The sequence below is a fragment of the Nannobrachium achirus genome, assembly GCF_963921795.1.
Source record: "Nannobrachium achirus genome assembly, chromosome: 21".
Lineage (NCBI taxonomy): Eukaryota > Metazoa > Chordata > Actinopteri > Myctophiformes > Myctophidae > Nannobrachium > Nannobrachium achirus.
In genome coordinates this window covers 15,970,705-16,042,793 of record NC_137828.1, presented here as the reverse complement: position 1 = coordinate 16,042,793, position 72,089 = coordinate 15,970,705, and the positions used below count along the sequence as shown (strand labels likewise).

The window sequence follows — 72,089 nt, the reverse complement described above, 5'->3', positions numbered from 1 at the left end:
AACAGTTTCTGATGATTCACCCGGTCAAAGGCCCGGGAAGCATCTATAAAACCCACTAGAACAGAGGAATTCTGGCTTCTATATTTTTCAACAGCTTCTTTCAGAGCATAAATACATAAATCAGTCCCATGCTTGGCCTTAAACCCAAACTGATTATCTGTGGAGCCAAAGTATGAACTCAGTCGATCTAATAGGACTCTTTCTAGTACCTTGGACATAACACTGGCTAGAGCTATTGGTCTATAGTTGTCCAAGCTCCCCACCTTGCCCGCTTTGTCTTTAATGACAGGCACCAGAGTGACAGACAACATGGAGTGTGGCAGCAGGCCATGGGTCATGAGCCCAGTAAAACATATGGCAAGCAGAACAGCAACCTTAGGACTGGCATGTTTAAGGTGCTCCGCAGTGATTTTATCAGAGCCGCTAGCCTTGTTACCAGCTAGCTGTTCTATTGCTTTGTGAACCTCACTAGCTGTAACACCAACAGCATCACAACTAATGTTGCCCATATTAAAGGGGTCACTCTTTACACAGTTAAATGTAGTAGAGTAATGCTCCCTCCACAGCTCTGCTATATTGCCCTCCCCAGAGACACCATCTATGTTGCAGGGTAATGTAGAATTACTCCTGCTCATTGCTCTCACCTCCTTCCAGAACCCAGTAACATTATGGTTAAGGAGCTTATCAGCCATAGAGTCTGCTCTCATTGTTGCTTCTTGCTTACTAACGTATCGTACAGCATATTTATATCTACTGTTAGTGAGCTTTTTATGTTCCAAGACAGGTCCCTGTCTGGGCCGACCTGCTAGAATCCAAGCCTTATGGGCCTGCTTAGCCTCTGCATGGTGAGCTGCCACATGCTTATTCCACCCTGGCTTTACTTTCTTTATCTTAGTAGAATGAATATAAAAAGGTCTACTGGCCTCACACATAGCCCCCACAATACAATCATAGAAAGTACATAGGTCTTTGCTGTGAGAATGTACATTACAATTCACATCAGAACATAGGACAGCGTCATATGGCAGATATACATCACTCAGAAGATTGTCAGTTCTCCCATAATAAGTCAGAATGTCATCCTTTGGGAGTTTGGACCAATCTAATTTTGACTTGCAGGCACTATTCACCTCTTGGGACATCTCAGGAAGACTGTCCACATCAAGCACCATCATGACAGGAACATGGTCTGACATGGATGCCTCATAGACAACTTCCATTGATATCAGGCTAGCATGAGCATCAGCAGTGCTGATACAATGGTCAAGCCAAGATGTTGTGTGCCAGGCTTCACTAATATAAGTAAAGCTCTCTGATGGTAACAGCATCTGACTGGATAATATGAGGTTGTTTTCTTCACAAAAATGTAACATATGTTTAGCAAACAATGACTGTTTATCAGAGAGGTCTGCATTCATGTCACCAACCACATATACAGTTGTATTTTGATTATCAGAAATAAAGGCATTTATCAATGCTAATCTGTTCAAATATTCATCCTCATTCTGTTGGCATTCATAGGGTGTATAAACATTCAGTATTATAAACACTTTGTTTTTTACCCTACACTCTACAGCAATACACCAGTCAGTGTCAAGTCTGATGACATTTATCACAGAGTCCAGATTTTTATTCCACAGAATAGCCACGCCTCCAGGAATCCTACCCCTCACTATACCCAGAGTGAGGTCAGTTGTGGACTCACCAGCTCCATGAAAATTGTCATTAAAACAGTTCAACTGTCCCAAGTCCTGCTTGGATAAAAACGTTTCCTGTAGACATAAAATGTCACAATTTTGTAACAAATGTTCTACATGTGAGCGCCTGACAGCGTCTCCTGCACTGTTCCCGAGGCGCAGCCCCCGACAGTTATAGAATCCAACACGCATATTGAACTAGGAGGACAGTCCGGCCGTGGCCCCATTCTGTACATTTCTTGTACCCACTGAGGAGACATTAGTCTTCACTGTACCACGCTCCACAATAGACCCGGGACCCCCAGCTCTGCGCGGTTCATAATACCGCCGAACAAACGCTCCCTCTGGCCAAAGCTCTGGAGCGTACATTTCCCCGACGTCTTTACATTCCGCCGACACTTTAAAAGATCCAAATCTGCTTTGCGCACTGACAATCTTTTCACAAGTGACTTCACGCATGAGTTTATCTTTAAGATACACAGAGAGTGTGACCGCCTCCAACTCCGGTGAGAATTTAGACGCAAACACAGTCACATGTTTAGTCTGCACAGTTTTAATGTTACTCACAGCACTGGTGCCAACTATGGGTAGAGCTCTCCTGCTCCGTCCCGTGGTGAATCCCGCGGTTCGCGGTCCCCTCTGAGTGGCGTTCCCCGACCCTTGCTGTGGCCGGCCCTTTTTCACCACCAAACTATATGGGGGAATCTCTGATCCAGTTGGATTTGTCACAGCACTCAAGGCAATCGACACAGCCCGGTCTTGACTGCGGGATGATGGTGTACTCCCCGCCGCCTTGTCATTCACCTTGCCAGCGTTCAGACCTGGCGAGGTCCCCAGTGTATTCGAACCAGCCAACTCCGCCGCCGCTTGCTTCAAGCCGCGACCGGCTTCCTCATTCAGCGTCGGCTGCGTCTCGAGCTCCAGCCCAGGGATACTCAAGCCAGCGTCTCTCCGGTAAGGAGATCGCTCCAAAGCAGCCACACGTTCATTGATTTCCAACGCGTCGGCTCGAACCTGCTCACATACATCTGTCTGGAGCTGGGTAACCCGTTTAAGAACGCCGACCTCCGCATACAGCTGTTCCATCCTCCGTAACAGAGAAGTGACATCTATGCTCGTAAACGTCACTGGCGGCAGATCCTCCAGGTAATGGGAGACGAATCTAGGGATATTCTCCCCACATTCATTCAGCACCTTAAGACATAGTTTGATGTTGTTTGTGTCTTTATGCTGGCCTTTATGCGCTATGTTCCGCTGAGTGGTTGCGGGGCACATATCAAACAGAACTTTCTTAGAGGCGTCGATCCCGTCCGAGTCAAACGTGTTTGTTGCCAACAACACGATTTCATCCTGACTCATAGTCTTGATTTTGACAGAGAGAAAGTTTAATAACTCGTCCTCCACAATGACTTTACCATCATTAGTTCTGTAGATCTCTGGTTTTATCCTTGATCGTTTGAAAGCAAGAGCAGAGGAGCTGCTGCTGTCTGCTACCTCCGCCATAGCTCCCGCCGAAGTATCATGATTCCTCTTACACAACATTGACATTGTATATATTAATTCAATTCAACTTATTTGGCTATAATGGTTAATAACAACAATAATAGGCCAAATAGGCCCTTAAGATTTTCTGTACACTATATTACATATTTGGGGTCCTTGCTCTTGGCATGAAAATGTTTGAGAACCACTGTTCTTAAACAATATCAGACAACAACGTTTCTGTTTGACTGACCTTCCCCAGTTTTTTATTTTTATAGACCTGTTTGCTGGCAAAAACAGGATATGGCAACACTTTTTTATAGACCTGTTTGCTTGTTTCTGTCGCAGAAACTAAATGGCAACGCTTCATCCTCCTTGCCGCTCTCTCAGAGAGAGAGAGAGAGAGAGAGAGAGAGAGAGAGAGACGCACACACACGTGCATTCTAACGAGCCTCGTTAAGCCGCACACAGCTGGCTGGCTGGCTGATTGTGATTGTTGAAAACGCATTCATTTTTACTTTGAGATGACAACAGCTACAAAGAAGTAGGCTACTTATATTCTGATCTATCATGAATTATTCCAATGGTGTATCCAATATGTTTAAAACAAACAACTTTCAGCTCTCTCTGTCCCCCTCTCTTCTCTGGTGCGTGTGTGTGTGGTGTGGGAGGGAAGGGGGGGGGGGGATTACGTGGCTCACAGAGACAAGTGAACATGGAGCCGCACGCGCGCACACACACACACACACACACACACACACACACACACACACACACACACACACACACACACAAGAGAGAGAGGAGAACAGAGCTCTCCTTCGTCAGAAGCACGCATGCACAACGCGCACGTGAATCGAACGTCAACGTCTTTTTTTGCTTCAATGCCTTGATCGGCTCGCTTTGATCCAATTATGGAAACACCGATCAAAACCGATAGGGCTTTGATCGGCCGATCTGATATCTGCGCCGATCAATCGGAGCACCACTAATATATATATATATATATATGTATATATATATATATATATATATATATATATATATATATATATATACTCCTATATCTCTAATGCTTGTTGTTCATTTTTACTCTTTGCCTAGAAATAACCAGAACGTTGAACAATGATCTGATGGCAATTCATCCGCTACAGGATATGAGCTTGTAGATCAGCTATTTTCAAAGAAGATTTGTTGTAGTCAACTGAGTATACTGGGTTTTAAGTGGTTAGAAGGGGGGTTGACTTTGTCTATTTATACAGTCAGCTGCTATGTCATTCTGCATGATGCAAGAAGGGAAAAGGGACACGCCTGCAACACACACACACACACACACACGCACGTGCACGCACGCACGCACGCACGCACGCACGCGCGCGCGCGCACACCCACACACACAAAAGTGTATACCCACAGCCCTCAGGGTAAGACTGCATTAGTTTCTGCTTAGCTAAGCATCTGGATAGATGGGATCCACATACAGGAAGTGTTTTAGAGATGATGGCCTGCACCCTCTTGGCCGGAACTCTGCTGTGCTCTGCTGGATGTGGCTGCTGCCCAGCAGGGGTGGGCAACTTTGATGATGATGAGGGCCACTATATTTCCACCTTCACTCCAGAGGGCCACATTGCATAATGCTACGTCCTACTTTGTCATTCTAGTATCTCATACAAAAGAAGCAAAAATAGCAGATCTACAAGCTCAAAACGCATCGCGCTGCGATGCGTTTTGAGCTTGTAGATCGGCTATTTTTGCTTCTTTTAATTTGAAATCCTGAATTAATTGTTGTTGTTTTATAATTGGAATCCTGAAATGTAACATTTTGATTTAATTTCAAATGAATTTAGTTATGTTAACTTAAATACAAATAAATACAGTGGACATAAAAAACACATTTTAATACTAGTCATTTAGCTACTAATAGACTGACGGAATTAAAGCAGGTCATGTTTGGAATTGTAACAGCTGAAATCAATAATATATCAGTATTCCGGTATTAACCTGTGGGCCGCATTAAGTGAAGGTGGGGGCCCCCGGGCCGCCAGTTGCCCATGTATAGAGATGGATATAAGGCAGTGGTTTTCAAACATTTACAGGTCAAGGACTCCCAAATTAATATGTGCATGAAAAAAAAAGGAAAAAACGTTGTCATTGTTATTCAATTGTGGATGTACGTGCACAGAAACAGATCCACCCTAGCGTCCTTATTCTGGGGGGGTTGGGGCCATTCACAGAAAATAGCAGATATACAAGCATAAAACCCGGTGCAAAGCGACACATTGTGAGCTTGTAGATTGGCTATTCTACCACTTGTTGTGGTCACATGTTCAGATACTGGATTCTGATTGGCTTAAAACAGTGGTAAATCAGTCAACAACCTTGAGTTGGCTCATGGACCCCGCCCACTGTTGTGTTGCAGTTGATTGTAACTAAATAACCTTGCAAGTTACAACTGTGTTTTCTTTCATTTACTGTATATGGTAGAAGTGGTAGAAAAGCAATTTACCATTCGAGGGTCGTGGGTTGTTGGCTGATTTACCACTGTTTCAGGGTTGTTTGATTTACCACTGTTTACCCTGAAACAGTGGTAAATCAGCCAACAACCCACTCCCTCTCATGGTAAATGGCTTACTTTTGGTGTAGAACCTGGCTAGATTTGGTGTAGGGGTAGCCTGGTTCCAGACCCTGAATCGCTAGCCACACCCCTTTACAATTTTGTTTCGGCGATTCAGAGTTCTGGAAGTGCTCTCATTGAAGAGGTTTTCCTCGTTTGGAAATCCGTACGGCGAATCAGCGTCGCTTCAACTCGATGACGTCGGGGCTTGTGAGCAGCGTGGGTGGGGTTTTCCCAGAACTCATGTGTGATTTCAAGTAACACACATGACCGTACCGCACTTTCCCAAACATAAACATTGCGTCCCCCGCCGCGGTAACATGCGATCGTATCGATCTCGCTATGAAACATCAGTAGCAGACATGTTACCGTTGTGTTTGATTACTAGTTCGTAGCGCTCCTATTCCGCCTGTTTCTTTGGTTAGCAAGTAGCAAGCAACAGGCTAGCCACATAACAACACTACGTCATCTGCTTTGCTACTGTTGTGATTGGTCAGGCGTTGAACCAATCGCAGGAGACTGTCTCTTTGGCAACGCCCATCCCAGAAACTGCTGTGGGTGAAAGCACATTCAGACTGAATAATGGTGTGAAACAAAATGTCAATTCAGGCTGAGTGTCAGGCTAGTGTAGGGGGGATTGAAGTACAAACTTCAAGCAACAAATTATTAGTAGAGAAGTGGTTCTCAACCTTTTCAGTATCAAGGCCACTTGAAAATCTGGAAAGCGTTCACGGCCCACCTCTGGCCACGGCAGACGATTCATTTTCAGAGCATATTTATTCGTGTTCTGGTGTTTTAAACATACCGTTTTGTATTAAGTATGCGATAACGTCTTGCTGCGCGGTCATTATGGCTTATATGGATACGACGGGCTGATAATTCCCAGAGGCGGAGCCGAGGGGAATTATCAGCCTGAAGTGTCCATATAAGCCATAATGACCAAGCAGCAAGACGTTATAGCACTTATTACCTGGCTAATACATAAAATTAATAATTTGACTCTAACTAAATACAAAACAAAGTATTTCCTTGTTTACAGATGGCTGAAAGTGCGTCCCCCCCAGCGCAACACGGTCGCCTTGGAAAACAAGGAAGTGCTGATGAAATAGAATCCATATTTGGTTACTGCAATGTCTATTTCTCGCCTCAAATGTTTTTTAAAACATTCTTGAGAGCAACATTTAGTTGTAAATGACGCTGTGTGTTTGTTTACATGGTAGACATGTTGGATACGGCACTAAATCCACGCAGTACAGCAGCTGCTCTGAGCCTTTGATTAGGCAGCGGTGAATTATAGAGCGGAGTGGTCATTATACACCTATAATTCACCGCTGATTTCAGCGCTCGACCAATCAGAATCAAGCATCCAAACAAGCCGGGTAATAAAATGTTATAATTAAAAGCTGGCAGTGGCTCAGTGGAAGAGTGGCCGGTAGAGCCAGCAGAACTCCCTGTTCGATCCCGGGCTCCCACAGAGTTGGTGTGGAAGTGTCCTTGAGCAAGACTCTTGCTCAAGCAAGCAGGTTGGTGCCTTGGTTTCCTCTGCCATCGGTGTGGAACGGGAGAATGTAATGCACAATTTATGCAAAGCACTTTGGATTAAAAGCGCTATATAAATGCACCATTTAACATTTAATTAGTTGGGGGCCCACGCCGCCCACTTGGATGGATGGATGGGTGATTTTATTTTGTCATTGAACACAAGTGTACAACGAAACGCTCCTGGTGGCATCAAGAGGAATTCTAGCGGGGGTCTTCAACGTTTTCATCCCAAGGACCCCTTAGTTGAGAAAGAGATGAAGCAGGGACACCTAGGGCTGTCACAATTATTACATAATCGTCTAATCGTGATTTTTTGACATAATCGTGATTATTTTTCATAATCGTCATAATCGTTTCCATGTTGAAAAATGTTCATATATTTAAAAAAAGGTCTAAAATTGTGGAAATAGCATATCTACAAGCTCACAACGCGTCGCATCGCGACGCGTTGTGAGCTTGTAGATCGGCTATTTCCACTATCGAAGTTATTTTTTAAGTAGTAAGTTGTCAAATATGTCAGTAATTTCTTTGTATATTTAGGTTATGTTTCATATCTACCATGTACAACTTCAAAGCCTAAAAGCGAAACAGAAATGTAATTATCAACGACAAAAACACAATTAAATCGTTAATCGCCAATTATTTGAGTGACAATTAATCGTCATGTAAAATGTCATATCGTGACAGCCCTAGGGACACCCACAACCCATAGATTCCATATAGTTTCATCGTTTGACGGCACAACCATCAGTGTATTTTGGATTCATGTCAATTTGTGTTTTGAGATATTTAACCACTTGAACCGTCAATACTTAATACACTTGACCTTTCACTCTGTACTTAGTGTGCTCTTTTTCCCCTCTACACCAGACCTCTTTGCCAAAAATAGCCGATCTACAAGCTCATCAGAGCTTGTAGATCTGCTATTTTTGGCTAAAGTTCTCAGAATATGGACATCTAGGGTTCAAGTGGTTAAAGGAGCTATAGTCAACTTTTTCTTGAAAAAGTGATGCTAAAATAAAAATAATGTTTCGAAAATATTTTATAAAAAAACAAGCTTCATATATGTGTTTCTATTCAAAAATGACCACAAAAAGCGTTGGCCATTGTCGGGCTGACACATTGTTTACATCCTAGTCTAAAGGCCCATTCCCACTGGGCCAGATAACAGATAAAAAAATCTCTTTCTCCAGATATTTTTCCATTCAAAGTGGATGGTAGATACAGATAAAAAAAAATCTGCCACAGATAAAAGAACTATCTGTGGCAGATATTTTTTTATCTGTATCTACCATCCACTTTGAATGGAAAAATATCTGGAGAAAGAGATTTTTTTTATCTGTTATCTGGCCCAGTGGGAATGGGCCTTAACACTTATAAAGAATAGACTAGAATGTAAACAAAGTGTCAGCCTGACAAAAAGTTGACTATAGCTCAGAAAAAAGGTTTCTATCACACAAAGATTTGGAGGACCCCCTGTAGTAACTCTGAGGACCCCCTAGGGGTCCCGGACCCCCTGTTGAAGACCCCTGTTCTAGAGGAATATGAGGTCACGGTACAGACAACAGCCAGTCCTACATGCAGCAGGTGATGTACTGTAAGAGGATTAACAGGGAAAGTTAGAGCCAAATGGAGAACAACAGGGAGCATGGTTGTGCTCTGCGGTACCGAGACCACAGCTTGAATAAATGAGCCTGAGCCTCCTCCTAAATTTACCCATGACTCCCCTCTGTTTGTCTTGTCGTTCCAAAACAGAAGAACCTTCAGGAGTTTGTATCCTCTAGTGCAATTTGGTTCTTCTTGACCTTTTCAGGGTTAGGGTTATATAATCTCTTGGAATGTGTAGGAGCTGAGGCATTCAGTTTTGTTAGACTCGGTTCCACAGATAAATATTGTGAAAATAGTTGATCTACGAGCTCACGACGCCTCCCAATGCGAGGCGTTGTGAGCTTGTAGATACTAGATAGGCTATTCTTATTATTGTTTGACAATTTGGCTTTGGCCAATGTTTAACCAGTTGTTATAGTATAGTTTGTTGATTACTCTTGATGCTGTATTTTGTTTTTAGGTAATAAAAATGTCTTTATAGGTTGAGAACCACTGCTCTAGTGGAGTGGTTCTTCTCAACCTTTTTGGCTGGTGAGCCTCCAAAAAGACTTGGCCATGGCTCGAGTCTTGACTCACCAATCTCAACAACATACACACACGCTGAGTAAACGCGCGTGTGTGTGTGTGTGTGTGTGTGTGTGTGTGTGTGTGTGTGTGTGTGTGTGTGTGTGTGTGTGTGTGTGTGTGTGTGTGTGTGCGTGCGTGCGTGCGTGCGTGCGTGCGTGCGTGCGTGCGTGCGTGCGTGCGTGCGTGCGTGCGTGCGTGCGTGCGTGCGTGCGTGTACGCACAGCCGCACACACTGGACAAACGTACATGCACACCAGAGTCCTGCAACGGGTCGGGGGCCCTCAGACACATTGGGGCAGATCAATACATACATAAAATGGGAGGTGAATATTGTGGTGACTATCTGCGGTGCCTCAACTGGCCCATTTTAAGCTTCTCACTTAAAGTTGTACCATGTAACTTTTTTTATAAAACAAATCTTAAAATTGTCCTAACTGTTAAATCGCTAAAGTTTTAGAACACCCACTCCGTTATTTTCAGCTTCTGAAGCCTTCTCTTTATATGTTTTCTATGATCCTGGCCGTGGACCGGATTTCGCGCCAAAATGACGTAATCTGCATCATCTGTATACGTTGTGTATACGTTGCCCAATCACATCGCCGATCATGCACACATGGTACACTACCGGCCAATCACAGCTTATCTGCTCTGGTCTCCAGGAAGCGCCTCCGCTTGGCTACAGTGTTTACCATGGTGAAGGATTTTAACCTCTTAATCCACAAATCCTGGCCAGAAAATTACGTTCTACCATGCGTTCTACCCCTCCACGGATTACTATCGGTCGCGGTGGTTTGCGGCGCCGCTCCGGTGGTCCGCGGCGGTGGTCCGCGACGACTCTGGCCGAAAAACGGCCGAAAAAAGCAATACCGCTACTGACCACTAGTTGAACTTACACAGTATAGCTTTAAGGGTCGAAGTCGACAATACTTGTTGTGGGGCGTTAGGTGTGTTACATGTGTTATGGATCCAACTAGTAGTATCTTACTAACAGCAAGATTAATCCATCCCGCCGTTCCATCCACCGTCCACTGGCTATTTCATGTTAGCCTGGGGCTAGCCTATATACTAATGCAGCTAACTAACTGCAGTATAGATCCGCCTCGTGTTTCCCAACGCCTCTCAGCCGTTGTAAAATACCCGGTAACGACTCGCCTCTTGTGGCTTATTGCTTCATTCACTCAGTTTAATGAAGAATTATCATGTTTTTGGTCTTTGCAGCCAATTTGTTGAAGAATGTATGTATCCTCTTGGCTTAACATCAGTCTATTCAATTCAATTCAATTCAAAGGAGCTTTATATACATTTTGCCAAAGCATGTGTCAAAATATAATAGAAACTGTTGAATAAGGGGAACATAACTAAGACTATAAATAAGTCACATAACATATCAGTCACAACTCACATAACATAATATTGTCTCTGGAAATCCAAAACTGCTACTTTATAGGATTCAAATAGAATAAAAAATAACCAAAATAGCTGATCTACAAGCTCGAAACGAGTTCCAATACTTGTGTGTGACACTAGTATGACGACAAAGTAGTGCATCAATTTATAAGGGGGAAAAAAACATCGAAGGTAAAAATATGGACAAAAGAGGTTTCTGTCCGATACTGTAACGATACTACGATACCTAAACCATACTGTAGGACGGGAACGCATACTGTTATTTTATACTTTAGCTCTTGAAAAATAGAAGATCTACAAGCTCGAAGCTTGTAGATTTTTGAAAGAATCGTGAACGTTTGTGCAAGTCTTTGAATATTTTTGACCCGATTCTATAAATGTATAAATGTCTTCTAAATCCTTCCAAGGTTTTGGAAAAAACACATGTTTCTACGTCAGTGGTTCTCAAACTTTTTCATGTCAAGGACCTCTGGAATTATATGTATTTGGCCCCCGACCACCGTCTCAAAATATTATGTATTCAGAGACCCCCCAGAAGCAAATATTTGAGTTACAAATGTTCGTAAAAATACATATATTCAAAGATTTGCACAGATTTTTACGACTTTTCAAAAATACTTGCTCGCAGCGCAGCACTTGCTGTGAGCTTGTATATCTGCTGTTCTTCAATAGCTAAAGTATAAATTAATTCCAGGTATTAATGGGTTACAGTTAACCGCACCGCGAGCCGAAAGGCATCTGTTTGGTAGACTGCTGCTGCGTACCATAAACCTTATTCGAAAATACTCCTAAGACCCTCTACAGATAGTGAGGATTGTTTTCCTTTTTAGGTATTATCTGAATCCGCACCCAGTATATTCATGCTCTTTCACAGCCTGTCCTCGAGTTGAGCAAGCCTTTTTCCTTGAAGTGAGCTTGTTATTTATATCCTCATTCATAAAAAATAATAATCTTGGATTTAGGCAGAATCCTTTGTCCAATAAATTGCAGCGTATATATTACCACCTCCACTGAGATGTCAGCACAAGGATAATAGTAGCTATTCCTTGTGGCTTTCACCGACAAGGTTGTAGCGAGTTCGTCCAGATTAGAACACACAGATGTGATACTGAGGTCGATGCAAGGAGAGCAACGGTGCCGTTATTAAAGCTGGCAGGGTACAAAGTACGGTACTGGCACAGAATAAACATGTGGATAAGACACACACACACTAGACAGAACTTAAAGAGGCGGTGCCATAGTTTTGTACTTTTTCTGGTTTTCATGTGTCTAGGAGGTTGACAGTACTTTATTAGACCCCCTGGTGTGGTTGTTATGAGCAATTATGTATTCCCTTTGCATTTGGGGTTTCTTCCTGGAGGCTGACACCTTGTGGGTCAAAAGTGCCGATCCAAAAACAGTGATTAAATGACATCATATAATCATCCCCTCCCCTCACCACCCACCTTGACAACCAGGCATACTTAATGAACTGGTGGGTGTGGCCACCTAAAAACCTAATTTTTTGGAAAAAAGAATCTTCCTCCTAGTATAATCATAATACCTGATAAACATGTTTTAGGGCGGGGAAACATCATGGCACCTCATCTTTAAGTTGAATTTGTCACATGAAAATGATGCTCGGCAAGAATTTATGCATTTTCAACACACAGTGACACTCTTCAGTTGATAATGTCATTGTTGTTGAGTGACAACAGATGGAATAATACTAGTACCTATCAGCTATAACGAGGACAACTTGACGAACAAAGTGGCTGCATCTGACGAAAGGGCACAGATGAAACACACACAGCGGGGTAATGAGATCAGTGACAGCTGGTTGACAGTGTTTAATGTCATGCGTAACATCTGGCCTGGGGGAGAAAAAAACGCAGGGAAACACAGGCAAAGACTGTAGACTAGAGTGACTGGAGAGCGACAGAGAGAAGACACAAACAGAAGGCCAGAGACAGACTTGGCTCATACTGTATATAGGGCATTGTTTGACTTTTCTGTGATGATATCTGCAGATGATGTGTCCCGATTTCTAAAGGACGACGCCACCCATTTTCAACCTATCTTCATATAATTAATCCTCACCCATTGTAACTTCAAACTCCATTTTAACCACGATAGATTCATCAAAAACACCCATTATTTTTTTCTAGTGACTCATACTACCCCCCAATAAATGAGCAGGCCGTGTTTTTTCGATAACTTTTTTTCATTTATTTTTAATAATATTTTTTATTGTATTTAATTTTTTCCATTTTCCCCAAAGAATTATTAAAATAAATGAATAAAGTTATATAAAAAAAAAAAAAAAACACAGCCTGCTCACGTATTAGGAGGGTAGTATGAAAAAAATTATGGGAGTTTTTAATGAATCTATCTATGGTTAAAATGGAGTTTGAAGTTACAATGAGTGTGTAACTCATGGAGGAGGAGGACTGATAACATTTACATCAAATATCTAAATATTGAATCAAGCAAATAAAAAACTGTTCAGGGTGTTCATAAAAGCCTGATTAGACGATAAAATTACCAAAACCTTTTTTGAAAGTGAAATATCCCTTTAACTCATTGAGTGCCTATCCCGAATTAGTTCGGGATATACATCGCATCCCAGAGTGCCTATCCCAAACTAGTTCGGGATATTAAAAAAAAAAAAAAAAAAAAATTGAAAAATTTTTTTTTGATTTTTTTTTTTTTGACCCCATCAAATCTAGTGAACATGATTTCAATCGCGATTTTGCATGTTCCACCCCCATACAACCCCATCTAACATACAGGGCAGCCATGTTTGTTTACATAACATGTAAAACATAATGGCGATTATCTCAAGAATGCCTGAACGGATTTCCAATCGGATTTTTTTGTTTGAAAGCTGTGAACAAACTGCACAAATCCACTCCAATGCAATCCAGGATTGCATTGGATTTTTTAGAGCTCATTCTTCTCTGTTTTTTTCCCACGCATGAGGTGTGCAAGGTTTAATCATGGCTAAGTTGACGAAAATAAGGCTTCTAAAATGCTTAGTAGCCAATAGCTAACTTCAAGCTAACTTCATCCTCTTCCTGTACATGCACAAAGGAAAGTGTTCAGGCAAGTCATGGCTGCAGGGCTTCTGCATATACCAGCATATCTCTATGGGATTTTCTATGGCCACTGGGCGCCCTCTAGTGGTGAAAGGGTGGCACTAAATGAGTTAAGTACAGATTCTGAGTAACTGTACTTTACTTGAGTATTAGATGTTTTTTTTAATACTTATTACTCTTACTGGAATACATTTCCAAGACAAATATTTTACTTGTACTCAGTACATTTCTAGGAAGGCTGTAAAGTACTGAGTACTTTTATGTTTTTTCTTTTCCCTATAAGGGCACGCTCACACCAAAGTACGGCTGGCGGCTGATAAACTCTTTTTGTGCTCAGCCGACTGTTTGTCGCAGCCAGCGGATTCTCCCAATAACCAATGACAACCACTTGTCTTGGGACGGTCCGCCCTTCGACTCAGCCGATTGGACAGAGGGGAAAAGGCATAAAAGCAAGGTCTGCGCGGCACGCAGAAATCCTCTACTGGAACGAAACCGCTCCATTCCCACTGAAATACATTGGCGGAATGGGGAATCCACTCTCATACTGTAGGTATACTTGTAAGAAGGGAATATCTTAAAAAGTCCTGGAATAAATTCCTTACCAAAACATTTCTTCACCAATGTGTTTGTAAAGGTGTCTAGTAACACATCCCACAAAGACTGAAATTCCGTTTGCTGATGAAAGTTGGAGTCCCATTAATTAAATTAACTATACAGGATAAAACACACCAAAATAAATATGCTTTAAGTAGCATGTGAGGGGTCAAATTAGGGGTTTTTAATGATTCTGAATCCATTGCAAGCATTTGTTTTGCACAAAAAACATTCCTTGGGGTAGAAACAGCCCCCATAAAATTATTGTTTAGTGATGAGTCATCACTTTTTATAGTTAATTTAATGGGACTCCAACTTTCATCAGCTGTAACGGATTCTCCTATGGAAACCGAATTTCAGTCTTTGTGGGATGTGTTACTAGACACCTTTACCAACACATTGGTGAATAAACATTTTGGTAAGGAATTTATTCCAGGATATGGCACTATTTCTGAAGATATTCCCTTCTTATTGGTGTGACCGTGCTCTAAGGAAGGTTAAGACATGTATTTTATTCTACTACATTATTATCATTTGACATCTCTTTACTCAAAACAAATCAGAATATAATCTCAAGTCACCCATCGTGATATTGGATTATCCACACTGTTCATATTTTAGACAGATTTTGATGCTATTATGCAATTTTAATAACACCCTTAATACAACCCTCAAGGACTCCTGGGGGTCCCCAGACTCCACTTTGAGAACAACTGGTCTAGGTTGCCAGTACAGACAGAAACACCACTGCAGAGAACCATTCCAAGCCAACCCATTACCTGACTTTAACAGGATAGGAGCTGCGTACCACAAATGCCCTTTGAAATAACACTCTAATAAAGAGCCCAAGTCTTGAGTGCAATGACTTGAGTGTAATTGTGAGTAATGACTGGTAACATGACAATTCTTCGCACCATCTCGCTTGTATGTAATGCTTTGAGAAGTTCAAAGCTATCAGGTGAGGTAGAAAGTAGACAAAAGTACAGAAATGCCATGGAAATAATAACACTTGACATTTAAAGCATTTTTTGAAAATGGGTTACAAATTGCTCCATTTACGCCTTACCTTTCACCTTTCCTACTTACTATCTGAATACAATTAAATAAAATAAAGTTTAAAGGGATGAGGACTAACCATCTGCCTTTTTAAAAACACAACATGTGTACTAGTATACATTTAGTCTTTCATTTATGGTAATATTATGGATCACTCATTTTGTATGTCCGTGGCAAAACTATAGTTTGAGAAAAATGGCCATCACAAGCCCAGGAGCTGATGATTTGTGTTTTGTAATAATAATCAATCTACAAAGTAACTAGTAACTAAAGTTTTCAAATAAATGTAGTTGTGTAAAAGTGCAATACTTGAATCCGAGATGTAACACATGATGTTAATCTAGTAATGATACTAGGTCAAGGTTTCTGTACTGTTACATCTTGGTTGAAAATGAGTGTTGTCCTTTATTTTTTATGATTAGTATTTTATTAGTATCAAAAAAAAAATACACATACAACAGACACAGTGGAAATAAAAAACTAAAACAAAGACAAACCAACAAGCTTACTACCTTAGCAGCAGTACTCTTAAACCGCTGCACCCCTAATACATTCAGGCACGTGCACACATAGACATCAAAGGGGGCTTGAGCCCCTGCCCTTTTATCCGTCTGTAAAAAAGGGCCCTCTCCAGACCATGAATGCAGTTTTTACTATGGTGAAAGAAATGCAAATGCCCCTCTTTCCATGCCATACCTGAAGGCAGCATTCCAGAGAATTGCCTTGTCCAAACTCTTCTGAACTTGAATGCAACATCTTATGTTGAAAGAATTGCCCTATCTGTGTAGAAGTCCATGCTTAGTTTTATGTGGTATCAAGTACCGAAAATAGCCGACCTCCAAGCTCACCATCACCATCGTCCAAGCTCACAACGCGTGTGGAGGTCTGCTATTTTCAATATTTTCACCAAAAGGCCCTTTTAGAAATGTAAGCCCCTGCCTCTCTAACATTCTCTGCACGTCCCTGAATACATTCACACAGTATGCACAGACAGACTAGGCTGGCTCCAGTCCATATAGACCCCGCCCACTCTCTGAGCGGAGTCTGAAGTCAGGCTATACAGACAGACAACATAATTAAAATAGTTTTGCATCGCTTTCCGCCGACTCGACTATAACGTGTGCTGTGGAGAGGTCTTGGAGTGGGTTCCCCTGCAGTTACAATCTGTGCTATATATCCTCTCTGCCTGTACTCTTCATCTATCTTTCTGTCCCCCCCCCCCCCCCACTATATGTCCGACATTTTACCCTCCGGTTTTGTACATTGAACAAAACCCCAATAATAGCCCTTGACCATACAGTATGTAATTTTTCTTCATCATCATCATCATCATCATCATCATCATCATCACCATGATCATCGTCATGGCAGCAGCGTCGAGTCTAAATAAATGATTCCGACCTTGGAAGTGCTTACCGCTTGTTACTTGCAATGTGCGTTGGTGTAGTGTCCTTCGTCTCTTGTTCAAAGGACACATGCATCCTGTTGTGTCTCACCACTCACCAGTGAACAAGTGCTCTGACCCGCTGAGCTCTCAGCACAGAAGCAAGCTAATCACTGACACAGTCCTTTGAGGGATTACAAAAGAACCTCCCTCTCCCTTATGTGAAGACTCTCTCTCTCTCTCTCTGTTCTCTAGCCCTCTCTCTCTCTCGTCGGTGTGTTTGATGTTAGGGGTGGATATGGAAGGAGAGGAAGATGGATGAAGGTGGGGTGGGGACAGGGTCAGGAGGAGCAAGATAGAGATGAAGATGAAAAGTTAGATAAAGAATACCCTTGCTAATGTTCAACCTAAATCGTTGATGTGAGCTACGTAAGGCATTCACGAATAGTGATTTTTAGTATTCGAATTGTTTGACCTCAAAGTATTCGAATAGTCGAATATTCGACAGGACTGGCCAAACTGTCAAATATAAGTAAGCAAGAGGCAAACATTGTGAAAATAGCCGATCTACATGCTCACAACGCCTCGCGTTGCGAGGCGTTGTGAGCATGTAGATCTGCTATTTTCACAATATTTATCTGTGGAACCGAGTCACATAAAATGTAATACCTACAATTCCAAGTGCTTGTCAGGGTGGGGGTCCCCAGTTCAAATATGTTTATTTTGGGGGTCACAGCCTAAAAATGTTTGAGATGCCCTGGTATAGAGCACTAACAAATTCATCCACCAGGGGCATTGACAACTCATTCTTATGACTTCCTATCTAGCCAAGCTTTATAAACTATATGTTTTTTTAAAGAGAAAACAAAAAAAGAAATAAAAAAATAAGCGAATATTCGACTTCGGTGAACAACGTCGAATAGTGACTTTGATATTCGAATAATCGAATATTTGGTGAATGCCCTAATGTGAGCATAGTTACCCTATGTCTTATGTGTATCTATAGCATCCTGTATATGCTTTGAGGTTGTGAAATAGGCTCTATGCATACAGTAGCTGTAGTCCCAGTTTTCAGGAGGTGGAACACATAGAGGGCGGACTGCCCCGCCCGACCAATTCATTTCAATGAAAGTTGCTCATAAGCGGTTCCGATATTGGAGCTAATAGAGCATGCGTACTTCAGAGGATAGAAGCGTGCGCAGCAGGGTTTCAAACGGTGGACGCACACGCAGTAGGCTACTTACTGTTTTGAATGTGACCCCAGGTGAAGGAGTTTAAGTATCTCGGGGTCTTGTTCACGCATGAGGGGAAGACGGAGAAGGAGATCAGCCGAAGAATCTCCGGCTGATCTCCTTCTCCGTCTTCCCCTTTCTCTCATGCGTGAACAAGACCCCCCCCCCCCCCCTCCCCCCGAACTGAAGTGTGGGTCATGACCAGTGTTGGGAAGAACGCCGTTACTTGTAACGACGTTACGTAACGAAACTACTTTTCTCGGTAACTAATAACGTAACTCGTTACCTTTCCCCATTCAATAACGCCGTTCTAGTTACTGTGGTGTAAAGTGGCTAGTTACTTTCAGTGGTCCAAATGTTTCTCTCCGCAGCGGCCGCAGAGCGGAGTCTGCCTGTCTGCTAGGGTTGCCAACTCCCAGAGACTCAAATAAGGGACACCTTCTGGCCGCCCGCCGAAAAAAAATTGTGTTTTGAGGGGGGTCAACAGACTCAACACGCCTGAAATGCATAGAAAACTGCATTTTGGCACAGTCACAGACACTCAGACAGTTATACCTACAGTATAACACACAATACATTACAAACACAACAGGTCTTACATCTGCATCAGGCTACATCTGCATCAGGTTACACTTACTGTAACATCGCATACATATCATAATCATAAGGAAATGAAATGCTTCAACCACACACCAGATATGTCTAGCCTATAATAAACCCATGGCTTGCCATGTAGACCTACATTTTACTATAAGATACACTTCAATTGAGGCATAAGGCCTACTGTACATAGTCTACAACACTAGTTCCCAAACACTGGGTCCCATTTGTGAGTCACAGAATTATTTTTATGGGTCCTTTAATTTTTTGTTTCCTACATTTTGTTTTCATGATTTAGTAATTGTATGAATAACTAAAATGAAAATCAAAGACATTCCATAAATTAGAAAACTTATTTATATTTAAGAAGTAGTGAAAATAGCCGATCTACAAGCTCACAACAGCTGTGCATAGTGATGTGTTGTGAGCTTGTAGATCTGCTATTTTCACTAGTTTGGGTAAATGTTTCATTTCTCTTTTTGGTCTTGGGCTAAAATGTTTTGGGACCACTGGTCAACAATATACTGCTACAGAGACAGGGGGAACAAGTAATCTGCTTGGAGCTCTTCAACATCCAGATTCTCAAGAACCCATAGTATTATAGCATTTTGCCACATACAGAGTACAGACACACACAGCTCACCTGCTGCAGATGAGACTCATTCCTTCAGGGGCAAAACGAGCTTTGGCTAACAAACCTCATCTCACATGCAGGTACTTATTTTCGGTAGAGAAATGTTAGTTGCAACTTTTGTTTTGTGTCGACCGCGCTGGCTCACACAACGCACAGCAGCTCATGTTACACAAGGACTCACGCAGCACGCACGTACGTGACGAGGCACCCCCAGGGTCCTAGAGCCCTTCACATACAGCACACACGCACAAAGGCAGGCAGACGATGCCTGGCGCACAGAAAAATATATATTTTATGTGCATAGTCCCTTTAACCGGGACAAGCGACGTCCCTTACGGGACGCGCCTCTTTCAGTCAGAATACGGGGCGTCCCGGCCAATACGGGACGGTTGGCAACCCTACTGTCTGCTGCCTGGGTCATAAACTTGCCTCTGTGTCTGTGGTAACTCTCACTAGTCAAGTCAAACACATGCTTGGCTTAGCACACTAACTTGATGCACTGTAGAGGAGCAATGATTGGTTGACCTAGCTTAAAGATTCAGGCTAAGCCAATCAGAGACGGCCTTGGGCGGGTCTTAAAAAATACACACAAACTCAAAGCCAACGCACACACATTGTCACATAAACGGTGAAGAGAGACGGAGGCACGGAGCGGAGAGTTCTCCTGTCTCCAAATGCTGGCGAGATCTCGAGACAACAGCAGCTTTGGAGCTTGGAAACATTATTTTAACTTTGTGGAGATAAATGGCCCTGAAATCTACTCCACCAAAATCGCCAGCATGTCACCCAGAGTGAACCAAACTGATTGATTCCAAGCCACGTAATGCAAGTGCTAGCTAGATATGAAACATGCTTGATCAATGATGCTTTCCATGCAACCTTTGAGTCTGTTAACGCAGTCTGTTGCCTTCAGATAACTACTAAGTGTTGCACAGCAAAAAGGCTACAATGAATATATGCCTGTCAACATTTCAAACATATCTTTAGCTTTATTGTTCCATTGCATTTCTATATGCATAATTGCTACAATGTCAGGGAGTTGTATTTTTTTCTTTATAAGGTCATTATTGAAGCCCCCTTAACTCATTCCCTGCCAGGCCCGATAGTCCCGAGATTATTCCAATGTCTTTCCCCGCCAGGCCCGATAGTCCCGAGAATAAAAAAAAAGCATGGCAGCCATTTTGGCAGCCATCTTTGTTAAACATAGTGGCTGTTATCTCATGAATGCCTGAACGGATTTCCATTCGGATTTTTTTGTTTGAAAGCTGTGAGCAATGTGAACACACGTGGTGCATTATCTAGGCATGGGTGTGCATGATCCGTGCACACCCAATTACATGGAAGTCTATGGAGACGAATGGCAGGTGGGAGTACGGAGGTATGTTAAAATGGCGGTCAATGTGTTAAAAAATGCTTCGTTTTCATATATATTTTTTTTAAGTAAAGTAAGGTAACTAGTAACGAGTTACCTTTATAATTTAGTAACTAGTAACGTAACAAGTTACTTTTTCAGAGCAGTAACTAGTAAAGTAATAAGTTACTTTTTTAAAGTAACTTGCCCAACACTGGTCATGACCCAAAGCATAAGGTCACGGGTACAAGTGGCCGAAATGAGTTTTCTCAGACGGGTGGCTGGTATCTCGCTTAGGGATAGGGTGAGAAGTTCAGTCACCCGAGAGAGACTTGGAGTAGAACCTCTGCTCCTACACTTGGAAAGGAGTCAGCTTAGGTGGTTCGGGCATCTAGTACGGATGCCTCCCGAACGTCTTCCTAGGAAGGTCCTCGATGCACGTCCCATTGGGAGGAGACCCAAATCACAGTTGGAACTGTTACCCCCATGACCAGATTCCAGATAAGCGGTTGAAGATGGATGGATGGATGTCCTGCCATCCCAGAATTTAACAACTTAACTGCTATACCACAATATTCCCAATGTATGAATGAATGGACCATTGTAAAGCGATTTCAGTTCGCAACCTGCTTAGAAAAGCGCTATTAAAAATGCAATCCATTATTATGCCACGATTCTGGGGGCTTGGTGGCACCCGTTTGCTGTTCCCGTTCATTTTCCCATTGTTCATTTGATTGGCTCTGCAGCAGATTTGAACTTGAAACACATGAGCAGCGACGTGCTGGCCATTGGGAAAAGCGGGACAACTCCCGAACGGCCGGTTCATTCCCGGCCAGTCCAGGCCGGCCATTAGGAAATAAAATCTAATAAAATGTCGGCCTTTGTTCCATTTTGGGGGCTGGGCGGCCAACAAAGTAAATCGTCACTGTCGGGCAGAAACCTTGTATCTCCAAGTTTCAAATGTGTAAATTTTTTCGCAAAGCAAAGCCCTGCTTCATCATACAAGGCCGTTGCACAAAAGTAGTGAAAACAGCAGATCTACAAGCAGATTATGACATCGGGCATAGGCTACGGAATCTACGAGGCAATAATTAAACGCTAGGAAAAGGCCTTGACATAAAAGTACATGTTCAGAAGTGTTTAAAAAGCTTGTGGCACCTACGTTTTAGAACTGAGTAATGAGGCGTGTTTTAGGAATAGCGAAGAGGGCCGAACTATCCCCGGAAAAGCTCATATGGGCTTGTTATGAGCAGGAACCTCATCTCGGAACTGTATAGCGGAGGGAGAGGTTCCGAAAAGAACTAAGCAGCATGCCTCTGTGAAACAGGATGTCCATGTATAGTTTGGATGTGTTAGAATTTCATGAACCTTGACAGGAATGATCACTGCTACTCACTAGACTGCCCAGAAGTACATTTCAACTCGGGTCGCAATGGGTCAAACATCAGAGTGACATTCAAATGTGTCAGCAGACAGGGTTGGCTGCCCCGGGCTGTGTTGTAATTGTGTTAGTGTTTCAGCTCTGAAAGCAATCAAACTGTGACCAGAAGCATCTGTTTGCCATCAAGCACACAGTTCATCAGAACAGAGCGGTGCTGATGTGATTGTCATCCCCGTCTTCAAGCATGCCCCCGATTCGCTGCCCTTCAATCAGCTTGGCTGCCGGTCAGCTTGGCAAATTGCAGCAAAGGACCTGCAGTCTGGCTGAGCCAACTCTGGCCCTGCAAATAACAGCTAGCAAAGGAGTAGTTCGCCCCCAAAATGACTTTTCTCTCCTATTGATTATTAACGCCACGGAGATTTGAGTTCAATAATATTTTTAGTTTTTTGTTCTTAAGACAATAATTTAATTAGAATAAATGTACCCCCATTGATTCCGGATGGGGACCCAAATGCATTTGGGACCCTATCCCGAATCAATGGAGGTACATTTACTTTTCAGTTTTTTTGTCATAAGAAAGCGACAAAAAAACTAAAAATATTATTGAACTCACGTCTCCGTGGCGTGAGTCAATAGAATCAATAGAAAACAAGTCGCTTTGGGGCTGAACTATTCCTTTAACCAACAGACCACTTTCTTTTTTGAAAATGGCAGATCTACAAGCTCAATAGCGGAGATGTAAAACAGGGGCTTTAGGTGGTGAAGGTGCACGCCAACATGGAGAGATCTGCCCTTTGTATGTCACTGAGCCAACATCCATTCTGAGCTATAGGAAATGGCAGGGAATAGGGCTGTCACAATTATTACATAATCGTCTAATCGTGATTATTTGACATTATCGCAATTATTTTTGTCATAATCGTCATAATCGTGAATGTTGAAAAATTTCAGAAATAGTGGAAATAGCAGATCTACAAGCTCACAACGCGTCGCATCGCGACGCGTTGTGAGCTTGTAGATCGTCTATTTCCACTATCAATGTTATTTTTTAAGTAGTAAGTTGTCAAATATGTCAGTAATTTCTTCATGTATTTAGGTTTTGTGTCATATCTGCCATGTGCAACTTCATAGCCTAAAAGCCAAACAGAAATGTAATTATCAACGACAAATACACAATTAAATCGTTAATCGCCAATTATTTGAGTGACAATTAATCGTCATGTAAAATGTCATATCGTGACAGCCCTAGCAGGGAAGTGAGGGAACCTCATGCTCTGGTCGCGTAATGGTCATTTGTGTCCCCCAGGAACAAAGAGGGACATTTCTGAATAGAGGGACGCTTTCTTTTGCTATCCGCAGTTCCACTGTGACCCAATTAAAGAGAGAGAGAGGGAGAGAGAGAATGAACAGTACTCAATGGTAGTAGCTCTGATGAACAAGAACAGTGCAGCTCCCAGGCACGTGCACACATAGACATCAAAGGGGGCTTGAGCCCGTTCCCTTTTGTCCATCTGTAAAAAGTGCCCTCTCCAGACCATGAATGCAGTTTTTACTATGGTGAAAGAAATGCAAATGCCCTCATTCCATGCCATACCTGAAGACAGCATTCAAGAGAATTGCCTTGTCCAAACTCCCCTGAACTTGAATGCAGCATCTTATTTTAAAATAATTGCCCTCTCTGTGTAGAAATCAAGCATCGAAAATAGCCGACGCATCGTGCTGCGACGCGTTGTGAGCTTTGAGGTCTGCTATTTTAGATATTTTCACCAAAAGGCCCATTTAGAAATTTCAGCCCCTGCCTCTCTAACATTCTCTGCACGTCCCTGGCAGCTCCTAAAGCAATGGAGACGGACACCAACCAAATGCATGAGGGTTCACGAGCGTGTGCCTTTGATGTTCTTTCCTAGTTAAGCTTTTATTGGCTTCACTTCAGTGGGATTCTATACCATAAAATATAATTGTCTCCACCAGCCGAAGGCAGGGAGAGACTATGTTTTCCACTCCGTCCGTCCGTCCGTCCGTCCGTCCGTCCGTCCGTCCGTCCGTCCGTCCGTCCGTCCGTGTGTGTGTGTGTGTGTGTGTGTGTCCGTCCACAAAGTTTGTTACCAGCTAATCTCCGGAGGCGTTGGCCCGGTCGCTGCCAAACTGAGCACACACACTCCCTGGATGCCAATTCAGAACCTCTGCCCCACATTTTTCACATGGGCCTGTTCTAGCGCCACCAGGAGGCCAATTTGTGCAAAACTACCTTTTGGCCAGTACTCCTACAGATTTTGTCCAAAAATCACGCAAATCGGTAGACAGTATCTCTACAGTCATGTGATCGACATGGATCTGTTTGATTGTCCATATTCCATCCTGATTGGCTGATATTGGCTTTCAGTTTGTAAGATTGGTCAGTTTTGAACTAAATGCCTCAAATCACGAACACAGTGTGCAATTTTTGTGAAATTGTGCATGCACATTCCCACTAGGCCGAGGAAGAAATGCCACTTCAAACTTTTCAAATCAGCCTCATGGTGGCGCTATAACAGGCCGCCTGGCCTGGTGGAGACCTGTGCTCGGAAGAGCACTGCTTCTAGTTGGAAATATGTTTTTTTGGAACCTAAAACGTGTCTTTTGATATCTTCTTCTTTTCCTTTTCTCAGACTGTAGAAATGTGTTTTCATTTTACAATTTGCGCGTCATAGAACAAGAACTGTGACTGTAATATAATTTAGCTCAGAGTGGCTTGTGAAGTCTACCCATTGTGCGGTTAATGAGATGTCCTCTGCTTGATTCAGGGATTAAAGCAAAAGCTAATCTCACGACAGAAAGTCATTGTTAGGCTGTCCCAATCCCAACGATTTGTGAAACAGGGTGAAGGGGGTTTCCTAAATTATATGGTATTATTGCGATCGTAGGTCGCAGTTTAGTATGAGAAACGTCACATCTTGTCCATAGACGTCTGTCTGTCTGTCTGTCTCTGTAACGCTTGCTTTGATCTTTTATTGTTGATTGACTGTCACGCTCTGACATCACTGTGATGTCAGGGGAACCACACTAACAGAATCCCCTTTATGCCCATATATGGAGATGTCATCAATATTAAGCCCATATCTGTGAATGCCAATATTTATATCAGTCTAACCCATAGACTATACATGTCAGTCTAACCACTGTGGCTGGTTCTACAGACAGGGATCTCCATATATGGGCATAAAAGGGATTCTGTGTGGTTCCCCTAACAGGACTTCATATGGGAATGCCCATATATGGAGGCCACATCGGCCACATGCAATACCTTTAATGCCCATATATGGAGATCCCTGTCTGTAGAACCAGCCACACTGGTTAAACTGACAGGTGAAGTCTATAGGTTAGAAAAGCGACCTTGAACTAAAGGGCGAGTAGAGGTCGCTTTTCGCCCTAGGCGTCTTACTAGTAATTATACCATCTCTTTATACCAGGTATTATACCTTTTAATCTTTATATAATTACGGTATTATCATTATCATCAGGGACGTGCTGGCCATTGGGAAAAGCGGGCCAACTCCCGAACAGCCGGTTCATTCCCGGCCGGTCCAGGCCGGTCATTAGAAAAAAAATAAAAATAAAATGTCGGCCTTCGTTCCATTTGGGGGGGGGGCTGGGCGGCCAACAAAGTAAATCGTCACTGTCGGGCAGAAACCTCGTATCTCAAAGTTTCAAATGTGATTTTTTTTTTGCAAAGCAAACCCCCGCTTCATTATACAAGGCCGTCGCACAAAAGTAGTGAAAACAGCAGATCTACAAGCACTTGTGCTTGTAGATCGGCTGTTTTCACTAGTTTAAATCATTTCTTAACTCATTTGTAGCCGATCCCGAGTATACGCGCGAAATATACTTGAGTATTTATAGTGCCGATCCCGCGAATACTCGTGAAATATACTGTATATACAGTAAAGCTGGCAAGGGCTACGTACCGTCCATTGGAAAGTGCTGGCACGCTTGGATTCATCATCATCGCGCATCCACGTGCACACAATAGTGATCCCTTAACATGGAAGCCAACTGTCTTTCTCATCTTTGATGGGCATTTTCTCCAAAAAACGCTTTTGATGCCAAGGATGGCATTGGATTCTCGCTAAAATAGTACAAGCTGAAAGGCATCGATCCGCCATTACTGTTTACGCTTACTTGACTTCCGTCAAGTAAGGAAACATCGTCAAGTAAGGAATTGTGAGCGCGATCTACTTCCGGCCTTCAAAATAAGAGACTGGCCGCGGACGGAGCAGGCGAACGGCAGCTTTGACTTTTAACCCGTTCATGTCTGGGGCACTAAATGGTTAAATGATAAATACAAAACAAACGGTTTTGGACATCCACCCGACAACGACGAAATATAACTCATGTAATTGGCCCACTGGCTTGTCACTTGCCATGAGTAGTAGTAGTAGCAGCAGCAGCAGCGCTATAGAGAGAGATCTCTCTCTATAGCGTGCAATGAGGGCCTCTCCAACTCTTTTTCCCAGGCTGAATCAGGGGCCCAGGACGTCCCTGAAACCTATGTTATTTATGTTCCACTTCCACATACTGTATGGCTAACTTATTGAAAAAGATTGCTTTAATGAAATACCTGAGATGTCAGGGTTTCATGGAAAATCTTATCCTTCTGAACACCTTCGCCCTCTCATTTTGCACATTGTGTGTGTGTGTGTGTGTGTGTGTGTGCGCGCGTGTGTGTGTGTGTGTGTGTGTGTGTGTGTGTGTGTGTGTGTGTGTGTGTGTGTGTGTGTGTGTGTGTGTGTGTGTGTGTGTGTGTTTTCACAGTTGGCACGTAGGCTGGCAGAACAGTTTTCATCAATTTGGCAGACTCCCCCCTCCCCGCCCTTGTTTTTCTTTCTCTTCCCCTTCTTCCCACGGACTGTTCTCTCTGTCTCTCCCCTCCATTGCTCACTCTCTATATAGTCAGGGGATATCTTCAGAAATAGTGTCAAATCCTGGAATAAATTCCTTACCAAAAGATCTCTTCACGAATGTGTTTGTAAAGGTGTCTAGACCCCAACTTTCATCAGCTATCAAGGATTCTCCTAGGGAAACTGAATTTCAGTCTTTGTGAGATGTGTTACTAGCAGTGGTGTAAAGTAACTAAGTACTTTTACTTAATTACTGTACTTAAGTACAGTTTTGAGGTATTTGTACTTTACTTGAGTATTTCCAAATTCTGGGATCCAAATATTGTACTTTTACATTTATTTGAAAACGTTAGTTACTAGTTACTTTGCAGATATAAATTATAATATTATAAAACATACATTAATCACTTTAGCCCTATTCTATAAATTGGTCATTTGAAAATAGCCGATCTACAAGCTCACAACGTGTCGCATCTCTGTTGTGAGAAAATTAACGCGATTAAAAAAATTGACGCATTTTAATCGCACTTAGTTTTTGCACCAAAGAACCTTCAGTTTCGGGGCATACTGATCATAGCGATGCACCAACCAAGAAGAGACTACAAACGCAAAGGGAGAAGTAGCCGATCAGAGCACTTTGCTTGGCCCAGTGGATGTGAAATTTAGATTTAAAAAACTCACTCGTTGATTCACTCGTACAACAAAATGTGTTTTACTTGAAAAAAATGCTTCTCAGGTCAAATATCGATGTGCGATTAAAATGTGATTAATTGCGATTAATTAATCACTGAGCCTGTAATTAATTAGATTAAAAATTGTAATCTCATCCCAGCCCTAATATATATATATATATATATATATATATATATATATATATATATATATATATATATATATATATATATATATATTATGTATGTATATGTTACGGAATTGCTATCAATGCCACATTGGCTCAGTTGAAACAATAGGCTTTAATTTCATTTCAGTTTGAAGTTTTTTCTGCTTTAGGATGTTAAATTAAATGCAGCACATAACTGCAGTTATAATGTGTTTAACACAGGGAGCCTGCAATAAACCTTTATTACACAAACATTTACCTGTCTCGCAACATGACATACAAAGTGTTACTGCTATTGCGTCCTTGAGTCTGAGACAAAAATGTTTAGCTCAGAAAAGAACGATAACATAGAATTTCATTTCATGCAAGCCCTCTAAAATATTAGATCTGCTCGTCATGCTGGCTGCATGGAAGGAAGGCAATTTTTGTATCATTATTTTTCGAAAAACAAGTTGCTGAAAACGGTCTGTGGCAAAAATGTGTGTTTTAGGGGTGTAACGATATAGTAACTGTATCGAAGTATCGTTTTTAACTTAAAAAATCAAAGTATATTGAAATGAAAACAGCTAAAATCGAATCGTATCATTTTATTTTGTATCGTATTGAATCGGCAGGGCAAAGAATCGATTGTATCGATACTACCTACTTGTGCATTGTATTTGGCATTTTTAATTAGCAAAAAGGTACTTTTTCCTTTCCATATAGCTACACTGGTCTATCGATAAATGTGTGTAATCTCTGGGTTCATGTCAAGGTGCAGGTTTGTCAATATACAATGTCCATGTATTTGGCAGATAATCACTGTGTTTACTTATTTATATCCATAATAATACATGTTTCCCTTAAAAACCTGCACTATCCACACCTTTCACACAGATTTAATTTCTTTGCTGAATAGTTACTATATCGATTTTAAATCATTGAATCAAATCGTATCGTATCGCCATGAATGAACCAATATCGTCCAATGTATCGTATCGTCAACCATGTATCGTGATATGTATCGAATCGCTATTAAAATGTATCGTTACACCTCTACAATTTTATATCATTATTTTTCGAAAAACAAGTCGCTGAAAGCGGTCTGTGGCAAAAGTGTCAAGGTGCCAGCTGTTATTTGCAGAGCCAGGCTTGGCTCAGCCACAATGCAGGCCCTTTTAGTGTAATTTGCCAAGCTGATTGGCAGCCTGGTTGAAGGGCAGTGAATCGGGCATCCTTGAAGATGGGGAGGACAACAATCACATCGGCTTCCATCAACTGATTCTGATTGAAGCAAAACTGATGGTTGCATGTGGACTCAGTTTGATTGCTTTTGGTCCGGAAACACAAACAAATCCCATCGCATGAATCACAATGTATACAGTATTCTCTAGATCGGGGGTCTTCAATAGGCGGTCCGGGACCCCTAGGGGGTCCTCAGCGTTACGACAAACCTTTTTTCTCACAACGGCTCGCGCTGCGAGGCGTTGTGAGATTGTAGATCGGCTATTTTCAGCAAAGAGATTTGGTGTGGAGAGGGAAAAGAGCAGACTAATTGCAGAGTGAAAATTCATTTTTTTTTAAATTATTGACGGTTGAAGTGGTTAAATATCTGAAAACACAAATGATTGTGCTGTCAAAAGACGAAACTATATGGAATCTATTAACAGGTTGTGGGGGTCCCTGCTTCATCTCTCTCAACTAAGGGGTCCTTGGGCTCAAAACGTTGAAGACCCCTGCTCTAGATATTATAATATGTCTGCAGTGCAGATGTGATTCTAGGATTCAGCCACATGGTGGAGAGGAGGAGTAATGTTCTTTTTTTGCAGTAATGTTAAAGGAGCCCCACCATGAATTTCAAATTTTTCATTTTTTTTCTAGTTTTTTCGTCTTCCCAGTGTCTCTCCCAGACCAAAAAACCCCATTCATTACCTCACTCTAAGCCTTGCCTTTCATTTCAGTGATTTTCTGAATGGGCGTGTCTGAACGATACTCTTTTGAAATCCACCCTTGCTTATGTCACAAAGGGGCTCATTTCCTATTGGGCCCCCTCGAGAAGGGGGCGGCACTTTTTGAGAGGATAGTCTATTGAGACTATATATATATATATATATATATATGGAACCATGAGGTAAAGCGGTACTAAAATTGGCTTGAATTGGATTGACTATATTGTTCCAATTTTAGCCCAAAGACTCGTTGCCAACAAAGGGCATTTTGGTATTGCATCTGAAATGGCATGGAATTAGAGACAGACAGAACATGAAATTTAAATATTCGAGTGGTTGTTTAGGCTAAAACCTGTATAACACCGTATTATGGACCAATATTTATATAAAATATATATTTTGAAAAGCATGGTGGGGCCCCTTTAAGTATAATTTAAAAAAGTTTGTATTAGGATTACTATCACAATCTAGATCTATTCAACACTTGTTTTAATGAAGAAATATGACATAGTATAATGTGCTATAATTATTATTCTCCATCTCTTGCTCGCTCACTCACACAAAATGTGCATGGCATAAAATCAAAAAGACACACAGGACAAAGGAAGATCCAAAACGTTGAGTACAGCACAGTATTAGTTTTTGATCAGCAATATCATAATATTTTAGAGGGCTTTAGTGCATGACATGAAATGCTATGTTATCGTTCTTTTCTGAGCTAAACATTTTTGTCTCAGACTCAAGGACACAATAGCAGTAACACTTTGTATGTCATGTTGCGAGACAGGTAAATGTTTGTGTAAAGGTTTATTGCAGGCTCCCTGGATGTGTAACACATTATAACTCAGAACTGCAATTATGTTCTGCGTTTAAATTAATATCCTAAAGCAGGAAAGCCGTCAGACTGAAATTACATTTATATATTATATATATACCTGTCGGGCAGAAACCTCGTATCTCCAAGTTTCAAATTTGAATGTTTTTTTTTTCATAAAGTAAAGCCCTGCTTCATCATACAAGACTGTCGCACAAGACTAGTGAAAACAGCAGATCTACAATCACACAATTGTCTACAATCACACAACGCCTCGCGGTGCGAGGCGTTGTGTGCTTGTAGATCGGCTGTTGTGTGCTTGTAGATCGGCTGTTTTCACTGGTTTAAAAATCGTTTTTAAAATGATAAATACAAAACGAACGGTTTTGGAGATACAAGGTTTCCACCCGACAACGACTATATATATATATATATATATATATATATATATATATATACACACACATGAGTAACATAGCATGACTGTACGTGTGAATTTCATATCTGTTTCGTAGCCACGCTTTCATTTCAGACGTTTTCATTTTGTGTGCTTATCTTTGAAAGGATGTCTCAGGTTTTTTAATGAAAAAAACTGGAGGAGATGTGTGCGGTGTGCCACACAGGGGGCATGTAATGGCCTCATACTGTATGTCTTCTATATGAGCTGGATTATGTCCCTCTCTGTTCCCCCCGCTCTTCTCTCCTTCTCTGACTCTGATACCATGGCATCAGGCAATAATAAAGCAGAAAATGGTCTCTCTCCAGTGATACTTTGCAGGCCACGTGTACACAGGGTCAGGCACGTGCACACATAGACATCAAAGGGGGGTTCTGCCTTTTTATCCATCTGTAAAAAGTGCCCTCTCCAGACCATGAATGCAGTTTTCTCATTGGTGAAAGAAATGCAAATGCCCTCTTTCTATGCCATACCTGAAGGCAGCATTCAAGAGAATTGCCTTGTCCAAACTCTCCTGAACTTGAATGCAGAATCTTATGTTGAAAGAATTGCCCTCTCTGTGTAGGGCATTAACCAAAAAGTTGACAAGTCGACTTAGTCGACTACAGTACACAAGTCGGCTCCCACCAGGGAAAGTCGAAAGTCGAAAAAAACATATTTTGTCATCATTATTTTTGCTCCATGTGTGCGTGTGTACAGCATTCAACCATTAGGATTGCTTATTGTCTAGGACAGAATGATTTGCACCTTTTCAACCTGTGTTTCTTCAATGATATTAAGCACAGGGTTTCGGGTTTTGTCCCCCGTTCACGCATTGTTTATCAAACAATAAAGTCGATTTCAACTCAACTTTTTACTGAGTCGAGTCAACTTGCAAAAATCACAAGTCGTTAATGCCCTATCTCTGTGTAGAAATCCATACCGTATGCCACATCTCCAGCATTGGCTTGATTATGCTTAGTTCAGTGTGGTATCAAGCACCGAAAATAGCTGACCTCTGCGACGCGTTGTGAGCTTGGAGGTTTGCTATTTTTGATATTTTCACCAAAAGGCCCTTTTATAAATGTCAGCCCCTGCCTCTCTAACATTCTCTGCACGTCCCGGCACACAGGGTGGATCATTTAAAGCAGGCGTCTTCAACAGGGGGTCCGGGACCCCGAGGAGGTCCTCAGAGTTACTACAGGGTGGTCCACCAAATCTTTTCGATATTAACTTTATTTACATTAACCACTTGAACCCTAGCATCCCTATTTTGAGGAGAACTCGAGCCAAAAATAGCAGATCTACAAGCTCACAACGGGCGTTGTGAGCAGTCCAAGTACAAAGTGAAAGGTAAAGTTTACTAAGTATTGATGATTTAAGTGGTTGAATGTCTGAAAATAGACATTAACATGAATCCAACACATCACCCATGATAGTGCTGTCAAACAAGTCTTTGAAACTACTGTATCTATATGAAATCTATGAATTCCCTCTTTATCTTTTATCCAGTATATCGTCACTGTCGGGTAGAAACCTTGTATCTCCCAAGTTTCAAATTTGTATGTTTTTTAAGTAAGCCCTGCTTCATCATACAAGGCCATCGCACAGAAGATCTACAAGCCTGTGCTTGTAGATCGGCTGTTTTCACTAGTTTAAATCATTTTTAAAATGATAAATGCAGAACAAACGGTTTTGGACATACAAGGTTTTCACCCGACAACGACGATATACTGCAACAGTGACGGCCAGTATGAAAAAAAGATGATGGGTTATGAGATGACAGTCGTGGCTTTACCAAGCCCTTAATGGAAGGATGTTTATTTGCATTAATGGCATGCGGAAGGCGCCGCACCGAGCGAAATGCGATGTCTGCCACCCACACTTGTCATCAGAGACCCACTCCTATCAGGATCCAATTAGGTTGTGGAAATAGAGGGTATGCTCATGCATATAGTGAATGGCAAAGCGAGTGGCGATGTGAGTTTAACGTTGTTTAATGCGATCAGATAGGACTTTTCTGTAAGTAAGTAAGTAAGTAAGTAACACACACACACCCTACGAGCACTAAGAGTTGAGGCATTACATTTTGTACAACACGGTTCTACATGGTCACAACGCCTAGCTTTTGCGAGGCGTTGTGAGCATGTAGATCAGCTATTTTCACAATTTCCGCCTCTAATATTTGACAATTTGGCCAATGTTTAATTTGTAATTTTAGAGGCGTTAAAAAGTCCGTAAAATTGTCACTTTAGAAATGTGCAGATAGGCTTACCCCTCTATATACACTTAAACGTTATGTTGGTTTGGATACTGTTGAGAGAGAAACCAATTTTGCACATTAAGTTGATCATCTGGGGACCCCAAAAATGTGTGTGTGTGTGTGTGTGTGTGTGTGTGTGTGTGTGTGTGTGTGTGTGTGTGTGTGTGTGTGTGTGTGTGTGTGTGTGTGTGTGTGTGTGTGTGTGTGTGCGTGTGTGTGTGTGTGTCTGTGTGTGTGTGTGTGTGTGTGTGTGTGTGTGTGTGTGTGTTTTGTGTGTGTGTGTGTGAGACTAGAGTTCTCAACTGGCCTGAAAATATAAACCTGAACCAAACCGACCCAAGTTGTTGAAGTTGAAGCTTGAGCCTTACAGAACATAGAATAGTGAGCCTGGCACAAAAAATAAATAAAATAAAAATAAAGAATAAATAAATGTAATTAGAACGTCAGCTCAAATTTAGAGAGAGAGTGAGAGAGGGGGAGGGGTGGTGCAAAGAATGAAAGAGTGACAGATGAAGAGAGCACGAAGGAGAGACTATAGGGGGAGAATGAGAGAGAGAGAGAGAGAGAGAGAGATATTTGCGAGGACTCAGAGCTTGCCATGCCAGACTATAGAGTAAAGGTCTTAAGGGAGTAGTTCACCGCCAATATGAGTTTTTTTTTATTTGTCGCTTTCCTAAGACAGAATTTTAATTATAGTAAATTTACCCCCATTGATTCCGGATGGTTTCCCAAATGCATTTGGGTCCCCATCCGAAATCAATGGGGGTACGTTTATTGTAATCAAATTATTGTCTTAGGAATGAGACAAAAAACTAAAACATATTTTGAACTCAAGTCTCCATGGCGTGAATAATCAATAGAATTGTTTTCATTTGGGGGGTGAACTACTCCTTTAAGACTAGATATTTGCGATCCTGTGGACCAATGATGTGAAACTCTCTCCTGCCCTTTGAGCCACTTGAGGCTAATGAAAATTATGAGCGCGGAGAAGTTGCAAAATCCTTTAGGATGCTAATGTACCAGGATGTGCAGGTCAGGTGTAATCAAAATGGCATTGAATAAGTGCCCTTGGCATTTATTCAAGAGCAATTTTTAATTAATTACTGTATTTTTTCTTTCTTCCTGTAGTGCTGTGCACAGTGTGCAGTCATGAGCCATGGGGTGTCTTGCATTCTAATCATCCACCCATGGAGGGGTGGGTGAGAGCAGATCTCTTTGCATTTGCACCCTCTAGTGGTAACAGCAAGCACGAGCTGTCTCAATAGCCAAAAGCCAGATCAATTTCAATTTCAATTCAAAGGAGCTTTATTGGCATGAGGAAACATACGTTTACATTGCCAAAGCAAGTGTCCAAATAAAATAAAAACTGTTGAAAATGGGGAACATTATACAGTAGGAGGGGGGTACCGCATTGTGTAAACAGCTGTCACATTGTGTAATTTTATATATACAGGGTATAAAGCTTTTGGAACAAATAGCAGTATTGTTTTTTCCATTTAAATAGTATAAGAAAAAGAAAACTCAGATTTAAAATGCAATTTAAAAGTAGCAGCTCTGTTTCATACTGTATGTGCAGTAGGTCTAGAATACTGGTATGTCAATCAATGTCCTTAGGGTGGTTGTGTTCCAGTCTCAGTCTAGCCTTCTTTTATCGCAACAGTTCACAAATCTTGCTGCTGTTTTCGCACATTGTTGTATTTCTCCCAGTAGGTATGGGAGTTTTTTGTCGTTGGTCATGTTTTCCAAACTAACTTTGGGCGTGTGTAATCTGTGGGAAGTATGTGTCTCTGATGTCTTATCAAACCTCCCTTTCTTATCCAAAGTCTTGGAAAAGGTTGTTGCTGCACGGCTTCAGAACCATCCATAGCACAGAAACAGCTCTAGTCAGGGTCACACAAATGACCTGTTGATGGCAGCTGATGCCCGCTCACTCATCTTGCTCGACTTGACTGCAGCCTTCAATTCAATACCCTCCCCTCTGACACATCAGTGCCTCCACGGCAATGCCCCCCCCCCCTACCTCAAAGAACTTTTCAAACCACAAACCCTCCACTCCAAACCTTCACTCTCCCAGTACCAACCTTCTCCTTGCCCCCATGACCAAGCTCCACGCCATGGGCGAACCGGGCATTCTGCTCCACGCCTTTGGAATGCCCTCCCCGACCCCCAGTCTACTGATGGTTTAAGATAGCAGATCTACAAGCTCACAATGCATTGAAATGGGCTGTAGGTCTACCAAGAGATTTGGTTTAGAGAGGAAAAAAGGGGAGCGGACCAAGAGTAGACCTGAGCTATCTAATTGACATGCACGTTTACTGTATTTTGTCTGTTCATGTTATCTTATTTTTAACTCATGTTCTTTTTAGACACGCGCACGTGTGTGCGTGTACGTGCGCGTGTGCGTGTGTGTGAAAGAGTGTGAGTGAAATCATTAACAGGATTTCTTTTCTCTTTCTTCCAGTGTGTAGAGGCCAAAAAGTACTGCTGGTATTTTGAAGGAGGATATCCCATCTACTTCATGTATGTATACCATTTATCTGTCTCTCAACATCTAGTATTGTATAGGGCAGGCAGGGGTTTTCAAAGTGGGTGACAGGGCACCCTGGGGTGCCGCGACGGCAGTCCAGGGGTAAGGGGTAAGTTTTAACCAAAATGGCAATGATCTCATCCCATGAATATAAGGTACTGGGAGTGAAAATTATGAATGTCATGTAGGTAATATTATAATATAATGTATAGGGGTGCCTCGGATGAAAAATATATTTATAGGGGTGCCCTGAGCCAAAAAAGTTTGGGAACCCCTGGTATAGGGCCTATTGTTAAAGCATGCTATGTTCTGTTCTATGCTATTAGTATATGCTCTCTCTCTCACACACGCACGGCACACACACAAGCACACACGGTTTACAACTTTCAATTTAACGGATGCCCCACAGTGACTTACAAAGTGTGAAATCACAAGTAAATGGCATGAACCCTCGTCAACAAACGCCTACGTGGTCATGTGAATAGAATACAAAGAAAAACAATTAGTAACTAAGATAAAATGTCAAACCTAGCTTCTGGTGACAAGAGCGTATTTAAGGACACGCACGCACACACACGCACGCACGCACGCGCGCGCACGCACACGCACGCACGCACACACACGCGCACACGCACGCACACGCACACACACACACACACACACACACACACACACACACACACACACACACACACCAAAATAATCTGCTAGTGCTTCATTATAATAATTTAAAGCAGCAGGTAAGCAATATGCAACGTGTGTCATGTTTTATTGTGTGTGTGTGTGTGTGTGTGTGTGTGTGTGTGTGTGTGTGTGTGTGTGTGTGTGTGTGTGTGTTGTGGTGGTGCATTTGGGCGTGTAGAAACAATTACTCTGTTACTTTTAAATGTCCTTGCCCGGTTGTAATTGTGATACTATATAAATGTATATTTGTTATCTGACATGCATTTTCGACTGATGGTCAAGATTCAATTTATCCCCTGAGCAAGCAGGGGATAAATCTTTGCTCAACTGTAAAAAAAAAGAAAAAAAAAAAAAAAAAAACTGTGATTAAAAAAGTACAATTTAGGCATTTAGCAGACGCTCTTAATCCAGAGCAATCTACAAAGCAGATAATACATCAATACAATAGGCAAGCAGTACATCAAATGCATAGCCATATATATATATATATATATATATATATATATATATATTAGGGGTGCAACATATCAAACCGAATATCAAAAATCGAATCGAACCGAGAAACCCTGTACCGAACAATACAATACAATACAATACCACTCCACATCCACATTCCCCTGGAACCTCAAGGACCCCTAGGAGTCCGCAGAGCCCACTTAGAGAACCACTACCCTATAGGTTGGGTACCATATTGTTCAAAGTTAAAACAAAAAAATACATAGTTATAAAAATACATTTGTAAATCAAGGACATTTCTGTTTATTTTTTGTATCGAAAAAGTATCGAACCGTGACACCAAAATATCGAACCGAACCGAACCATGAATTTTGTGTATCGTTGCACCCCTAATTATATGTTTGATATATATATATATATATATATATATATATATGTGTGTATGTATATATATATATATATATATATATATATATATATATATATATATATATATATATACTGTATATATATATATGTTACAGTACGTTTGGGTAACTCAGTATGTTCATGGTAAGAGCGCTTGTTTTGTCGTTCACCACACACCAATCACCACCAGATGGCGATGACAGCCATTCACTAGTGCAGGCGCTGACGTCACTCGTTTGCGACTCTCTTTCTTTATTTACTAGTCTAGCTCGGCAGTGTTTTAGCCATTAGCTTACTATGCCTTACTCTAACCCTAACCCTAACCCTAACCTCAGTAAAACTATGCCTAACCCTAACCCTAACCCTAACCCGAACCTCCGTGGGGTGAGGCGTTATCATTCCTGCCGACGCTACGTTGTTGTGGCCGCTTGTTCCGCCCCGTGCCGCACGACGAGTGCTCCGTTTCTCGATCGTATTGTTTCTCAAACAAACCGTGACATATAGTGATTCGCCTCACAGGTAGAAGGTCCTGGGTTCGATTCCCGCCGGGGGACGCTGTGGGCGCTGGGGGGCGTGTTCCTCCCTCCGCATCATCAGCGCCCACACCCTAGGTGGGGTTGGCGATAGGGCCTTTTTGTGTGGAGTTTGCATGTTCTCCCCGTGTCTCCTAGGGTAGATCCTAGGGTAGATGCCCTCACAAAAACATGCAGTAGTGCTTGTTTCTATACTACCTCCCCCTAGCCAGCCAGGTGCTCCCCAATTTCCCTGGCGCGGCAGGGGGAGAGCGGAAACCAGGACTACAGGTTAGGTAGTTGGCACTGGGTGAGAAAATGGGTTGCAAAACCGTGGGATAAAAATATAAAAAGAAGAAATGCATCGCAATATAAATCTAGAAAATCAATAAAAAAAAAAAAAAAACTTGCGACAGGGAGTTTATTCCACAGTTTGGGGGCCAGGAGGGCATATTGTCTAGGATGGGTGGATTTTTGTCAATACATTACACCTTGACTGGAATAGGACGTGTTCAATTGTTGTCATGGTCTTTATACCGTCACCGTCCGTCACACATATCTGCCTGTATTTCTGTGAGGAAGACGATGATTGAACCAACAGCTTCCACACAGCCCAACAGCTTCCACACCAGATGGACAATATATAAACCAAATAAGTTGACTTAAGGGTGCACAATTTCCTTTCTGGATTGCTCCAGGCAATGTCTGAGGAAGCGCTTATGAACAGTTACTGTATCAATACAGTGAAGGATAATGGAAGACCTCTTCCCAGGATTCTCATTTTACAGGCTTCCATTGGATTGGTATTGCAAACCCTCCAGGCCATACATGGGCAACTGGCGGCCCGGGGGCCACATACGGCCCCCACCTCCACTTAATGCGGCCCGCAGGTTACGGAATACTGATATATTATTACTTTCAATTTCAAACATGGAAAAATTACTTGTCTACCGGTATATTAGTAGCTTAATGACTAGTATTAACTCATACAGTGCCATCCGGCCACAAGGGGCGCTAGAGTGCCAGAAATTTCTCCATAGACCTTCTTTATAGCTTTCGTCGACCCTCTCCCAACTGGCTTGTGTTTTCACTCCAGTCAATGCTATGGGTGACGAGAGGAGGAAGCTAGCTGACACGTATCCAAAATGCTAACCCATTTAGAAGCCCGATCTAAAGCTATTTCAGCCGCAAAAAACTTTCTCTTTGGGTCTGGGAACACAATCCGGAGAAAATCCTGTCTAAAGATGTGATTTATTATTGGAGTGGGCGGCGCGATGCGGCCGTTAGCGCGAATACGGCCCGTGGATGGCCGAGTCTAAGTCCCGGGCATGGATGGACGTCTAGACCGGGGCTTCGGTGAGGCCTCCGATAAAATAATTCATTTCATTAAAAAAGCCGAACATGTTCGGGATAGGCACACTGGACTACGTTCCGGAAGCGGCGCTGAACATTTGGTGAACATTGGGGGGCTCAAAAATGTATTTTAAACCATTTTTAATGGAATATATCGTCGGACCATGTAAAATGGCTAGCTGGCTAGCGTAGGACGAGCCAGGACCACCCACGACTCTACAAGCAGCTCAGGGTAAGTCAATTAATAAAAAAAAATTGTATTGGATTGAAATAAAGCCGAACATGTTCGGGATAGGCACAGAATGAGTTAAAATGTTATTGTATTTTTGATGTCCAATGTATTTGTATTTAAGTTCATAGAATTAACATGTGAATGCATTTGAAATTTAAAAATAAAATAATTAAAAAAAGTTACTTTTCATGATTCCAATTCAAAAATAGCAAAAATAGCCGATCTACAAGCTCAAAACGCGTCGCACTGCAACGCGTTTTGAGCTTTCGTCGATTCGTCGACGAGTCAGAATAACCCCGGCGACTCGAGTCGACTTGATAAATCCTGAGTCGAAGACAGCCCTAGTCTACACTTTTTTACAGACAAGTAAAAGGGCAGGGGCTCAATCCCCCTTTGATGTCTATGTGTGCACGTGCCTGTGATCTAAACAGGTCTAATCGGTTTAAAGGGGGAATTTTCCCTTGTTCACCTCTGGGTCTCTGCTCTATTATGTAAAGTGACACGTTGTGACTTGTGGCACTAAAATAAAACGGAATTGAAAGTGAACTCAGAGGGGAGCCGTCTGTCTCTCTCTCCCCTGTGTGAGTCTATACTCTTCATCCTCCCCGCGTCGTTCGTCCCTCCCTCAGTCTCCTCGTGTCTGCCAGCTTTTGATTTATTGCTTTCTCTTCCAGTGGTGTCAGTTCAGAAAAAGCTAAGGTATGGCAACATGACTGGTGTCTTGCATTCGCGCCTTCGCGCGCGTGCAAGACACCAGTCATGTTGCCATACCTTAGCAACAGGCATGATATATTTATTTTAAGAACTACATTTTTTTCTCCCCCATTTCTACGGTTTCTTGGGCTGGATATGGCAGCCTGGAACGGTTGTTCAAGTGCAGCTAAACTTGTCATGTTAGTAAACGTGCCACAATTAACAATAATGCATTGCACCTGTGCAGCTGACCTGCGGAACCTGGTAATATACCATTTTGTCAAGATGGGGAGAATAAAAGTGTGGAGAATATAATCATAATACCTTGTTAACACTTGGGGAGCCAAACGCGTTCAGGGACGAGTTATGGCCACTAGATGTCACCCTGCCACAGGAAGTTATATCGTTGAGGGACGAGTCAACAAATAGTTAACTTTTCGAGACCGCAGCTTCCCTTTGCATGCCCTGAATCCATTACGTCACCCAGCCAGGGCAGGAAGCCCCCTGTCTCTCCCCACACGGAAGGATTTTACATGGCTTTAGATTCTACTTTGAAACATAAGAACGGCTTTATCTGAGAATGAGGTAAAAACAGCCCCATGGAGGCAGAGAGCTGATTGTTTTCACGGCGACACTTTACCGCGAATTTACCGCGATTTTTTTACCGCGAGTTTCGCGAGCGTTTGTAAACAAATGGAGTACCTCCTCAATCTTCTCTGGACACGCACGTGCACACGCACGAAGCTTGCGGGGCTCATCAAAACATAACGTAAGTCAATGGTGGCACCAGCAACAGCTATAAATGTTATAAACCTTGGCCGCCCATGTGTTAAAGTGACCATTTCGTTACATTTTGCATTTGTACCGGTAGTTATTTTACTGTAATTTAACAACATAATAACCAGCACAGATAGACAAAGAGACATTCATGGATTTATATTTCCCCTGGACCCAGGGTATGGCAGCTGCATACCCCTGCCATACCCAATTGACGCCCCTGTTCTCTTTCCATGGCCCCTGCAGTAAAAGGAAGCACGCATGTGAATGAATCATAATGCGTCTGACATTTGCGGCTGGTTTATCACGATGCAGTGGTGACTCTGACTGCGGCTACAGAAGACTCCTGTGACCGTCCTCCTCAGGCCTATATTAGGGCTGTCACGATTACAAGTTGACAATTAATTGTCACTCAAATAACTGTAATTAATTTCAGATTAGCTTCGTAAATCATAGGGCAGATAATGATAAATAACTTAAATATACAAATAAATCATTTACATATATTTAATAATTAATTTTATAAAAACAAAGTTGTAGGCTTGTAGATCTGCTATTTCTGCTTTTTTAATATTTGGAAATGTGTGAACATTTTTCAACGTGGAACCGATTAGAACGAATATAATGATTATAACGATGATATTGGCAGAATTATAAGAGGGAATTACAACTGACATGATTCAATTGGGGATTCATTAATTAGTTAATTGATGTTAAAGTAACAATAAAGTACTTCCAATGTAGGCTACTGCACTCTTGGAGGGAGCATTTGAACATTTTAGAAAATTGTTGTCTTGTATACCCTTCACCCTTCAACCTTAACCACTTAAGCCCTGTATATATATATATATATATATATATATATATATATATATATATATATATATGTGTATATACATCATCGTACGACAAATAGTGAAACTAGATAATCACAAAAAGTTGTGAGCTTATGGCTGTGTCATTAGCTATGTCATTTAGCATATAGCTGTGTCATTTACTGTAGCATATAGCTGTGTCAATTAACTTGTAGCTGTGTCATTTAGACTTGTCTGCTTTTGTTTCTGTCACATAAAGCACTCAGCTGCATGCATTTCTGCCATCTCTAATGGCTGTGTTACCATCTGATTGACAAGTGACGTTAACTGGGCACAACCAGGAATTGTGTGACAATTATGTCATTATTCTCAGGCCTTGTGAACATAATAAATATCAATTGACATTGTATATTAACCCATTTAGAACGGGTACACATTATTGTGTATCATTATTTTATGCTTTAACTATTGAAAAATAGCAGATATACAAGCTCACAGCGCGGCACCGAGTGCCGCGCTGCGAGCTTGTAGATCTGCTATTTTTGAAAAATCGTGAAAAAATTAATTTTTACCCGATTCTATAAGTGTCTTTTGAATCCTTCTAAAGACTTTTTGAAAAACCTATGTTTCAATGCCAGCAATCTGGCCAGCCATCGTCAAAGAAAAGGTCCTTTTCACTTAACTGGAGCTCAGTTTGAGAGACTACTATGTCAGTTGTTCTCAAACCTTTTCAAGTGAAGGACCCCCAAAATGATATTTATTTGGCCACGGACCCGCATCTCAAAATATTTAGTTCCAGGGACCCCCCAGAAGCAAAATTTGAGTTACAAACGTTTGCTTTGAAAATACATACTGTATATTCAAAGATTTGCACACATTTGCACAACTTTTTCAAAAATAGCAGATCTACAAGGTCGCAGCCCGGCACCGAGCTTGTATATCTGCTATTTTTCACTGGTTAAAGCATTCAATAATTCTAGGCCTAACCGCTTAAGCCCTATATAACAGGGGTCTTCAAAAAACAATACTGTAGCCTAACTGTAGCCCACACTGCAATACACTGGAACAGCAACACATCACTTGGATCTTATAGGCCGTGCCCCTCCTCGGGTACAGTATGCTGTCCACTCACACACTATGCTATTTGACCTAAATTAGCTTATATCATTGATATTGTTTCGTATCTTATTCTCCAAAACCATCAGCTTAGTATGGAAATGGAAATTTCCAAATTAATTATCTCACGCTCACACACAAACACACTTGTCATCTTTATTTGCGTTCACTTTTAACAAGAAATTCTTAACTCAACAATAAGTGTTTCAGAATCAGGATACAGATCGCAGCAACATGAAGCCTCGACTCCTCCGTTATGTGGCAACTGCTAATTATCACAGACACTGAAAAGAATCTGATCAATTCCATATTGTCTCTTGGCTTGGACGTTCCTGCAGGCTGCAGGCCTCTCACAACTATGTGGACATTACATAGGCTTCCAAATATGAACAAAAGCATTTCACATTTGTAACCAAGCTGTATAATAATGTATTGTTTGTGCAAACAAAACAGACATTCAACATGCAGATTAATGAAACAAGAACAACTGTTGCAGCCAAAAATTACAACACACGGTATATGGATTATGTGTTTGTCTACCCATTAAAACAACAATAATAACTCCCTTTATATTGCACTTTTTGGACAACATAATTACATAAGTGCGTCACAGGATAAAGTAGAAGAAACATAACTTAGAAGAGGAAAAACTAAAACAAAAATAGACAATAAAATGACATATAGGCTTTCATTTAGTAAAGTATGAATCAAGGTTAATATTAACTAATACGAAGTAACGAAAACTAGAATTGGAAAAACAAACTGTAATGAAGGCTTTGTGAATAATAATAATAGTAAGGGTAATAAGGGTAATAATAATAATAATCATACATAAGCCTAGCATTTTCGGTGGATATGAACTCTGTCTTCAAATACCTACTTAAAAGAAAGACCAATTAAAATCAAACTGAAATTGGAAAACAAAATGAAAGAAATCTAATTAAACTTCAAATGATAATTCTTGGGAGTTGTGACTGTGTGATTATAAAAGCACCTTGTATAGGTTCAATGTAAAGGTCTGCACAGGTCCAAATAGTTGGAACTGTTCAGAAAGGAACCTCAGGCTTTGTTACCTGATTTGCATAAATTGAGACTTTTTTAAAAACGGAGATCCAGTCCGAAGCGGACCCGAGGATAATCAGACCCAGTGTGAAATGGACCCGAGAATAACCAGGCAAGGTCCGAAACGGATGCGTGAACTTGTGAGACAAGTCAAGGTTTTGGACCGGGACCGGCTTGTGTCTCGGGTAGGGTCTCGGGTTTTCTGCTCCGAGTGATCCCCTGCAGACCACTAATGCAGGGCAGTTTGCCCTTTTGGCAGAGGTACAGCAGTGGCTGAACCCACCCAGTGAGCACAGTAATGGAGAGCAATATAGATGAAAACAATAAAAATGAAAATGTTCGACCGGGAAAAATGGCAGCAGCAATAGCCCAAATAATGTAAGTTCCCACAAATGACACCATGATCAGGCAGATGATAATGAAGGCTCTCTTCTTCATGCTGTCGTCCCTCTCCCTCTCCCTCCCCGTCTCCCCTGGCTTGGGCTGTTTCAGAACCCTGAGAACGGCGAGGCTGCACACCAGCATCACTGACATGAAAAAAAGGAATTGACCCACGTAAAGATAACGTTCTAGTGCTGTAAAATAATGCAACAGGAAGATGGCAAGTGAAAGCCCAATAATGACCAACCAGGCCAGCGCAGAGCAAGCCACCCTGTACCTGAGGGGTTTGTACTTGAGGAAGAGCACTGGGTGAACCACTGCCATGAATCTCTCTACGCAGATACAGCACTGGAAGACGGGACGCCCAGTGAACAGCAAGCCATAACCCAAGTAGTCCAAGGGCAGAATGTCTATGAAAAGATGGAGGAATTTGAGCAAAATGTAGATGATCTCACATACACTCAGATTGAGTGTGAAGATGTCTGAGGCCATTGTACCAGCTGGTCCGGTTAACACCAGCCACAGAACCCAGCTGTTGATGGGGAGTCCCAGGACCAGGTTGATTGTTGAGCTGGTGATGCGTACAATCTCCACTTCGCTGTAGGTGGAGGACTCATTTGATGTGTTCATTTTCCTGGCAGCTTCGATTTGAATGTGCACTCTCTTTTCAAAGTTCAATATCTTGGAGGGATGGTCAAATGAACAGGCAAATAAAAGACAGAGAGAGACAAGGAGAGAGGAACATGGTAATAAGACACACTTGGAATAGTAAAATACAACGTAATACTAATCAAAATATATCAACATTAATAAAGAATCGGTACAACATAATACTAATAAACACGTCAATACAAACATATGTATTTGCAATCATACCTTGAGCTGTCAAGTCCTCTACTCCGTGTGCTCTTCTCACATGCAATGTACCACATTTTAATGTTCTGCAGTGGCTGGATATGCAAATAGTTCTCATATTCTGACAGGCCATCAATGTTCCATCAACACACAATGTGAAAACCCTAATCAAATCAGTCACGGCCGTGAAGCAGACAATTGTCCCATGATGATACTGAAATATCACATATCATTATATCATTGAAATATCACAGATGAGAGGGACATGTAATTAGAGAACAACTGAGATGAATTGACAGTTCTAAACATTACTAGTAAGACGCCTCAGGGCGACAGGCGACACCCCTGATGTGGACATCAGGGATCTCCATATATGGGCATAAAAGGGATTTGTTCCCCTGGCATCACAGGGATCTCCATATCTCCATATATGGGCATAAAAGGGATTTGTTCCCCCTGGCATCACAGGGATCTCTCTAACAGGGCATCATTAATATTGATGACATCAGGGAACTCCATATATGGGCATAAAAGGGATTCTGTTAGTGTGACATCACAGTGAAATCAGAGCATGATTAATTTGGTAGATTTTCATATTATTACAAAACATACGTTAAGCACTTCACCTATATACATTTCGGCCATTTGAAAGTAGCCGATCTTGTAGATCTACTATTTTCAAAATATCTTTATACATTTACACATTTGAAAAGTTGTGAAAGGGGACAAACTGCATAATGTGTACTTTATACTTTTGGTACTTTACGTACATTTTGATACCAATACTTTTTTAATTTTACTCTTAAGTACATTTTGTGAGTATTTTTGAGTACTTTTTTACATTGCAGTAAAACCAGTTGGGTGTTCTCTGTGTTAAGCTATTCATGTCGTGCAGATTCTTTTGGAAAGAAAGAGCCCTCACAGTAAAAAAAATAAGTTTTAAGGCAACAAACGTCAGAAAACTTAGACAATCAAACATAAAACATTGGTTTAGTTGGTCTATCTTAACATTTTCAGTTGTATCAGCTTTTATAATTTTTGCTTAACTTAAATTTTTAAGTTGCCCTAAACTTAAAAGTTTTCTGAAGTATGTTGCCTTAAAAATTTTAGTTTTCCTAACTTTTTATTTTTTACAGTCAAAAACTCGGTGGCATACAGTATCTCCACGGCCACGCACATGTAGATAATCGTATCCCTAAAAATCTAGAACATCTAGATTACATCATTTGATTAATTTTTCCACCACCATCCCAGTTTCAACCCTGCACACGCCTGCAGTATGAGAGTATTAGGACAGCTGACCCAAACAAAAACAAAGGAGCCACAGAATCAATTTAATCAAATGGAGGTGGTGTGTAGTGTATACTGGCAATGTGCAAACACATGGTGGACAATGACTTATGTACCTGCCTGTCAACGTCATGTAAACAAAGCAACACAGATTGACAAAGCACATGACGACACTTCAACCTGGGAAATGCGTGACATCTGAAGGCTCTCAGCCCCAGATAACCTGATTTAGAAGGCATTTGTAGAATCAGCCTCAGGTCTTTGATGGGTTAAAGAGGTGGTGCCGTAGTTTTGTACTTTTTCTGGTTTTCATGTGTCTAGGATGTTGACAGTACTTCATTAGACCCCCTGGTGTGGTTGTTATGAGCAGTTATGTATTGCCTTTCTATTTGGGTTTTAGCTGTAGGCTGCCACCTTGTGGGGTCAAATGTGCCGGTCCAAAAACACACATACTTATTACATCACAGAATCAACCCCTCCCCTAATTACCATTCACCCAACATACGTGGGTGTGGCTAACTTCAGCTGGGTCACCACCTACCATGACAACCACGCATTTCCGTTTTATTTCCGAGAGACCCGACCATTTAATCATTATTAAAACCCTCTTTCATGTAACTCACTGCAGCCGTGCAGCGTGCGCTGTTAACTGATTGACAGGTAGAAGAAGGCTACCAAGGAATCTATAATATTAAGATCGAAACAAAAGCCAGAGATTAAAAGGAATACTTTTAGGCTATTTTTTAACTACAGAGAGGTAAGTCATGGTTTAGCTTTCTCATCATCCTGGCAGCAGGCTACGCATCACGCATGCATTACGCACGCACCAATATCTTTTCCCCCTGCTGTTAAACTGATCCTAGACCAGCATTATCATCTCTCTGTTGCACAGCCATTCATCTCGCTGCATCACGGCTAACAGACCATGATCCTAGGTCAGGCCAGAATAAACACAGCACACACGTTAAACAGAACTTCAGTAGTTCGTTCCTTATAGCGCACGCCAGCGCGCGCACACACACATTGATTGATTGCTTTACAGTTTGCATAAAAAAGCAGAAAGTACACACACAGTACGGGTCCTCTTGGGTCCTCTCGGGTAATACACATAATGATTGACAGCCCCGTATGTATTCCGAGGGTGATGCGGCCATTCCGACCCGGCTATGATAAAACACTGACCGACCCTGTCTACTCTGCTCCCGGCCGGAGCTGAGGGGAGGGGGAACGGAGAACGCGTGTTGTCACTTGTCTCTTCTGTTCTTTTTCTTATTTAATAGGCTAACAACCACGGCCAGGTCATCATCACTTGAGGATATGGTTTCCATTGTTTTATTTGTTTCCCTGTCTCCGTTCTCCTCTCTCCTCTCCTCTCTCTCCTTTCTTCTCCTTTCTCCTGTGGCTATGCAGGCAGATATCGCCCCCTCGTTTTTAGGCGAATTAAGCGAATATTATACGCATATTCGCGTCGCTTTTTGGTGTGTATGGAAAAGGGCGAATGGCGAATTCTTCGCCTTTTTGGTTCGCTTATTCACGTCGCTTTCGCTAATTCGCCGGTGAGGACATACCTTAAGAACATGTATTTGTAGCACAGCTGCTTTTCAAGACGATGTGCTGGCGATTTAGAAAACGCACAGTAGACGAGATGAAAAAAATAAATAATTAACTCATACAGTGCCCCGGGCCACAAGTGGCCGCTAGAGTGCCAGAAATATCTCTATAGGCCTTCGCTGTAGCTTCCGTCGACACTGCCCAAAGTGCCTTGGGATTTCACTCCAGCCACTGTTATGTATATGACGAGAGGAGGAAGTTAGCTTACACTTAGCCATTCGCTGCTAACCCCTTTAGAAGCCCGATCTAAAGCTATTTCAGTCGCAAAAAAACCTTCTCTTTGGTCTGGGAACACAATTCAGAGAAAATCCTCTCTAAAGATGTGATTTATTATTGTAGTGGGCGGCGCGATGCGGCCTTTTGCACGAATACGGCCCGTGGATGGCCGAGTCTAAGCCCCGGCCATGGATGGAAATTTAGACCGGGGCTTCGTTGAGGCCTCCAATTAAATAATTAATTTTATTAAATATCCCGGACTAGATCGGGATAGGCACCCTGGAATACGTCGCGCTGCCGACAGTATAGATTGAGTTTTTTTTGGGGGGCTCTAAACTTTATTTTAAACCATTTTCAATGGAATAAATCGTCGGACCATCTAGCGTCTCTCGTTGGTAAGCGCTGGACGAGCCAGGACCACCCACCCACGTTGGTCCAAGCAGCTCAGGGTAAGTAAAATAGCAAATAAAATATTGTATTGGATTGAAAATATCCCGGACTTGTTCGGGATAGGCACTATTAGGGTTAAATAACATAATATTAGATTACATTATATAGCCTAATGTCGTTGTCTGGCAGAAACAACTTGTCTCCATATTTTGAAACACAAATAAGGGGTGGGGGTGCAGCGAACACTGCGTAAGGGATAATCAGCGGTGATTATCGATTGTTATTACAGTGCTTGTTTGAATGCTTGATTCTGATTGGTCAATCGCTGAAATCAGAGGTCTGATATTTCTGGATAACAGACCGCTCCACTCTATAACAGACCGCTGCTAATCAAAGACTCAGAGCACCTGCTGCAGTCCAGCTGCACTGGGTGAATCTTGTGCTATATCCAACATGTCAGCCATGTAAACAAACGGCACCCCATCTTTAATGGTTCACTATTTTTATGCGAGTGACAACATACACGATAAGAGTCCTGATCTCACCCCTGTACACACCTTTGTGAGTTTAAAGGCCAGCTGACACAAACCAAAACAAACACAAAGGTGAGGGAGAAGTGTGAAGCGTGTACTGCATGCAAAACATTTATAATAATAAAAAGGTTGACGGACAACAATGATTTATGTCCCTGTCAACTGATAAACAAATGAAGCTTCAAGCTGGGAAATGTGTAACATCTAAAGGCTCTCGACTCATGAGAGCCGGGCAAAGCCTGGCAACCGAACCAGCTGATTAGTCAGTCTACAAATGTAACACAAACATACAAAACAATTTTGAGAAACTGCAAAGTGGGCTTGCTTGAAGATTGCCTGAAGAAATTTAAATCGACGTAAAAACGTGTTACCTGTTACCATGGTAACCAGGTAAACTGGTGCTGCGGCGGCGGCTGATGAGCAAAAAGACGTTGCCATGATGCAACTCGGCCACCATCATCAGGAAGCGTGTACTCTCCATAGGCTCCTGTTCATTGCTGCTGCAAAGAAACGGCTTTAGCCTATCCCGAAATCTTTTTCCAAAAACGCTTCGATCACAGAGAAACTTTTTTTTTTTCGCGGCCATACGGTCGGCCACGGTTAGAATTTGGCATTTCCGTGTGAAAGTAAACAATCATGGTCTACATCCGGATTTAGTGAATTTCCACAACATGGACACGATCGTGGCTTCTGGGGCTCTTCAAAATAAAGCGTAGTGAATTGGCGGCACACTTTATCCAAATAATTACAAAAATAATGGCATCCCAAGTATAATGTTCAGTTTAGCCACAACCATCTAGCCTAGGTGCCGTGGATTGGTTTCGTCACTTCTCTTCTCAGTCCAGCCAGCCTCCTATATCCAATGTGGGACATAAAAAAGAAATGGAAACCAACCATAGCTTCTTAATGGCCTGTGTCGCGGGGCGGGACAAATACACCAGTGTAGCTTCCCTAACCCTTCTCTGATTCGTTGGAATCCGATCAGCAATGACGTCACCTACGTCACAAGTGAAGTTGGGAAATACGAGCCAACTGAATCAAGGCCAGACTGAGAAGTGCAGTGACAAAACAGATCCACAGAACGTAGCGTAGCAGGCTGGTACCCAACAACCATCCTCAAAAACAATACACCAGCAGTGATGTCATTACGTGCGCATCCCGCATCAAAAACTCATTCAAGTCACCCAGGGACTCATTCATGTCATGGTCCTGGGGTCCCGGGGATGCGCCTCCATTGGAGTCCATGTTAAAATAATTTACCGCGTCGCGGTAAAAGAAAAAAAAATGTCCACAGACACCACCATTGTTCATGGGTGAAAGCATCCTACTTTACCCTACGTTAACACAAATAAAATCCACGTAGAAAGTCTTAAACAGGCGATAGAAACGTCAATGTTTTTATTCCACCGACGTCCGACGCCATTTTGCGCGCGTAAACTTTATATTGAGGACTCATAAAACTTTTCTGGGACCCATTTGAATGACCACCTTACATTGAAAACCTAGTAACATCACTGCACCAGTAGACTCCCTAATCGGGAGATAAGCGACCGTCAGGTCACATACACAAACTTTAGAAGGCAATGGTAGCCAATCAGGAGGGAATATGGGAAATGGGACAGCTCCATGTTGATGACATGACTTTAGAGATACTCTGTGTACTGCTTTGCATAATTTTAGGGCAAATTCTGTAGGAGCAGTGTCCAAAAATGTGTTCTGCAAGAATCGGCCTCATGGTGGTGCTGGAAGAGGGCCATGTGAGAGATGAGGGGTGGAGGTTGTGGTTTGGCAACCAAGGAGTGTGTGTGCAAAGTTTGGCATGGATAGGGGCAACAGTGGCGGGGATGAGTAGGGCAAAAGTGTGACGTTACGTTGTGTTGCGTTACGTTACGTTACGTTGCGTTGCGTTGCGTTGCGTTGCGTTGCGTGACGGACGGACGGACGGACGGACGGACGGACGGACGGAGCCGGTGGAGCTTTTCATAGTAACTGCGACAATATGACATGCATGTCGTGTGTGCGTCTGCAATGACTGCATATTTTAATATAAATGTATCCTGTGTGTGTGTGTGTGTGTGTGTGTGTGTGTGTGTGTGTGTGTGTTGCAGATGTCGTTCCTATGAGGACTGCTGTGGGACTCGATGCTGCGTCAGAGCGCTGTCCATTCAGAGACTATGGTACTTCTGGTGAGTTGGTCCTCTCTCATGTGGTCTGGACGTCCCGCCACTCTGTTCCCCCCCGGGAGGTTTGGCTGTGGATAGTTGTTTAAAACGCACACACGTCGAGAGTGCACACTAGGGATGGGACGATATGAAAATGTCATTTCACGATTATTGTGACCAAAGAAATTGCGATTTACGATATTATCGCGATAATCAAAATATCCCCAACATCCATTATCCTGGAGAACATTTACCAAAAAATAGCAGATCTACAAGAGATTTGGTAGGGAGTGAAAGAAAAGGACGTTATTTCCAGGTCTAAGGGTTTAAGTGGTACCGGATATGCAGTTCGGCAAATAAAAGGTGAATTGATCCCCAGTGCATGACGGAGGATAATTTCACGATAAAGTAAAATCTCCACGATACGATTATTGTGAGTGTTTTTATCACGATAAAGGATAATAATGATTAACGTCCCATCCCTAGTGCACACACGCACACGCACACGCACGCACGCACGCACGCACGCACGCACGCACGCACACACACACACACACACACGCACACACACACACACACAAACACACACACAATGGCAAATCTACACACTCACAACGTTGTGAGTGGGAACAAATTGACCAGAACAATGTAAGTGGCTGCGCTCAGATAAACTACAGTACACTATCAGATAGCTTTCATATCCCTATATTGGCAAGACGCTGCATTCTACTGTTATGGAAATCCAAGCCCATCTACAGTACCTCTATGTGGCTCAGTGTCTTATCTTAAATTAGAAAAGATAAAATCCTCTGTAAAGGGTAACACTTTTTTCCAGAATTTGAATCCTTGTATAACCTACTTTAACTCACTACAAACTCTGCCCCCCAATTTAATATCTTATGTGCCTTTGAGTACCTCCATATAGCATTTTGAAATCCAGACTTTCTACATTGCAGTATTGATACTTTTGCTTGAGTAAATAAAGAATGTGAGTACTTTTTCAACCACTGGTTAATTAATTAGATACTTGGCCAATAACATAACATTATATAATTACTATACTTATAAATAACTAGAAAAATATTGTTCCTTCGAAACAATTGTGGGCTCGCTTCTAGCCAGAAAACAATGGCTATAAAAGTACAAAATGTCAAGATCGCAGGCAGTGCTCTCTTTGACATTACTGACGTCAAAGATTGGTCCATTTTTTCCAAAAATGTTATGCAAAAGTTGACCCGCTGGTGGCGCTATAACAGGCCAATGATAGAAGGGTGGTATCTGTTCCTTGACCTATTGGGAATGTGCTTGCAAGATTTCACGCACATCCCAGGCTGTGTTCATGATTTGAGGTGTTTTTGGCTTTGGCCACTTTATCGCTGCTTGCAGCTATATTTATTATTATTATTTTATTATTTTATTGTATGCACTTCATAGGCATGTTAGATAAAGGTCCTTAGATTGCGTGTAGAATGTTTCATGCAAATTGCTAAAAAGAAATCCTAGAATAAAAACGGTTTTAAGCGTTTCACAAACTGCTCAAAATGATATAGCGCCCCCCTTTGGCCAATTGGGGTATGATTGGTTTTAGTGATATTTGGAATAACACTCTACATCTTTGCCAAATGCCATGAACATGCTACGTTGTATGTATGATTTAGAGGCAGAAGAATCATTTGCATAAAAATGCAATATTCATTTAATTATTTAAAAAAGCATGTTTCAATTTTAAAGAAATCCGATCTGACAGATCTTTAGATATCGGTCCAAAGTTCACGTAAAAAAAGTTTTGTGCACGTGACGCGATAATTTCAGAATAAAAGCGGGTTTACGCGTTTTACAAACTGCTCAAATTGGCGGAAAATCTAAGGGCGGAGCTTACTTAACAACGACACAGATGTCTTCCGCTTGAGTCAAAGCACGCGTGTAACAAGTTGCATGTCTTCAAACGAAACGAGTCAAGACTTATGCCCGTTTGAAATTTGAATTTTCAAACGCTTCGTATAGCGCCCCCCTTTGGCCAATTGGAATAAGATTGGTTTCAGTGATATTTGGACTAACCCTCTACATGTTTGCCAAATGCCATGAAAGTAACACTTTGCATGTTTGATTTAGAGGCAGAATAATAATTTGCATAAAACCGCAATATGAATTGAATTATTAAAAATTAATGGTTTAACGTACAAACTTCTCACCACATAGACTGTATAGGTATTGGTCCAAAGTTCATGTGAAAAAAGTTTTGTGCACTTGACGCGAAAATCCCAGGAGGAGATAGATTTTTACTGTTTTTCATATAATTCCGAATTGTGGGAGACCTAAAGGTCAGAGGTCAAAAGTTAGAGGGTAAAAGTTGTTCGGCATGAGGAGACGCATACGTGTATACAGGTTTCATGGCTGTATGTATAACACAGCATGAGCTATACCTGTTCAAAGATCGCACTTTCGAAGGCTTCCTACAGCGCCACCATTTGGCCGATTGCTATAAAAAATAATAGCACACTTCGCCACTGTAAACTGAACACATTGATGTTTTTATTTTCATTTTCTCACTAAGTATGTAGGAGTAGAAAGGAACCGAAGTTTTTTGATACTTGCACTGACTGCCTGCCTAGTAAATAACTAGAAAAATATTGTTCCTTCGAAACAATTGTGGGCTCGCTTCAAGCCAGAAAACAATGGCTATAAAAGTACAAAACGTCAAGATCGCAGGCAGTGCTCTCTTTGACGTTACTGAGGTCAAAGATTGGTCCATTTTGTTCCAAAAATGTGTTGTGCAAAAGTTGACCCACTGGTGGCGCTATAACAGGCCAATGTAAGAAGGGTGATATCTGTTCCTTGACCTATTGGGAATGTGCTTGCAAGATTTCACGCACATTGCAGGCTGTGTTCATGATTTGAGGTGTTTTTGGCTTTGGCCACTTTATCGCTGTTTGCAGCTATATTCATTATTATTATTTTTTTGTGTGTGTGCACTTCATAGGCATATTAGATAAAGGTCCTTAGATTGTGTGTAGAATGTTTCATGCAAATTGCAAAAAAAAATCCTGACGGGTTTAAGCGTTTCACAAACTGCTCAAAATGATATAGCGCCCCCCCTTTGGCCAATTGGGGTAAGATTGGTTTTAGTGATATTTGGACTAACACTCTACATCTTTGCCAAATGCCATGAACATGTTACTTTGCATGTATGATTTAGAGGCAGAAGAATAATTTGCATAAAACTGCAATATTCATTGAATTTATTTAAAAAAGCATGTTTCAATTTTAAAGAAATCCGATCCGACAGATCTTTAGATATCGGTCCAAAGTTCACGTAAAAAAAGTTTTGTGCACGTGGAGCGAAAATTCCAGAATAAAAGCGGGTTTACGCGTTTTACAAACTGCTCAAAATGGCGGAAAATCGAAGGGCGGAGCTTACTTAACAACGACACAGATGTCTTCCGCTTGAGTCAAAGCACGCGTGTAACAAGTTGCATGTCTTCAAACGAAACGAGTCATGACTTATGCCCGTTTGAAGTTTGAATTTTCAAACGCTTCGTATAGCGCCCCCCTTTGGCCGATTGGAATAAAATTGGTTTCAGTGATACTTTGACTAACCCTCCACATCTTTGCCAAATGCCATGAACGTGTAACTTTGCATGTATGATTTAGAGGCCGAAGAATAATTTGCATAAAACCGCAATATATATTGAATTATTAAAAAATCATTATTTAACGTACAAACTTCTCACCACATAGCCTGTGTAGATATAGGTTCAAAGTTCATGTGAAAAAAGTTTCATGCGCGTATCGCGAAAATCCCAGGAGGAGATAGATTTTTACTGTTTTTAATATTATTCCGAATTGTGGGAGACCTAAAGGTCAGAGGTCAAAAGTTAGAGGGTAAAAGTTGTTCGGCATGAGGAGACGCATACGTGTATACAGGTTTCATGGCTGTATGTATAACACAGCATGAGCTATACCTGTTCAAAGATCGCACTTTCGAAGGCTTCCTACAGCGCCACCATTTGGCCGATTGCTATAAAAAATAATAGCACACTTCGCCACTGTAAACTGAACACATTGATGTTTTTATTTTCATTTTCTCACTAAGTATGTAGGAGTAGAAAGGAACCGAAGTTTTTTGATACTTGCACTGACTGCCTGCCTAGTAAATAATGACAATATCTAAAGTGTGCTCGCCTTATAGGCGAGCCCACAATTAGTTGAACGTGGGTTTGGCTTTGTACTTGGGCTGCTCTCTCTCACTGTACACTAGGAGCTATATCTTCGTCCATGCCTTAAATCAAAATGTTGTGAGCTTGTAGACCAGCTATTTGAAAAAAATAAAGATATATACTGTATATAGTATATTCGCGGATTTCTCGATTTTTCTGCTGTCCCAGCCCATTCTCACCCCCTCTGCTTCACCCGTCCGACGCGTTCCTAACTCACTTTCTGCTTCACCCGTGCGACGTTTTGGGAACACCTATTGCGCCCACGGTCAGACACGAACGGAGAGTTTTAGGACGAGTACGTAGTGTCTTAGTACGCATGCGCCGACATGTGTATATTGGGATATTTTACGATGCAGCCGTCACGGGGAATCGAACCCCGGTCTCTGGATGGGCGTCACCATGCTCTACCGACTGAGCTAACCAGACGACTGGGAAATTCCTTTTTTTTGTGCTTTTATCTTTGACAAAACGTGGATGATAACGTAGTCCCTTCTTTGAGCCGTATTCGGACGCGGAAGCAGTCCCCTGGTCAAAATTTACTATTCTGTCCATAACGGCACATAATTCGGTAATGCGGCTGAGTCGGCTCATGCGCCGTTCACACCGTTCGCCGCGGCGACTCGGTCGCTACCGCTCCCTCGGCGGCGTCTCACGGGGTTCATTTTGCGCCTGAGAGGGCACTGCTCCGTTGTTTATAGTGGCGTGAGCGGTAGCGACGGGTGGCTGGTAAACCAGTGAACCCTTCAAAGCGGTATCGAATCCCGCTTCAGGAACTGCTTTTTTTTCTTTCTTCTTAGACCACCCAATGCGTCCAACCCGTGAAACAGTAGGCAATCCCAAAGCGTCTATCGTCCGACGCAGTACAGTACTTCACAACGCGTCGGTTGTATGATGCTTTAGGGGTGAGAACCTGTTGGCTGTCCACGGAATAACAGTAAACCTCCTATTAGCCCTATTCATGGCCCGCTCACTCAGCAACTTCCTGGTGCTGAAGTCACGTTTTGAAGGGTAAAACCCTGCTAAAAGCCCATAGAGTTAACACAGAAATCGCAAATGTAATGCAATTTCCGAATAGTAAAGTATAAAATACGGCTAGCATGATCAAGAACACAAGATAGTAAAAGGCACAAAGCATTATAATTTACTTTTAACGTTCAAAATAATGATTTGTTGGCTTTAAGTCCAGCGATTTCTGTGTTAGTTTCCCCTTCAAAACTGACGTCAGCACCTAATAGGCTCAATGCATATACGCCATTTTGTTCTACCTCCGGGTGTTTTTCGACTTCCTTCACAGGTGTTACCGATGATACTAATGAAGGGTCTGTTCCATTCTTGTCAAACAGAGTTATTGTGCATGTTGGCTCACTGGAAACACTCTGCTACACCAGTGGGTCTCAAAGTGTTCTTGAGTGGGTTCCAAATGTCCCCATACAGGTGTATAACTCTGGGAGTGTACAAATGGAAGCAAGTGGACCCACAAGGGTCCATTTGATTCCATTTGTTGATTCCATTTGTACAGAGTTATGGGGGTCCTTGAAATTAAAGAACCACTGTGCAATAAATCAAACAGAGCCTTAATTAGTATCATCAGTAACACCTGTGAAGGAAGTCGAAAGACACCCGGAAGTAGAACAAAATGGCGTATATGCATAGAGCCTATTATAAAACAAATGTTAGCCTACATGGTGAGGCCACCTCATAGGACTTTGCTTCCCAGGGCCCTGGGGGAATAGTTTAACTGACGGACACTGGATGGTCCCACATTCCTACATGAAACTGTGTCCTGACATATAGTTCCTCTATACCTATGGTCCTGGCAATGACAATGCTAATGCAGAAGAGAATAAATATTACACCCATACTAGATATCCTCTAAAATGTAATTACTGTGGGCATGGTTTGGGTGTGGCTAACTTCAGCTGGGTCACCACTCCCCATGACAACCAGGTATACTAATGAACTGGTGGGTGTGGCCACATAAAAAACCAAATTTTAACTCTTTCTGTACACTTTTTTGGAAAAAAAATCTTCCTCCTAGTATAATCATATTTTAGAGGGGGAAAAAATCATACCACCCCATCTTTAATGTTCTGCGGAATCAAGATGTTTTTCTCCGCAGAATCCCGCAGAATCTTCATGATTGTTCTCCGCGGAACCAAGACTTTTTTCTCAGCGGATTCCTGGGGGGACTAAAAGAAGTAATGCATGGACAAAAATAGAGCCCACAAATAGCCAATGTACTACAACCTCACACAGCGCATTGCAACGCTACACGTTTTTCTGCAAACGCTCCCCACAGAATACAGGGATGCTATGGGTGCTCATGTGGTTAATCATACAGAAAGAATACACTTGGGGCCTGGAAAATGCAGGGCTTGTACTTTCAGCCCATTTGGGTTGAGTTGCGACAGCCAAAACGGTTGCGTGACAAATTAGGCCTTTCTCGTCGTTGTCGGGTGGACACCTCGTATCTCCAAGTTTCAAATGTGTACGTTCTTTCGCAAAGTAAAGCCCTGCTTTATCATACAAGGCCCACAAAAGTAGTGAAAACAGCGGATCTACAAGCACACAACGCCTCGCGGTGCGAGGCGTTGTGTGCTTGTAGATCGGCTGTTTTCACTAGTTTAAATCATTTTTAAAATGATAAATGCAAAACGAACGGTTTTGGACCTACAAGGTTTTCACCCGACAACGACGAAATGCTCTCTGTCTCTTTCCTCTGCATCCCTTTTTTTCCTTTGTTTCCTCTCTTTTCCTCCACCACATCTCACTACACGTCCAGTAGCCGCTCTACAAGCTCACAACGTGATACGTGGCGGCGTTATGAGTTTGTGGATCTGCTATAACAATAAAAAAAAAAGAAAGATATTTGACAAATTTGAAATGTTTTTGAAACATTTTAACAACACACATCTGGTACGTCGGTCCCTGGCACAAAATGTTTTCAGATCGGTTTACGCACACAATTACATATTAGTTTGGGGGTCCTTGACATGAAAATTAATGTTTGAGAACCGCAGTTTTAAACAACATTTAGGAGGCATGCCCAAATAAGCAACTACACTTTAGAAACCCCCAAAAATCGCAACCTGCAACTACCGAGATTTGCAAGCAACTTTTCCGAAAAACAAGCCCAAATTGGAATTTGGAACAGTATTAAATTGAATCTTGTTATCTCTCGAGTTCCCTCTGAATTGAATCTAGTTACCTCTCGAGTTCCCTCTGAATTGATTCTAGTTATCTCTCGAGTTCCCTCTGAATTGATTCTAGTTATCTCTCGAGTTCCCTCTGAATTGATTCTAGTTATCTCTCGAGTTCCCTCTGAATTGATTCTAGTTATCTCTCGAGTTCCCTCTGAATTGAATCTAGTTATCTCTCGAGTTCCCTCTGAGAAAGGGGATATGGCAACACCGAATCTGTGTCGTCTGTGTTGTCAGGTTTTGTTGTGATCGGCCTTGCATTGCGCTCCGCCGTTTTCCGAGAGTGTCACAACAGGCCAGGTCCAGGCACCTAAGCTGGTAATCCGGCCTCTCAGTGTGTTGCGGGTTTGAGTCCCGATCCAAACGACCTTTGCTGCATGTCAGCCCCCCTGGCCCCCCATCTCTCTCCCTGTTTCCTAACAACCTATTGTATACCTATCAATAAAGGCAGAAAAAGACCCAAAAATATCCTTAAAAAAAACAAGGACGCATCAATGCCTCCTTTATGGGGCACAGGCACACAGGGCTCGCTCACAGCAAAATCCTTGCTCACTCAGAAAGAGAGAATGTACGGTTTCATCTGTTTACATTTGTACGGTCTGGAAGCAGGGGCGTCGCACCAAATTCTGGGCCCTGGGTACAAGGATTCACTGAATGAACTGAATGTTCTTCATAGGGGGAGGGGGTTTAACCCATTTAGACTGATTATTACGCGTTATTTTGTGTTTTAACTATTGAAAAATAGCAGATATACAAGCTCACTGTGTGGCACTGCGAGATTGTAGATCTGCTATTCTTGAAAAATCGTGAACTTTTGTGCAAGTCTTTGAATATTTCAAATCCTTCTAAGGTTTTTAGAAAAACCTATGTTTCTATGTCAGTGGTGCTCAAACCTTTTCATGTGAAGGACCCCCAAAATGATATGCATTTGGCCACGGACCCCCATTTCAAAATATGTAGTTCCAGGGACCCCCCCCAGAAGCAAAATTTGAGTTACAAATGTTTGCTTAAAAAATACATATATTCAAAGCTTTGCACACATTTTCATGACTTTTCAAAAGTAGCAGATCTACAAGCTTGCAGTATCTGTGAGTATCTGCCCCCACCTTGGGCCCTTGTAACTTTCCCCCCCTTGTGACGCCCCTGTCTGGAAGTTAAATGAACGCTGCATATTTTTACAGTGCAGCGCCACAGCAACACTATCTATCACCATCTGTTTGAGTCACAAAGTGTGCCCTTGGGATTTTGTGGAGAAACGCACATTATTATTGCAAACAGCACACAAGCATTTACTATACCAGAGCCAAGAATCAAACAGTGTAACTGTATTTGTCACTACGGGTCAAAGCAGTGAAATGCTAGGGCGCTCAATGTCAAGACTGTTAGGTTAGGTTTGACAGCACTACTCAATAAGTTTGAGAACATTTGCCTTATGTCAATGGTTCGTAATTTTTTTAGCTTTTGACCCGGCGAGTGGCAAACAACCCTGAAACAGTGGTAAATCAGCCAACAACCCACTCCCTCTCATGGTAAATGGCTTAATTTGATGTCTCCCTTGGACCCAAACTAGTGAAAATAGCAGATCTACAGTACAGTTGTAGATCGGCTATTTTCACTACTTCTTAAACGTTTTCTAATTATGGAATTTCTTAGATTTAGATGTCATATACTCTGAAAAACCGTGTCGCTTGAGTGACCTTCCTTCCTTCCTTCCTTCCTTCCTTCCGTAACCTTCCTTCTGTAACCTTCCTTCTGTACGGGAGTGATGTCAGAGAGTTGTGACATCACTTCCTGTACGGGGAGGCTACACGAAATGTGGATAACACTATATATGGAGATAGTCCAGTCCATCATGTCATATGGGACTACCGTCATAGTCAAGACTAAGAAAGACAAAATCATTTAGTTTGTTCTTAATCAATGAAGATTCATTAATTTTCTTTACTTGAAAAAAAAGAAAAGAAAAAAGGGATATTTATTTGCAACCAAATGGGTCCCGACCCAGTGTTTGGGAACCGTTACCTTGGCTTAGAACCACAGCTCTAAGACAGGGGTCTTCAACGTTTTCAGGCCAAGGACCCCTTAGTTGAGAGAGAGATGAAAGCAGGGACCCCCACAACCTTTTCATAGATTCCATATTTAGTTTCATTGTTTGACAGCACAATCATCAGTGTATTTTGGATTCATGTCAATTTGTGTTTTCAGATATTTAACCACTTGAACCGTCAATACTTAACTTGACCTTTCACTCTGGACTTAGTCTGCTCTTTTTGCCTCTACACCAAACTACTTTGCCAATATAGATCTGCTATTTTTGGCTAAAGTTCTCTGAATTATGGACACTAGGCTTCATGTGGTTAATATAAAAAAGGAGTAGAAAAAAAAGCTTCTATCACACAAAGATTTGGAGGACCCCCTGTGGTAACTCTGAGGACCCCCTAGGGGTCCCAGACCCCCTGTTGAAGACCCTTGCTCTAAGGTCTATGCGCTGAGAACTATTGACACAACACTGGTGGTGACACAAGTCAGGACGAGTGCACACGAGAACTCAATGAACTCAACTCACGAACAAGGCAATGTACAGACAGACAGACAGACAGACAGACAGACAGACAGACAGACGACCACACACTGTCTGAGGGCCGTCTTCGCTGCTCAGAGCTGTGTGTGGGCGAGCACTTTGATTTCTCGGGATCGAGGACGTTGTTGTCCTTGTTTCCACGGCAACTGTACAAGTGGTTGTTCTCCCACCCTGCCTTTGTTTAATTGTCACCGCTATCTCCCTCTCCAACTTGAGTACAATTCATACTGTGTGTGTGTGTGTGTGTGTGTGTGTGTGTGTGTGTGTGTGTGTGTGTGTGTGTGTGTGTGTGTGTGTGTGTGTGTGTGAGTGCACGTGCGTTTGCGGCGAGAATAGCCGAGCTGGTCCAAGCAGGTCCGCTATTTCTCTACTGTTCTCGGAGCGGCCATAAATTAGGCCCCCCCCCCCCCCCCCCCCCCCCCACCACCACGCTATTCTTCTGTGAATTAAGTGCTTCTTCTTTGCCATGGAAACCACTTTCATGAGCTCACAGCCTTGGTGAAGTACAGTAGGGCATAAAGGCTTGCATTGCTGACATGGTCCACGGATCTCATTTAGATTTACACTGAGAGAAAGGTGCGTGTGTGTGTGTGTGTGTGCGTGCGTGCGTGCGTGCGTGCGTGCGTGCGCGCGCGCGCGCGCGTGTGTGTGTGTGTGTGTTTGTGCGTGCGTGCGTGCGTGCGTGTGTGTGACTGCATGTGATTAAGAAGGAGGCATTTGTAGACAGGAGTTCGCACCAAATTCTGGGCCCTGCGTACAAGGATTCACTTTTTGAAAAAAATCGTGAACATTTGTGCAAGTCTTTTTGAAAAACCTATGTTTCTATGTCAGTGCATGCTCAAAATGATATGTATTTGGCCACGGACACCCATCTCAAAATATTTAGTTTCAGGGACCCCCCAGAAGCAAAATTTGAGTTACAAGTGTTCGCTTAAAAAATACATATATTCAAAGATTTGCACGCATTTTCGCGACTTTTCAAAAAATAGCAGATCTACAAGCTCGCTTGTGAGCTTGTATATCTGCTATATTTAATAGCTAAAGTTTAAAATAATTAAGGCCCCTCCACCCAGTGGCGTCAGTTCAGAAAAAGCTAAGGTATGGCAACATGACTGGTGTGCGCGCGTGCAAGACACCAGTCATGTTGCCATACCTTAGCAACAGGCATGATACATTTATTTTAAGAAGTAAATCTTTTTCCCCCGTTTCTACGGCTGGATATGGCAGCCTGGAATGGTTGTTGAAGTACAGCTAACCTTGGCATGTTAGCAAACATGCCACAATTAACAATAATGAATTGCACCTGTGCAGATGGGGAAAATACAAGTGTGGAGAATATAATTATAATACCTTGTTAAAAACTCACTCAGTGGCAATGACGTCTCATGACGTCTTTTTCCTTTTGGCCCTGGGTGCCAATGACGTCTTTGACGTCTTTTGATCCAAGGCTATAAAAAAAGAAAATCGAACCTCTGTTCGAAGTGGAGCTGTGTGTGTGTGTGTGTGTGTGTGTGTGTGTGTGTGTGTGTGTGTGTGTGTGTGTGTAGCACCTCTCTGGTCACCCAGGATCATGTGTACCGATTTTTGTGACATTTGAAGAAAATATGTAGGAAAAGGTGCAAAAAGTGTGTTTTGGAGAAAATTCAAGATGGCGGAAAATCTATCCTGGCGCAAATGGGCGTGGCCTATATTGGGAGATGCGTCTTGACCCAAGGAATCCAGGGAAAAAAGAATTTTAATTTTCCGATCTACGGTTCAAGAGTTACGCGGCAAAACGCAAAGTGGGCCGTTATAGCGCCACCATGAGGCCGAGTGATGTAATTATTTTTGGATTCATTCTTAAAATTATTATGAATCTCCTCTCCGAGGTTTGAAACTGTAGCTCCTATGGTTTACGAGAGAAAAATACTTGAATGTGAGTTTTTGCAATTCCCATTATAAGTCAATGGGGAAAATTAATTCACTAATAAATTAATATCAATTAAACTATAGAACCTTTCTCTTAGCAAGTTACTAGCACACGATTCCCGAGTAAGCCGGTCGATTTGACATATGGCGCGAGTGTGTGGTGCAAAAACTGTGGGAGGAGTAGCGTGCCAAACTTTGAGGCTACATACAGACAGACACGGACGGACGGACACACACACGGCCACGTATAGGGAGCTTGTGTTCCACACAGCTCCAAAAAAAAAATTGACCTGAGATCAGAGAGATGCTTTTCTCTGTTTGTGTGTTGGCTCCCTCGTTTAGCTGATTGAGAAAATGTGTGTTCATTCTAGTGGATGGACACTTTTTTTGATTCAAACAACTCTATCTCTGGAACCATTTGTCTGATTGACAAAATTATTTTTGCCACTGAATCACAACAACTGTGTCTGTTTTTGTCCCTAACCCTAACCCTTTTCATTGCATAGTAAAGAAAAACATACAAAATCCTGGCGCAAATACATTGGGGCCATTTTGGCCCTTGGCACAGCAAGAGTTAAAGTGACCATTTGTAAAATCTTGCATTTGTAGTTATTTTATTGTAATTTAACAACATAATAACGAGCACAGATAGACAAAGAGACATTCATGGATTCATATTTAAAAGTAACTTTTATTCTCCCCCCCTGGACCCAGGGTATGGCAGCTGCATACCCCTGCCATACCCAATTGACGCCCCTGCCTCCACCTTGGGCCCTGGTAACTCAGTCCCACTCCCCCCCCCCTCCCCCCTTGTGACGCCCCTGTTTGTAGAATCAGCCTCAGGAAACTCTCTCACTCTCTCTCTCTGTTTGTCCGTCTCCGTCTGTCTGTCTGTCTGTCTGTGTGTGTGTGTGTGTGTGTGTGTGTGTGTGTGTGTGTGTGTGTGCGTGCGTGCGTGCGTGCGTGCGTGCTGTGTGTCTCCCAGGTTGTTGTTGATGATGGGGGTGCTGTTCTGCTGTGGAGCAGGGTTCCTGGTCCGCAGGCGGATGTACCCTTCCCCTCTGAGTGAGGAACCTGCCTTCAACGTGTCCTTCACCAGGCAGCCCGTCTCCACACCAGGTCACCCACTGACCCAGTGGTTCTCAATCTTCTTTTCTGGCTGCAGTGACCCCTTAAGGCAGTGTTTCTCAACCTTGTTTCTGCATGGGCACACTTTTCATGTCCCAAGAATCCATGGGCACACCAACATAATACGGGGGTGTAAATATCGTCACTGTCGGGAAGAAACCTTGTATCTCCAAGTTTAAAAATTGTATGTTTCTTCGCAAAGTAAAGCCCTGCTTCATCATACAAGGCTGTAGCACAACAGTAGTGAAAACAGCCGATCTAAAAGCACCGCGAGGCGTTGTGTGCTTGTAGATCGGCTGTTTTCACTAGTTTAAATCATTTTTAAAATGATAAATACAATACTGGCTTTCAAGCAGTTTCAAGGGGCACACTTGACCCTTCTCAGGGGCACACTGAAGGTCCCCAGGCACAGTGGTTGAGAAACACTGCCTTAAGTAGAACACACACCGGACGCAGAGGCGGCGCATAGGCGGCACAGAGGCGGCGCAGAGGCGGCGCGTCAAAACATACAGCCCCATTATTTTCAATGAACTATAACCCACACCGGCGGCGTCAGACGCGCGCAGCCGCAGGTCTGCCGCCTCGCCTGCCGCACCGATAGGCCGCTGTTCTATTTTTCCAGCGTTGCCGCGCGGTGAACATGTTCTCCCATGGTTCTCCCCACCGGGGGAAAGGGATGTGCTGTGTGGCAGCGCGCCGCATCCAGTTGGGGTTACCGCGCAGCACTTCACGTGCGTCGATACCGCAACACAACGCTGCGCAGCCGCCCGCGTCCAGTGTGTGCTCCCCTTTACACTGATATCCGAAGCCAATTACCCCCCTTCCCCTGTCAAACATTTACAACAAAAGTCCAGTTCCAATACCAATACGTTCAAAATAAAACAGCATAATGGCAACTAAACATTGCTTTCTTTTCAATAACAGTTACTACAAGTCAAGTAATTGATGGAATTTGGTTTAGAAATGTACAGATGAGCAGGTTCACACAGACTCTGTCAATGTTTTATTATTAACTAACAGTAAAATACATATTCCCATTTTCTAGTGTTTCGCACGTACCCACTGCAGTACCCCCGCGTACCCCTAGGGGTACACGTACCCCATTTGAGAAACACAGCGGACTAACCCTCTGTTCATTTCGTTGACATTTATTCGTCCACTACCTTTTTTCACAGACGTTAACTGAATAAAAAACTAAGCTATGATGACTAAACTGAGACTAAATATATTGTCAATTTTGTCGACAAATAAAAACTAGACTAAACTGTTTAATATAGAGGGACAACTGGAGAAGAGTAGTCCAGTAGAAATTGTAGATCAGCTATTTTCAGCACGCAACCAAGTATAAAATCAGACATTACAACGTCATCAAGGCCTGCTAAAAAAAGAAAGAAAAAAAAAGAAGAAAAACTAAATCTGACAAAATCAACACTGGCACCAACTCGGGGAACCCTGGCCTGTTCTAGACTGCTGTCATGAAGAACTCTCAGGTGGGCTCTGAAGTCTGCACCTCATTGATCTTACAATCAATGTGAAACTTGACACGGTTGAAGAGGCCCAGAGAGAGCAACGAAAGTGAGAGATATAAATGATTGAAGAAGTAAATCCATGTTGTAAATGGAGGATAAGCTCAACTGGAGCCCTCACTACCCTCAGGGCAACTGAATATTATGGTACTTTTCCACTGGCAGCTCAACACCATTCCATTCTACTTGGATTTTTTGGTTTTCCATTATTAGACGGTCCCAACTGTTTGGAAATCAGGTCAGTATCATGGTCAGTATCATGTCAGTATCATGGTCAGTATCATGGTCAGTATCATGGTCAGTATCATGTCAGTATCATGTCAGTATCATGGTCAGTATCATGTCAGTATCATGTCAGTATCATGGTCAGTATCATGTCAGTATCATGTCAGTATCATGGTCAGTATCATGTCAGTATCATGTCAGTATCATGTCAGTATCATGTCAGTATCATGGTCAGTATCATGTCAGTATCATGTCAGTATCATGTCAGTATCATGGTCAGTATCATGTCAGTATCATGTCAGTATCATGTCAGTATCATGGTCAGTATCATGGTCAGTATCATGTCAGTATCATGGTCAGTATCATGTCAGTATCATGTCAGTATCATGTCAGTATCATGGTCAGTATCATGGTCAGTATCATGTCAGTATCATGGTCAGTATCATAGTCAGTAATCATGTCAGTATCATGTCAGTATCATGGTCAGTATCATGGTCAGTATCATGTCAGTATCATGGTCAGTATCGTGTCAGTATCGCGTCAGTATCATGTCAGTATCATGGTCAGTATCATGGTCAGTATCATGTCAGTATCATGGTCAGTATCATGGTCAGTATCATGTCAGTATCATGGTCAGTATCATGTCAGTATCATGGTCAGTATCATGGTCAGTATCATGTCAGTATCATGGTCAGTATCATGTCAGTATCATGTCAGTATCATGGTCAGTATCATGTCAGTATCATGGTCAGTATCATGTCAGTATCATGGTCAGTATCATGTCAGTATCATGTCAGTATCATGGTCAGTATCATGTCAGTATCATGTCCGTATCATGGTCAGTATCATGTCAGTATCATGTCAGTATCATGGTCAGTATCATGGTCAGTATCATGGTCAGTATCATGTCAGTATCATGGTCAGTATCATGTCAGTATCATGTCAGTATCATGGTCAGTATCATGTCAGTATCATGGTATCGTGTCAGTATCGTGTCAGTATCGTGTCAGTATCATGGTCAGTATCATGGTCAGTATCATGTCAGTATCATGGCCAGTATCATGTCAGTATCATGGTCAGTATCATGGTCAGTATCATGTCAGTATCATGGTCAGTATCATGGTCAGTATCATGTCAGTATCAAGTCAGTATCATGTCAGTATCATGGTCAGTATCATGGTCAGTATCATGTCAGCATCATGTCAGTATCATGGTCAGTATCATGTCAGTATCATGGTCAGTACTAGTAAGACACCTGAGGGTGGAATGCGACCTCAGGGTGACATGCGACCTCGCCCTAAAGGGCGAGGTCGCGCCAATTCTTGACTATCTGGCCAACCACAGCGTTTCTCTGACGATTCTAGTTGTTATCATTCTGGGGGGAGTTTGTTCATGTTTTTGTGAGGGTATCAACCCTAGGAGACACGGGGAGAACATGCAAACTCCACACAGAAAGGCCCTATCGCCAACCCCACCTAGGGTGTGAGCGATAGGGCCTAAACATGGAGATGTGGAGAACACTATATATGAAGATAGTCCAGTCCATCATGTCATATGGGACTACCGTCATAGACAGTAGCCATTGTTAGGCCGGAGTCAATGGCTGTCTGTCTGACTGTCTGTACAGGAAGTGATGTCACATGACATACTTTTTATGCCCATATATGAGTCATTCTGTACCACATCTTCATGTTTAGGCCAAACAGGTTTGCTCCATTTCTCCATGTATAGGTCCAAATGATCTCGCCCTAAAGGGCGAGGTCGCGCCAATTCTTGACCATCTGGCCAACCACAGCGTTTCTCTGACGATTCTAGTTGTTGTCATTCTGGGGGGAGTTTGTTCATGTTTTTGTGAGGGTATCAACCCTAGGAGACACGGGGAGAACATGCAAACTCCACACAGAAAGGCCCTATCGCTCACACCCTAGGTTGGGTTGGCGATAGGGCCTTTCTGTGTGGAGTTTGCCTAAACATGGAGATGTGGTACAGAAGGACTCATATATGGGCATAAAAAGTATGTCATGTGACATCACTTCCTGTACAGACAGTCAGACAGACAGCCATTGACTCCGACCTAACAATGGCTACTGTCTATGACGGTAGTTCCATATGACATATTGGACTAGACTATCTCCATATATAGTGTTATCCACATCTCCATGTTAGGACTCATATATGGGCATAAAAAGTATGTCATGTGACATCACTTCCTGTACAGACAGTCAGCCATTGACTCCGGATTAACAATGGCTACTGTCTATGACGGTAGTCCCATATGACATATTGGACTATACAATCTCCATATATAGTGTTATCCACATCTCCATGTTTAGACAGCCAATGACTCCGGCCTAACAATGGCTACTTTCTATGACGGTAGTCCCATATGACATGATGGACTGGACTATCTCCATATATAGTGTTATCCACATTTAGTGATGTCACAACTCGCTGACATCACACTGACATCACAGAGGATACGGACGGTCACGAGGATACGGAAGGAAGGAAGGACACTCAAGTGACACGGTTCTTCAGAGTATATGCGACCTTTGGTCGCAATCATGTCAGCATCATGGTCAGTATCATGTCAGTATCATGGTCAGTATCATGTCAGTATCATGGTCAGTATCATGTCAGCATCATGGTCAGTATCATGTCAGTATCATGGTCAGTATCATGTCAGCATCATGGTCAGTATCATGTCAGTATCATGGTCAGTATCATGTCAGTATCATGTCAGTATCATGGTCAGTATCATGTCAGTATCATGGTCAGTATCATGGTCAGTATCATGTCAGTATCATGGTCAGTATCATGTCAGTATCATGGTCAGTATCATGGTCAGTATCATGTCAGTATCATGGTCAGTATCATGTCAGTATCATGGTTAGTATCATGGTCAGTATCATGTCAGTATCATGGTCAGTATCATGTCAGCATCATGGTCAGTATCATGGTCAGTATCATGGTCAGTATCATGTCAGTATCATGTCAGTATCATGGTCAGTATTATGTCAGTATCATGGTCAGTATCATGTCAGTATCATGGTCAGTATTATGTCAGTATCATGGTCAGTATCATGGTCAGTAACATGTCAATATCATGGTCAGTATCATGGTCAGTATTATGTCAGTATCATGGTCAGTGTCATGTCAGTATCATGGTCAGTATCATGTCAGTATCATGGTCAGTATCATGTCAGTATCATGGTCCGTATCATGGTCAGTATCATGGTCCGTATCATGGTCAGTATCATGGTCAGTATCATGTCAGTATCATGTCAGTATCATGGTCAGTATCATGTCAGTATCATGGTCAGTATCATGTCAGTATCATGTCAGTATCATGGTCAGTAATTCATGTCAGTATCATGGTCAGTATCATGTCAGTATCATGGTCAGTATCATGGTCAGTATCATGTCAGTATCATGGTCAGTAATTCATGTCAGTATCATGGTCAGTATCATGTCAGTATCATGTCAGTATCATGGTCAGTATCATGTCAGTATCATGGTCAGTATCATGGTCATGGTCTTTTTCCAAAAGAAAGAAAACCGGTATGAGCTGATAGTCCAGTCGTTATATGAAAAAACCTAAAACAAATTGCAATAGTAGCAAACTCATTTTGTATCCTCATTATGTCCTTAGTGAGGGAAAAAAGTCCCAAGGAATCCCATCAGGGGAACGTTTTGAAAACGACCTACCTACTTTCACTTACTATACACTACACTATAAAGGAAAATATGACTCCCAAAAAAAATCTCCTTTAAGTGGGATGTGAGGGGTCAAACTAGGGGTTTTGAATTATTCTGAATCCATTGCAAACATTTGTTTTGCATGAAAAACATTCCTTGGGCTAAAAACTGACCCCAAAAGACTGTGAAAATCACTAAACCATCGTTTTGAGGGGCCATTTCCTGCCCAAGGAATGGTTTTCATGCAAAACAAATGCTTGCAATGGATTCAGCCTACACCTTTTCGGTCCAAGTGTTTATTATTAATATTATTTATTTAATTTTTATATAACCCATTTAGGCCTGAGATTATTGAATGCTTTAACTATAGAAAAATAGCAGATATACAAGCTCACAGCGCGGCTACGAGTGCCGCGCTATTTTGTGAAGGGGGTCCGTGGCCAAATACATATGATTTTGGGGGTCCTTCACATGAAAAGGTGTGAGAACCACTGACATAGTAGTCTCTCAAGAACAGACTAATTGAGCTCCAGTTAAAGGAGTCATCCAGACCAAAATACATATAGGGTTAAATCTGTCTTTTATCATACCCCTTTATACCTGCTTTAGTCGATTTTTTTCATAGCTGCTCCTTTTGCTAGATTTCGGCTGCCCCTGTTGCTAGATTTTGCGGGCCCTCTCATAACTAACAGAGTGTATAGCCTTTATACTAGTGCGGTTATTTCTTCAGCTTCAAAGTTAGTATTTTTTTATTGGATTGTGTTTACACAACGTCCTGAGACCAACCAAACCGCTGTTTTGACCTCACAGCCACCCTTACTTGTCAAACGGCTTCTGCTCTGCACCAGAGCAGGGAGAGGAGAGGCTAGAAAGGGAGGGGAGGGAGGGGTCGGTTTGACAAGTAAGGGTGCCTGTGAGGTCAAAACAGCGGTTTGGTTCGTCTCAGGACGTTGTGTAAACACAATCCAATAAAAAAATACTAACTTTGAAGCTGAAGAAATAACCGCACTAGTATAAAGGCTATACACTCTGTTAGTTATGAGAGGGCCCGCGAAATCTAGCAACAGGGGCAGCCGAAATCTAGCAACAGGGGCAGCTATGAAAAAAATTGAATAAAGCAGGTATAAAGGGGTATGATAAAAGACAGATTTAACCCTATATGTGTTTTGGTCTGGATGACTCCTTTAAGTGAAAAGGACCCTTTCTTTGACGATGGCTATAGCAAGATTGCTGACATAGAAACATGGGTTTTTTAAAAAAAAACTTAGAAGGATTCAAAAGACACTTATAGAATCGGGTCAAAATTGAAATGTTCACGATTTTTCAAAAATAGCAGATCTACAAGCTCGCAGCGCGGCACTCGGTGCCGCGCTGTGAGCTTGTATATCTGCTGTTTTTCAATTAGTTAAAGCATAAAATAATAATACACAATAATGTGTACCCGTTCTGAAATAGGAAGTGACAACCACTTCTCTCTCCTCCACAGTTTCCCAGCAACCAGGAGGCATGCCGGGCTTCGGCGTCAACGGCATGACCGGAGGAGAGCCGTGTATGTCGGCCCCCGCCTACGCGGCCCAGCCCGGCTCGGCTCACGCCATGATGGGCCCCTACCCCCTGCCCCCGTCCTACTACAACCACCCGCCTCCGCCCTACGAACAGCTGTTCAACACGGACAAGAAGTAACGTCAAGGAGGAACGGAGAGAGAGAGGGGCGGGTGGGGAACGAAAAGAGAGTCCGGGGTGTCCAGGGCGAGGGGACGGACCCCTCAGACCTCCTTCCTTCCTTCCTTCCGTGTTTGGTGACATCATAAGAGGGACAAAGGGACGAGGACGGAAGTGACGTTAACTAACTGTCTTTTAATCATGTGGACTTGGAGCCACACACTTCATTTTGAATGGACCTAGACTGTAGCGAGTACTGTGTTGTACTTTGTAGAGACACGCACATGCACGCACGCACACACGCACGCACGCACACACACACACACACACACACACACACACTTTCTCTCTGTGTAAATCTATCTACGGTAAATAAAATGAGATAACTGTGAGCCTGGTTGGACTTGCAGTCCAGGCGAACGTGGACATTTTATCTCTCTAGCAAACACAATCACCCATCCTTCGTTTTAGACCACCTATGGAAA

The 72,089-nt window shown here is 42.3% G+C and overlaps 1 protein-coding gene across 1 annotated transcript; it reads left to right on the top strand.

Moving 5' to 3' along the window:
- Window positions 1-35,481: 35,481 nt before the first annotated feature.
- On the top strand, window positions 35,482-71,625 carry vopp1b (VOPP1 WW domain binding protein b; the record flags this gene model as incomplete). Its single annotated transcript, XM_080752343.1, has 5 exons — window positions 35,482-35,565; window positions 35,847-35,905; window positions 51,405-51,482; window positions 64,350-64,483; window positions 71,429-71,625. The coding sequence occupies 5 exons, from the start codon at window positions 35,482-35,484 to the stop codon at window positions 71,623-71,625; spliced, it is 552 nt and encodes a 183-aa protein (XP_080608469.1).
- Between the last annotated feature and the right edge of the window lie 464 nt (window positions 71,626-72,089).